We start from the raw sequence: 60,948 nt of genomic DNA on the forward strand, positions 1-60,948 counted from the left end.
CGCCGAGCGTCTAGACTGAATTAAAGTCGGACCTCGATGAGAGGCGAGACATCGAGGAGGAAGTTGGGACACAAACAACAGAAGAACTTTAGAATGACTCTTCAAGTCTCTCTTCCTCTCTGTGAGTCTGAGGACAGGAGGACTGAGGACAGGAGGACAGGAGGACTGAGGACAGGAGGACAGAGGACAGGAGGACTGAGGACAGGAGGACTGAGGACAGAGGACAGGAGGACAGAGGACAGGAGGACAGGAGGACAGAGGACAGGAGGACAGGAGGACTGAGTCTGATTTAATGAAAACAGACGGATCCTGATGGAGCGTTACGGTTCGGTTAGTTTTGGAGGATTCAGGAGTTTTAATGCATCATAATAAATCACTAGATCATAATAAATCACATGAAACATTTTGACCGTCAAATAAATCCAAAGATGAACCCAGAAATAAAAGACAGAAACTGAAACAGACTTCTTCTTCTTATTATTGTTTTTATTTCAGCATTCAGAATCTCAGCAGCATCAGAGACATCTCAGCCAATGACAGGAGAGGACAATAAATATGAACCAATAAGCAACAGAGAGCTGTATCGGCCAATCAGAACAGGGCTACACGCGTCTTCGAGGCTCGGGGTCGGGGTCACTCGGACACCGAAACACAGGATGTGATGTCACAGGATGTGACGTTCTTAACTTTGTCAGTCACACAGACTTTAATACGGTTATTATTATTATAATATATAGATATTAGACCGCTGTGTGTTTATTAAAAACCAATAAGAGACGAGTAACGCTGCGTTTACATCGCGTGGGAACATTTTCGAGGTGACATCACCCCGTCAGGACGCCATGATTGTAGTTTTGTTTGTGTTAAAGCATCAAAACGATGAGCTCAATCATTGATGAAGATATCAGTGATGATGAAGGTTAACAGGGATGAAATATCCTCATGTAATAACAGCTGTCAACTTTTAATTCTTTCTTTTAATTGATGACAAATCTTCTAATTTAACCTCCTAAAACTTGTTTTCCCCACGTGACCTGAATGCAACATCAACGCAGCAGTTTGAGCCAAGAAAGAAACAAAAAATAAATCAGATTTCATAAAATAAAAAACACCAAAACAACACAAATAGAACGGAGTGAGAGATAGACTTCGTTTTTGTCTTAAAGAGCCGAGCTGAACGAAGCTCCACGTCGTCTCGTTCTGATTATTTAAAGTGCATTTTCAGACTGAAATGCTTTACAAGCTCACACTTCAGTGTTATAATAATAATAATAATAATAATAATTACAGTAGGTCAGACTTTGTACAGTTTATCACATAAATAAGAGTTAGCGCGGGCGGCGAGTGAGCGAGGTAAAACACAGAGTTATCTCCAGAGTTATTGCACACAAATTAAATTCAACAAAACCAGCAGGAAACGGCAGGATTGTTTGTCAAAATAAAATACCTGCCCTTTTCAAGTTTTTCAAAATAAAAGTGTTTTCCCCAGACAAACACAGAGAGAGAGCGTAGGACACAGCAGAGTTATAGATATGAGTATATTATTGTGGTTATTCAAGGTTGAGTTGTGGAGATACGACATGATATTTAAATACGTGTAGATACGCTGGTTGAAATATTATCGACAACAAAGCAGCTTCACGGTGGAAACGCCGTCACAAGTCTTAATTCACGCCTCCCGCTTTCTTTTCTATCGTTAAGTGTCAGTGAGAAATCAACACTTCCTGCTCAGATGTTTCACATTAAAAGCCTTCTTAAAGAGATGATCTTCTCTCCCTGGTGGAAGACTTTTAATTTGAAATATCTGGGGAAAGTGAAAACGTGATTTGGGATGACTTAGTGAGTGAAAACTGTTAAAAAGAGAAACTTGTGTCCAGTGGAAATGTATTTTGTTTTTGCCATAATGAATACGGGTTTTAGTTTGAAAATATAGGGTCATTTCAGTGTTCAGTGAGCTTTATGACTGATTGGTTTGAAATGAAAAAACAACCACAGCTGTGTCAATAACGGACAAAATCATCCTTCAAACTGAAAACTAAACGTGAAACAGTCGTGTGGTTTTAGTCTGACTACAGAACGAGGTCACTTAAATCACACTAAAGATCACACATATGAGAGTTTATCACACAGCTGGACACAGCTGGACACAGCTGGACACAGCGGAGCTTTTCAACACGTCTGCAGGTGAAGTTTCTAAAACTAACTTTGAGCTCCGACATCCTGTCAAAGGAATCAACGAGTCAATAAACTGAAATGTTTCAGACGTCTGTGATGACGTTCATGTCTCTCAGCAAGCAGTTTATGTGAGCGTGGTCAAGTAGTAAATAACAACAACAACAGCAACAGGCGATTTGAACAACAGCCTCATATCAGTGGCTTTTCAAAATAAGACATATCTTTATTCATTCTGGAGGGATATCATCGATTATTGCTGACGAGCCTCTGAAGAACTGACTAATCCAGCGAACACTGATCCTGTTAATTCTCATCTGGCTGAAATGGTTATCTTGAACAGCGTGCTCTTATTTTGAAATGCAGGCAACATGAGTAGACAACACGTTCTCTACTCGTCACATACCGCCGCTTGGTCGGTGCTTCTCGACATCGGAGACTGTCGCGCGGGAGGGGATTACCCAAACGGTCGTGGTTGATGTTAAGTTCACTGACTAACGACTCACAGGGCTGATGATACCGACGATACTGAAAACGACCGACGTGACAAAATAAGTCAACGTTACCTCACGTGCTCCGACCGTCGAACAACGCCACGGTGGGTTTGACATCGTCGGTTTCTGACGCCGAGGGCTGCTTACCAAACGGCTTTTGAAGAACAATCTGGTGTCAAATCATCATGAATTAAATCCAGACAACTTGAGGAGTAAAGACCACGGTCCAGATCTCTACGAGTTTTCATGGTTTCGTTTCTGTGGAGGTTTTTCTGCTGAAGCATCCCGACAATAACATTTCTATCATTTAAAATCTTTTTTACTATTTAAAATAGAAACATAGAAACAGGTGCAGGTAGGAAAATGAGGGGGAAAGAGGGAGTAGGAAGGAAAGGAAGAGGGAGTGAAAGAAGAGGAAGTTGAGGGAAAGGAAACAAGGAAGTAAGACATGGAGGAGGAAGAGGACAGAAGGAGGAATGTAGGTAAGAAGAAGGAAAAGAAAAGAAGGATGTAGGAAAGGAATAGAGGATGTAGGAAAAGACAGGAGGATATAAGAAAGGAAAGGAGGATGTAGGAAAGGAATAGAGGATGTAGGAAAAGAAAAGAGGATGTAGGAAAGGAGCAAAGGATGCAGCAACAAATGGAGTATGTAGGAAAGGAATGTAGGATGAAGAAAGGAAAGGAGGGTGTAGGAAAAGAAAGGAGGATGTAGGTAAGGATAGGAGGATGTAGGTAAGGATAGGAGGGTGTAGGTAAGGATAGGAGGGTTGTAGGTAAGGATAGGAGGATGTAGGAAAGAAAAGGAGGATGTAGGTAAGGATAGGAGGATGTAGGAAAGGAAAGGAGGATGTAGGAAAAGAAAGGAGGATGTAGGAAAAGATGGCAGGATGTAGGAAAGGAATGGAGGATGCAGGAAAGGAATGGAGGATGCAGGTAAGGATAGGAGGATGCAGGAAAGGAAAGGAGGATGTAGGAAAAGAAAGGAGGATGTAGGAAAAGATGGCAGGATGTAGGAAAGGAATAGAGGATGTAGGAAAGGAAAGGAGGATGCAGGAAAGGAATATGACGAAGGCCAACGTGAAGAGGTGACGCAGAACTTCAAATTCTAACTTGAATTAGTTGCCTGAATGAGACGTCTATTTGTGGAATTTAAGTCTTTAACCTTGTTAGAAGCTGAGCACTATAATTTATTTTCCTTTTACTTTTGTGTCTTTCCACTTCAAATTTAAATTAATCTTTTAAAAGGAAGGTTTTATATTTTTTATAGTGGAATCAGCAGATGAAAACCTTCCTGTTTCAGTGTGGTGATGTTGGTGATGAATCTGAAGCGGAGCAGCCAACGCTCGGCTGTGAACGCACCCCGCTGGGTTTTGTGTCACTTCCATGAATTAACGACGCTCAGATTGAAAACACACATCTGAAGAAGAAGACGAAGAAGAACGGCTCCATTTTAAAGCACCGTGACGCCGCATAAAGTTTAAATATGTTTGAGTTAAATTCTTTATATTGTAATTAAATTCATCCGGGATTATAAGAGCCTGTTATATGACTGAGAAACAAGAGAAATGGCACCATGTGGGGGTTATTAGTGGAGGTTACAGCTGCTTTGGGAGATCCCAGCGCTGAATATTCGTCAGTTTTCTGGGATGAAAATGTTTATGTGATCACACTTCATGTCATCCAGACAGAAACATCCACAACTCAGAGGACAGAGCAGGAACATGTTCTGCTTTTGGTCCAAGAAATCCATCAATCCTATCATTTTACAGCCACATCCGCTGCTCCGTTAAGACTTTATAATAAACATTATTTAACATAACAGTTATTTTACTGTTAACAAACAATGAAATGATAATTAATAACATTTACTAATTATTAGTAATGCTATGTTTTTTTATCATTAGTTTGTTTAATATGAAATCATTAGTTTATAAATTATATATTGCATCATAGCTGATAAGAGACGATTACATTCTGATTAGTAAACTATTTAACAGTTAATTGTTGCACATTATAACATTTTATATTCTATATTTATTGAATATAAAGTATTTGTTAGTAATTACCAAATGATCTGTAAACTTTTAAGAAATTGTTTGTAAAACATCTATAAACATTAAATAGATAGATGGACCAGGAACCAATTATTAACCGTTGATATTATTATTATTATCTATTTTATATCGCTGTGAAAACTACATTTTACAAGATTACATTTGAACACATCACGATAACGTTATAATTGACCTTCACCAAATAGTCATTTTTCCTGAGCTGCCTTTGAACGCCTCATAACAATAACTCAATGGCACCTCCGTTAACGTTGGTATCTCCGGTATTTAGCCAGTCAGAACTGAGCTGCTAACGGCTGCTAACAGCTAACGTTACTAACTCTCCTCCTGTTGATTTCAACACAGATTTGTTGTTCTCAGTGTCGCTTTCTCATTACTCATTTTTACTGAACAGAGCCTGAAAGCATCATAATGTAATCAATGGCACCTCCCGTAACGTTAGCTGTTAAAAGCTGGTAACAGCTAACGTTAACTAGCTCTCCAGTTTACTGCGTCCCAAACACATCTTCTATCGGCCCCGGGTCGACGGGACGATGTTAGTCTCGAGCTGTGACGGTTCCTACGGTACTGTAGAAAAACGAGTACCGTCACGTTTTCAGAATTTTGGCATCGACTTGATACCAATTGATCTGTTCTCGTTGACATCCCTACTACATTTTACTGTGTCAAAATAAACTTGTTAGAGCTCTCCGGTGTATAAAGTATGTAACTAGAAAATGCATTTCCTGCTGAAAATGCGTGGGAACGCTGACAGCAGAAATTAATGGCAAAGCATTGCTGAAAATACGGAAGTGAAATATCAAACTGTCAGAGTTGAAAGCTGAAAAGAGCTGAAATACATTGCTAGAAGAGCAGGAAGATAAACAGTAAAACTGTAATTAACTCGTTAGACAGAAAACAGTTTTTGGGTGGAATGAACCTTTAAAACTGTAAGTCGTTAACAGAAAGTAGTATGTGAAGTACTTTACTAACTACTACTATATGACCTCAAACATAAACCTAAATTAAATAACATTTAAAAATAAATAAATAAAATGTATATAAAATTATAATTGTATAAATAAAACAGAAAAAGATATCATATCGTAGCTTCAGGGCTGCTGTTTGGATGCTTCCAGCTGTTTCGTCAGCGGAGGGTTTTAATTGGACGGCGGGCTGCTGGGAGGCGGATTAACGGGACCGTTCTCGCCTCGTTGAAACGCAGTGACCTTCAGCTTCCAGCTACAGTAGCTATCAGCTAGCGGCCGGCCGGTACAGCCGGTTGTGGGGTGAGAATATTCAGCAGGTAAATCCAGTGTAAGCTTCGGCTAAGACGCCGTTAATCTGCTTCTCGTTTCACATCGACACAACGATACGAGCTGCTGACGCACAATAAACTAAACTTTAAAGACGGATATATACAGGACACATCTGGTGGGAGCTTTAACCCAGATGTTTCTGCTCATCAGGGCTTTTACATGTGTCTGCAAGGAAAGGAAAGAATGAGCTAAGGAGAGTGGAGATAAGGAGGTAAAAAACAACAAGGTGGGGTAGGAAAGAAACAAGGCAAGGAAGGAAGGAAAGGAGGTGAGGTTGAGGACGTAGATAAGGAGAGGTAAACAGTACAGTATATGAAAGAGGAGGTGCAGGTAGGAAAATGAAGAGGAAAGGGAGTAGGAAGGAAAGGAAGAGGGAGTGAAAGAAGAGGAAGTTGAGGGAAAGGAAACAAGGAGGTAAGACATGGAGGAGGAAGAGGAAAGAAGGAGGAATATAGGTAAGAAGAAGGAAAAGAGAAGGAGGATGTAGGAAAGGAGTAGAGGATGTAGGTAAGGAAAGGAGGGTGTAGGAAAAGACAGGAGGATGTAAGAAAAGAATAGAGGATGCAGGAAAAAAATGTAGGATGTAGGAAAGGAATGGAGGATGAAGGTAAGGAAAGGAAGGTGTAGGAAAAGAAAGGAGGATGTAGGTAAGGATAGGAGGATGTAGGAAAAGGAAAGGAGGATGCAGGAAAGGAATAGAGGATGTAGGAAAGGAACAGAGGATGCAAGAAAGGAGAGAGGATGTAGTAAAGGAGGATGTAGGATGCTCAAAACAAAAGAGACTAAAATGACATAAAGGGTTAATAGATTATTCAAATTGCTGTTTTTTACCCGTTGTTGTTGTTGTTGTTGTTGTTGTTGTTGTTTCACAGTTCATCAGTAATATTTAATTCCACGTTGTTTCTAACAACCACCATGTGTGATTGATGTGATTTCTGATGATTGATGTGATTTCTGATGATTGATGTGATTTCTGATGGATAAATGATCATAAACAGGATTCATTCCTGTGATTGTCTGTAGAACTACAGGAACTGATCTTCAGCTGCATGAGATGTGAAACTACTCTACGCTTGGTTTGCATATATTTTAACACCTCCTGCTCAAGGGCACTGGGGCGGGACAGAGAGTCTGTTTTGGGGGTTAAACCTACAGTGAGATGTTGCATATATTTATTGCATAAAGTGTCGCTGACATCAGAGCGAGCAGGTGAGCGGCGCTGCAGAGTCTCCTCAGGTGCTTCCTCCGGCTCGCTGTACGACCTCGACCGCATGTTAACGTGAGGAAGGATCCTGTGAACGTCTCCAGTCTACGGCGTGATATCCAGCATTCAGAGACGAGAGTGTTTGTTCACTGCTCGTCTTCTGTCTGACGATAAAACTCAAATGTTTCTGTGTGTTTTCACAGTTACTTTAAGGTCTCAGTATGCTTCAAACGTTCTGGCTACAGTCACACTGTTTTAAAACTCATGTTTATGCCTGGCGTCCACACTACTCCGGTGTTTTCCAAGCCCTTAAAACGACCCCGTTTTAGTTTTAAAACTCCGGGGTTGCGCTTTAGTCCGGACGGACTGAAACGGAGATCTTTGAAAACGATGATGCAGACAGCCGCTGGGCTCGGGTCTTGAGGAGTTGTAGCATTTATTCACTGACGAACTGCACACACACTGCTACGTTCAGAGCTACAACGCCACCGACAACCCCACACTCACCGCCGCCACGACCAAACTGTCCCTTTAAGTACAGCACTTGAGTAAATGTACTTTGTTTCATTCCACCATCACTACTCGGGGTGTCACGATTCTCCAAATCCACCATTTGATTTGACTTTCGATTTTTAAGGTCACGATTTGATTTTCGATTTTAACATGCCATTGTTAGACTACGGAGTCTTGATCCATAAAGATCAACAACATCATACGCTTTCAAATTCTTCATTTAAAAGAACTTCCTTTATATGTTTAGAGTGTTTAGAGTGTTTCAAAATTTAGACTACAACAGTCTACAATATAAAAAGCTGTATATTTTCAGTACCAGTATCTGTGCGACCCGCCTCAGTACATCATCATTACAAAAGAAAACAGAAACCCTTCTGCAGGGCGTTAGGAGTGGGCTGTAATCTACAAAAATACGGTTTTGTTGTCATTTACTGTCACTTACAGGTTACTAAAGTCAGCTAGCGGCTAGGCTAATTCATGCAGCGTGAAATGCCACAGACATGCAGGAAGTGTCCTGAGTATCGTAGCGACAGAGAAAGCCTACATTTCCCATCATGCCTGCCTCGTCCCGAGTGCTGGGCTGAGTGGTTTCAGTTTGCTGTTTTAACGTTCCTTTAGTTAGTGTTTGTGATGAGTCTGATGGGGATAAACAGGGATTTTTGTGCTGGTTCATTTTGATTTCGACGGTCGAGATCGGACGCCAATTACGATCGGTTTCCGATTTAGAATAAAAAGCGTGACACCCCCCAACCACTGTGTTTAGTTTGAAGCATACCGGGACCTTTACCCTGAACCAGTCTGCCGTTTAAACCTCCAACATGTTCAGAGAAGAAGAGAAAACAACCTCGTTGTTCTTACTTGACTTCTTCTGATGACTTTGAGAAGCTTTTATAAGAACAAGGACGAACACATTTCCTCAGTCAGGATGACTGGAGGAAGGAGGTTCAACCTTCAGACTGTTCAACAAGTCAACTGCAACAGGATCTGTGTTTGTTAATGATGAAGAATCCTCAGTCTACAGTGGATTCAACAGGTGACGTCCCAGAGGAATCCTCCTTTTCTGGATTTACAAGAATAAAAACTCCAAGTTAAGACGAACAAATCAAAGTGAACACACGACAGTGAGACGATGTGAAGAGCTGGAGTAAAGTTTCTGACCTTGGAGACGTGTTGTTCTGCAGAGCGGAGTGATAAATGAACAGATGGAGGGATGGAGGGATGGAGGGATGGAGGGATGGAGGGAAGGATCCAGTGTCTTTGAGTTTGGGGCGAGGAAGACTTGGTGTTCATGCTGGAGGAGAAGGGAAGGATGAAGGCTGGAGGAGCAGCAGCAACGAGCTTCCACACTGTCGTCTTGAAGTCAGACAGGAAGTCAGACAGGAAGTCAGACAGGAAGTCAGACAGGAAGTGAGGCACACGAACAGTAAAAGTGCTTCCTAACACCAGCAGCCAGTCGAGACGCCGTCGTAGAAGAAGCTTTCAGTGTCTTTTTCGCTAACGGAAATAAATAAATAGCACACTCACCGTATCATTAGAGCGTCAGTTAAAAACAGATTTTATAACGCTTTATTTTACTGGTCCTTTTCTACAAACTGTAGGTAAAATAATAGTTTATTTAAACTCATTTATGTATTATTAAAAACCTCATTCTTCATATAGGTTTAATTTGCCCGCAGCAGCTAACTGGAGATAATACGACGGAGCCGGAGAGGTTTCACGGAGACAACAAAAACATATTTCTTGTAGTCAGACGGAAGTTTGAAGACAACATTTCTGAAGTTATTATGAGCTGGATGCAGCATCATGAATGTTTTTAAAGAGTGAAACAGTTCGTTATCCTGTCAAATACCTTCTTATGGATCTCAAAGACGAAGACTGGTACTAAATATGATCCATAAATCTACAGTTCTACCTGCGTGTGTGTTTGTGGGACCAGTAAAATAAAGAGTTTAAACCTTCATCAGTCACAGCGCTCTACATATTAACAATAAATAAGTGAGCGTAGCGTAGCGTAGCCGGCGCTCTGCGTGTCAGGAAGGTGGATCTAGAAGCCGGCGGCTCAGTGGCTCTTTGGCTTGGGGAGGCGGGAGGAGCCCGAGGTGAAGGACGCTGTTTTGACCTTCACCCCAGAAGTGCTCTCTGCCGGGTCGTGAGGCGGCGGCTGCCTGGACGCCTTCGTGTTCGGCGGCGGCGGCGCGGCGGCAGAGATGGAGGCGGGTCTGCTGGAGGTCTGAAGAGGCGTGAAGAGGTGGAGCTTTGAGGGCTGGGGGGGCAGCAGGGATCTGGTGTACGTTCTTCTCCTCCTCTCCTTCGTCTCTCCTTCCTCCTCTTTCCTCGCTCCCTTTCCTCCCTCGGTGGCGTGGTCGGTGCCGTTGGTGTCCGGGACGATGTGGGGTCGGGCGGAGGCGGAGGCGGGGTTAGCTGGAGGCGGGGCGCGGTGTGTCAGTGGTTCCTGGTCGTCCTGGCTGGAGGGGTGAAGTATCGGTGACTGGAACCACAGAAGAAGAAGAAGGTCAGAAACAGGAAGTCACACATTTTCTAGATGTCATGCTGCTGACGGACGAAGACAGATTATGATTTTATTAAATCAGATCAGGAGTGACACGTCGTGACACATAGCTCAGAATACATACATATATATACATACATTCATAATGTCCCTACTTTTGTCAAATGTCTTCACTCTAAAGGTACTGTATGTAACTTTGTACACGTATAACTAGTTTTTTATTGCAAATGAGGGGACAGGTTGTAACCTAACCTAAAAGATGAGACCTCTGTGACTTCCTGTGTTTCCTCTATCAGCCTGTAGACTGCTTTTAATGTGAAGGACTGGAAGGACATTGTCCCAGTGGATGTGACGTCATGCTCTCTTCAGTTCAGCTGAAGACAAAGGAGTCCGCTAATATAAACAAACGACCAGCCTCCACCACGACTCAGCCTCCACCACGACTCAGCCTCCACCACGACTCAGACTCCACCACGACTCAGCCTCCACCACGACTCAGACTCCACCACGACTCAGCCTCCACCACGACTCAGACTCCACCACGACTCAGACTCCACCACGACTCAGACTCCACCACGACTCAGACTCCAACACAAACTCCACGGAAGCACAAAAAAACCCCAAAGTTATATCAGGTGAAGCCCGTCTGGCAAAACAGGAATGTGACCGACGTCGGTCATATTTATTTTTTAAGAATGTTTTATTTTGAAGTCTAATGTTGTGTTGTTGGTACAACTGACAGCCATAATCATCATGAAAGAACTGCAGTTCCTCTCTTTTGTGCCAGAGAGCAGCAAAACGCGATTTTAAATTCCAGTTGAAGTTATTTTTTATTTCTGCACGTGGGAAGTGAGTGGTGAAGCAAGAGAGAGTGAGTGGCGGCGAAACGAGCGAGCAGCGGAGCAGAAGAGTTAGTTTAGCTCTGAGAATATCTAGTGAATGTTCAGTGGACGTTTGTGCAGAAATAACTGCTGCAGCTCCTCCAGACCAACAGAGGTTTCCCGTGTCTTGTGAAGTGACGGGGCTCCGCAGAGAGAAACGTTATCGTCTCCAACCAAAACTCCGGCGTCTCCCCCGTTCCCTCCGGCCGCGGTCGGGAGGCTGAGGCAGGAAAAATTAACACTCGTATCCACATCGGCCGGGCCGTTGATTCATGATGTTTGGTGCCAAGCATGTGAAATATACGGTGATGTTGTGGTTTTAGCTGCTAATGTTGCTAACGTTAATCAACATGATGCCTGTCAATCACCTTCAGTCTCCTGTGTGTCGCCTCACTGTTTTGACCGATGCTCGCTTGTGTCTCCGTAGTGTGAGCAGGAGCGTGAGCAACAGGACGCTGGCTGTCGTTGACTAAACGGCCACATGGTGTCGCTGTTAACAAACTGATTCTTACATTGAGCCCCTTTAAATTAAATGTCCTAATAAAAAATGTCCTCACTTTAAAAAAATGTCCCTTCTTCTCAAAGCGTCTTCACTTCTTAAAGCGTCCTCACTTCTCTAAATGTCCTCACTTCTCAAAACGTCCTCTCGTCTCAAAGCGTCCTCACTTCTCAAAACGTCCTCACTTCTCAAAACGTCCTCTCGTCTCTAAACGTCCTCACTTCTCAAAACGTCCTCTCGTCTCTAAACGTCCTCACTTCTCAAAACGTCCTCTCGTCTCTAAACGTCCTCACTTCTCAAAACGTCCTCACTTCTCAAAACGTCCTCTCGTCTCTAAACGTCCTCACTTCTCAAAACGTCCTCTCGTCTCTAAACGTCCTCACTTCTCAAAACGTCCTCTCGTCTCAAAGCGTCCTCACATTTCAAACCGTCCTCTCGTCTCAAACCGTCCTCACTTCTCAAACCGTCCTCTCGTCTCAAACCGCCCTCTTGTCTCTAACCGTCCTCCCGGTCTCTAAGCGTCCCCACCCTCTGTGTCTAGATATGTGGACGGTCCTCGCAGCGCTAGGAGAGCAGCAGTACGTGGCGGCGTGTGACTGATGCAGCGGCGTTAAGCTTCTTGTTGCTTCCCACTCTTTAATCCTGCAGCCGGCTCTCATCTACACACCGATAATCCGATTTAGGACGAGAATCAGAGGGAGAAAGTTAAAAACCAGAGCGGTGAAATCCATCATGTGCTACAATCTCAGCTTATTGATCGTGGACAAACTTCTGTGAAGCAATAACTAATCTGCCGTTCCCACTTCTCTGCTCTGAGCTGCTGCTGCACCAGACGACCTGCAGAAACTCACTCATTCACCAGACGACCTGCAGGAACTCACTCATTCACCAGACGACCTGCAGAAACTCACTCATTCACCAGACGACCTGCAGGAACTCACTCATTCACCAGACGACCTGCAGGAACTCACTCATTCACCAGACGACCTGCAGGAACTCACTCATTCACCAGACGACCTGCAGAAACTCACTCATTCACCAGACGACCTGCAGAAACTCACTCATTCACCAGACGACCTGCAGGAACTCACTCACTCACCAGACGACCTGCAGAAACTCACTCATCGACAGTCCTCACTCATAACGCTCATCCATTTATTCCTCTTGCAGACGGGCAACCCGGAATAAATAAAACACCTGGATATTAATAATGTGTAATAACGATGTTTACAGATGATGCTGAGCCAAACTCAGGTTTTAGATTTGGAGTTGGAGAGAGGAATAACTTTATTATTGATTATTCTGTCAATTATTGTTGAAACTTTTAGACTTTGCTCCTGGAGGAGGTTTACAAGGAAAACAAAAAGAAACATAAATAAAGGAAGTGGACGGGGACACCTGTTGCCGTCCTCACATTCCCAAATGTCCTCACTTCCTGAAAACACACAAACAAATCCTAAGATTTAGGAAGCTGGTATCTCTACAGCTCAAATCAATCATCATATACCTGTATGCTCATAAACTCTCTGTTGATCGACGTATTCATTATTCCGCTCTATTTTTGGATCGTTGGTTGGACAAATATTATATATTTATGGGAGCCTTGACATATAGAACTACTCACTGATGTCTGATAGAAAATAAAATCGTCTCATTTTTATTTATCATTGTAGTAGGTCTATGGTACGACGAAATAAATCTGAGATTTAGAGAATAAAGTCATAATATTACGAGAATAAAGTCATAATATTACGAGAATAAAGTCATAATATTACGAGAATAAAGTCATAATATTACGAGAATAAAGTCATAATATTACGAGAATAAAGTCATAATATTACGAGAATAAAGTCATAATATTACAAGAATAAAGTCATAATATTACGAGAATAAAGTCATAATATTACGAGAATAAAGTCATAATATTATAACGTAGTAATTTTACGTGTTATTTTCATTTTTTCTCGTAAAGTTCTGACTTTTTTTTCGTAATATTATGACTTTATACTTCGTCCACCGATGCTTCCAGTTGGCTTTAGAATCCATTTGAAGCTCTTGATGTTTATTTGTTAAAGACATTAACGGCCTCGCTCCACCTTATTTGTCTGAGATTTTAACTCTCCGCGAGCATAACGGGGCTTTGTGGTCATCGGGTCAACTTATTTTAGAAGTCCCGAGGTCGAGGTATAAGCTGTGGGGTGATCGCTGCTCTAAAACTATGGAACAAGTACGTACTATCACTAACCTAGTACTCTACTCTTTAAATCTAAGCTCAAGACTTTTTTATTTAGATTGGTTTTTAATACCTAGTAGCGCTGTGACATTTTCCTCATGCTCTTTATGATCTTTAAAAACACAAATATATGGTTTCATCAATAATCTCCTAAAGCAGCTGCTCACTGTAGTTTTTAATCAAACCAACAGGAGGAAATAGAGGCTTTGTTGGGGACTATTTTCAGCGGCGGATGAATCCACATGTGGAGCTCTAGTGGGTGTTACTGTCAGCAGGACGGTGGATGAAATAAACTACAGAGTGTGTGTTTCTAATGGAGTTCTGTGGCTCAAAGGACGAAGAGATATCAGGTTTGAACATGAACTATCCAGCAGGAGGCGACTCTGAGTTCATGTTCTGAGTCTGAGAGAGTAAACATGTCGGTTCTCAGTAGAACATAAACCAGATCTATTCTCTTGGTGCACACTGATATCTGGTGGAGGCGGCTGGTGCTGCAGCCTGTGTTTCTGTCTTCAAGTATGTCCAAACCCTCATAAATAATGCATGGCAGGACGGATGGATTAACGAGAGGGAGAGGATGAGAAGGGCAGAGAGAGGAAGGACGAGGAGAAGGAGGGAGAGGAGAGGAGTGGCGGTGGCGGTGAAGGACAGAAAGGAAAGAAGAAGAAGAGGAGAGTGTCCTCGACCACATGCAGGTGTTCTCAAGGAGGATTCACTGTGTGTGTGTTGGACGGAGGGAATCACTCCACTGCCAGATTTTTCTGCTTCCCCGACAACAACGACGACCAACAGGACGTCCCCGCGGTAACACACTCTTTATATCTGGCATACAAAGTGCTGATTCACCTGAACTACCACTCTGTCCTCTCATTGGTCCCCCGGAGGCTCGTTAGATGAGTAATATCACTTCACACCGCATCATCAATTAGCTCCATTATTAAAATGAATAAACACCAGGTTGTAGTTTAGAATTTTTGTGGAGGTGCGCGTTGCGTAGCTTCAAAGCAGACGTATAAACCGTCCGTTAATCACGTACACAGAGGCTGAAGGCTTCGTGTGCACCTTCAGACACTTTAAGCGTCTCTTTCTACGTCCTGGTTTTACCTCTGAGGTGTTTTGTGGACCTGATCTGGAGCCCAGAGATCCAAAAGACATCAACGAGGTCCGTAAGTTAACTGACTAACAGAACTCCCAGAATCCTACAGTGCTGCCCGGACATGACATGATTTCCTCAGAGACGCGGCGTGCTTTCCCTCCATCACGGCGAGGGAAATGAAGGGCGCCCTCCTGACTGATCTCATCTCCAGCGGTCCGACTGCTTCAAGTGACTGAACAAGCGCCCGAGTGAAGTGCACCTCATCTAATGCAGAATTTAAGAGCCATTTAGAAAGATAATTTTAGCTCGGCGCCGCTTCCTTACGAGCCTCTGGACTCGGCTTTAACTGGGCTCATTTCAGTGTGAAGGAGAAGGTGCGACCTGTCCTCCGGGGAGCAATGAATCATGGGTAAAGCAGTCTACAGAGGAGGGGGGGGATAAGTTAGTTAGTACTTTACTTTACTTTGTATATCAACTCTTCATATCATATCTGTAGGCTGTGATTGGTTGTTCCTCATCACGCAACACGCGGTGCGCTGCAGCGTTCCAAAAGTTGAACTGTATTTATCTCGGAGTGCAGCTGTTGCTCTTGCGTTCACTGAAATGTAATTCTGAAAACATTTTAATCTGTCTTTATTTTGTAAAGTCAACGGTTATCTTCGCGAGTCGCGCCAGACGTCCCTGATTTGCAAAAATAGCCTAGACCTCAACTTTATGCAAATGAGGAGCAGCCGTCGTGACGCCCCCGTCTCACGAATCGTGCCGCTACGCTACCAGAATGCATTGCATGGCTGCTTATATAAACCATTAATGGGAAGCGTGGACAGGACGGAGACTGCGGATACGTGTTATAACCGACCGATGCAGCGGTAGACCAGCATCTCCTCTGTTCTGAGAGGTAACATTACTGTTTTTGTCAATGGAGTCTGGTGGCTTTGAAGAGAGCGTACTTTAGCTTCAGTTCCTCGTCAGAGAGGGCTGTCTGACAGCGAGGTCAAGAGGTGAAAATATACTAAATATTCAGTAGCTATATACCACTTAAACTGGTGTTTTTAGGTGTCTAAAATCCGTCCACAGCAGTACATCGCTTTGCTCCAAACTCCATCTACTGTAGTAATACAGTAAATATGGAGAAGTAGCTCGTACAACCACACTGAGACACTTTAGAGTTGGACAGAATGATGGAAAGATGAACACAATCTGAACTTATCTTATCACAAAGAAGACTTTAGTCTCATGGGTTGGATGGGACAGAGAGGGAGGGGACAGGGAGAGGAGTGAGAGGAGGAAGATAATAAAAGTGTCTACCGTACCACGCTGTGTCTCTGAAGTAAAGCACTAAGTTTTCCACTCCTGGGCGAAGGCAGAGAGGAAGAGGAGGAGGAGGAGGAGGAGGAGGAGGAGGAAGAGGAAGAGGAAGAGGAAGAGGAGGCAGAAACACACAGAGGACAGTTAGAGGAGACAATAACAGCAGAAGAAAAACAAGATTTCTCAACTGTTTCAAGCCGAGACATGATTCCTCAGACGTACCGAAGACCACGAGCCGTCTGTCCTCAGCGTGGGACAGACGGCGTGGGACGTGCTGAGGTACGGATGAAGGCTGGATGGATGGAGGGAGGATGTATGCACGAGGACCGGGAAGAGGAGAGGCTGATTCCAGACCAGATTAAACCCCCCCTCCAGCGTATTTCACCATTTCTATGATATTTCATATTTATTTGAGTCATATCCTGATTTATTTGTCAATTTTTATTTTGACAAATAACTTAAATTCGTGCTCAAAGTAAAATGTGAATATGACGTCTGACTCTAGTAGAAGCTGAAAGTCAAAGGTCATCCTCCACGCTGCAGGTGCACTCATGCTTTCTAGTTAGTTAGTTAGTTTTGTGTAGTTAGTTAGTTAATTAGGTGTAGTTAGCCCAACTTGTTGCATCATCTAACTGAGAGTGTTTATTTTTACAATTGGTTTGTGCCGAGAACGAAGTGGATTACAGGAAATACCACACTGACTGTCTCTCTCTCTCTCTCAGTCTCTTCTTTACCGTCTCCTCCTGCTGGAGATAAATTTACGAAAAGCAGCCTTTGCCGGAGGTTTGCAGGCCTCTAACAAGTCCGAATGCACAACTCTCAGCTCAAGAGAAAACCAGAGAAAAGTCCCGTTAGAGAAATAAACGGATCACAGTGCAGCCCGGTGTCGGTGTCGGTGTCGGTGTCGGTGTCGGTGTCGGTGCTGGAGTTGAGGAGAGAGAGCGGCCGGTGTCGGTGGACGGTGAACCTCCAAAATGTCCCCAAAACTGCATTTCAAACGACGGTAACCTCGGCAACAGGTCTATCTGTCCTCCGGTGCGCTGTCTGTCGGCAACATGCGGCTCCTCGGTGCAGCAGCAGCCAGACGGCCGCCTCCCCAGGAGGAGACGGTGAAGAACAGAGAGTCAGTGTGTTGAGATAATTCAAACTCAAATAAATATGAAATATCCAAGTAATGCCAAAATACACTGGAGGGAAGCTTTAACTACAGGAAGAAACAGGAAGTAACGCTGGCTGGAGGAGGAGGGGGGGTCTTTAATGAACACGTATAATAATGAGGAACTGAGGTGACGAGCAGATGAAGTTCATGTCTGAACTCAGCTTCTCCTCCACTGATGTTCATCCACATGAATACGTTAAAACAACCTTCGATGTCACACAGAAACTGGACTCAGTGCAGTCGTGTCTCGGCTCAACATCAAATTCATCCTGATGGAACAGCCTCAACATCTCCATTAAAAACATCTCTGACCTTTGACCCGTTCACTTCTGGAAGCTGTTTTTTAAACAGTTTGGGTCCTTTCTGTTTTCTAAAATAAATAAATGGAAACTTATTCAATTAATATCATTAAAATAATATTCAGTGCAGAAACCGCTTTGATTAAAATCTTTGATTACAGACAGAATCATTCGCTCCCCAATAACTTATCCATCGAGCTCTGATCGGTCAAACACGCACTTTTCTTTTACTGTAATCAAGTAATATTAATAAAACAATATCTGGTGAAACTACATACTGATATAATCAGAGTTTCACCCTGAATTTGTTTTACATTATTGATTTGTTTCATTAAACTTCAGAAATACCTGAAGAGAAATTAACAAAATATTTTAACTAATGTAAATAATTATCAAAATAATGAGTAATGTACGCTGTAAGATCTACCGGGACACGGGGATGATTCAGCTGTTTAGATGCTCTAATTACTGGACCTTGATGATCACGATGAGGAGGAGGAGGAAGAGGAAGAGTGTGGACTGGGTGATGGAGGTGGGGGGTCATGGTGGTTTTTGGGGATCTCTTTGAGGTGGGGTTGGCCGGTGGAGGTGGTGTTGGTGGTGTTGGTGGTGGTGGTGGTGGTGGGGGGGTTTATAGGACTCACTTTTCCTAGCGAGGTGTGAGGGGATGCTGGGCTTCGGCCTCACCCTGTAAGGCCTGGAGCGCTGATACTGCCAGGGAGGAGAGAGGAAAGGAACGGGAGGAAAGGCCTGAGGAGAGACAGAGGGAAGGAGACAAGGAGGAGACGAGGAGGCTCATTCATAACGTCAAGAGGAAACAGAGAGGAAGACCGAGAGGAAGATGAGAGCACAGTTCATTTTAGATTTAGTCTAAAGGTCCTGACACACCGAGCCAACGGCCGGCCGGCAGTGAGCGTCTGCCGGTCTAGTATTTGCGGTGCGTCAGCTCGTGTCGGAGGTTTTTCGGCTGACTCAGCGTGTTGAATCGGCGGCGACGCTCGTCGGTGAGAGAAATCACTCTGATTGGCTGTTCAGCTTAAACCAATCAGCGCACGAGAAGAGAAACGAGGAAGAGAGGAAAGCAAGCCGACGACTAAGTCAAGAGGAGGACACACAGAAGGCTCTTCTCATGTTTTCATCTTCATCTCAATCTGAGCATTCCAGATGTTTTACCAGCTGAAACAAACATCTGGAATGAAGCTAAGTGGTGAGTGAGAGTAGTGTGAAATAGCACAGCTGTCTGACTGGACTGAGGTCTGACACAAGAAGGAAAGAGACGATTGAAAGGTGACGGTTTGTATTTGTTGACTACATTTCAGTCTCAACAATATCGCATGTTTGATATCGTCACCGCTCGGGTTTAATGACGTCGGTGCCGTGTCGTCTTAGTCGTGAAAATAAAGGGCATTGACGAACATATCTGGTCATGACGAAATCAACACTAGACGACAGGAAGGAAGACAAAACAATAGCAGCTTACAGCACCAGAAACCTCCTCAGGAACAAGCAACTCTGCATGACTACATTACCCAGAAACCCTTTCAGGTGACATCAGTAAACCGGCCGCTCTGTGAAGGCTGACGCAGCAGCAAACAAACAAACTTTATTCATATATTAATATGCTTTAGAGGAGGAGATAAGTAAGATGCTTTTTAAAGGCGTGTGCTGATTTGTCCTCCCGAGACTCCTCCTGTTAAATCTTTGCTATTTATTCATTTTCCTTTGTATTATATGTTATATTCTTAGTTTTCTGCTGAATGTAGTTTTTAATCCTGAAGCTCTTTGGGCTGCGTGAAAGACGATATAATAATTAATAACCATCATGTCCCATGTTTACGTGTGTGTTTAAATGTGTGTGTTCATGTGTGTTCATGTGTGTGTGTGTGTGTGTGTGTGTGTGTGTGTGTGTGTGTGTGTGTGTGTGTGCTCACGGTCTGCTCTCTCCAGGGCGTCTGCGAGGCCACGCTCTCTCTCTCCGCCACACTCGTCTGCGTGTGTCGATCCATCCTCCCCGTCGTCTCCTGGCAACAACACCTGGTGGTCGCCGTGGGAACGGTCTGCTCACACAGAAACAACGGATGCTCGTTAACTACTGGATGTGGTATCGAGGATGATGATGATGTTCGTGTTTAGATGAAGAGACACTGACCAGCTGCAGAGTGAGCTGTGCGATGGTTCGGTCTCGGCTCCTCAGCTCCTCTCTGAGCTGCTGCACCTCCTGCAGGAGATCCTGCACCTGAACACACAGCAACACCAGTCAGGGCTGGGGAAAGGGATTCTGGGAAATGTAGGATTTTAGGACAGCAGAAGAAGCAGGTGAGGCTGGATAAACAAACAACATATATTGATAAGAAGTGAAAGTCAATAGTTCGTTCTATTGCAACATCAGCGCCCGGCAGCAGAGCTACGCTTCCGCCATTTTGGACTGAAAGCGACTACCGGACGCCAGTAAAACTTCCGCCTACAAAGAGACGTACAAAAGTAAAACTAATTTAAATGTTAAACTTATTTCTATTCTACTGAAATGACGTGTTGAACAATAAAATATTATAAATATAATAAATGTTTTCAGTCCAAAATGTCGACAGCGGCTGTTGTCAAAAAAAAACACCAGTTTCGTCTCTTTGCTTCTTTGGATTAAAGGAAAGACAAACTTTCTTTCAACCAGCCTCACCTGCTTCTCAACCTATGCTGCATTCATGTGCTGTCGGAATAATCAGAAAAATTAGCTCCTGACTGGAAAAATTCACACGAACGCTCCCTCAAGTCGGAACAAAAACACGGAAAGTCAGCAAACATTTTGGCACACGACTTGCCGAGTTGACGCCATATTACGCAGAATAGGGCTGTCAAAGCAAATGAGTTTTAATGCCACTAATTTCTTTAACGCAACTTGTGATTTTCAGGTCTGGTGTCACATGTAACTAGAGAACCTGATGAATCCATCGGTACCAACCATGTCAAATAGCTTGTAGTGAAGGAGGTTAAATAACGCTCCAAACTTACACTAAACTTTGGCGAGGAGAAACTGTCATGTCCATTTTCAAAGGGGTGTTTGAATAAAGGTTGAAACCTGCTGACCTGTGTGTCGGAGCTCTGGGAGGAGTCGTTGGTCTCTGGACTCAGAGTGTCTGTGGTCAGAGTGTCCTCGTCCACGTCCTCCTCCTGGACAACAGACAGCATTTACATGTTATCACAACACAAATCATGTTATAGTGGCTCTCGTGATCCACTCATCCACTCATACAGCGGATGAAAACAGAGTGCCATTCATTGAGCTGTGATGTTGCTGCTGAAAAACATACAACTGAAGCTCAATAAATGTTAAACCTGAGCAGTGACGACGTGCAAACATGAACATTTAAAGAAAAACACGTCTTTGAATGTTGTTTTAATAATAAAATGTGAATTAGTGACACATTGATACGTCCTGTACTCGTCCTCACCTGAAGCAGTAACCTCTGCAGGTACTCCAGCTGGGATCGGACTGCAGAACAGTCTTCAGCCAGCTCCTCCGCATCAACACCCAAACCAGGAGTACCAGGAGACCGGCAGGAGGACCTGAGGAGGTGGAGGACAGAGAGACATAATAATGCACCACGCTCTGCTGCGTTCAGGGACGAGCATGAAATACTGTACGTCTAAAATGTAAAAAAACATGTTGAAAGTTCATACATCTCACATGTTTCTGTGATCTGAGAGGATTTAAGGACCACATGGCGTCAGGAAACACATTCACAACTCCACTGAATAAACTCCATAAAGAGAGGAGGTTGATATTAGACCAAAACAGGGATAACAGGGATTATAATCTTTAAATAAGCACTAATCTAGTGAGCTGTGAGCTCTGGTTTTAGTGCAGAGAGATACTGAAGATGTTTTTTAGTCACCTTGGAGGACAGAGGTCCAGAATGAGGTCGCTGTCCTCGGTTGTGTCCGTCCTCTTATTCCCAGGATCCTCAGTTAGCTTGAAGCTCTGGAAGTCACTGAGGGGGACGATGGAAACGTTTGTGAACACGATGCAGCGATTTTGGACAAAAATCCCATGAGATTGGGTCAGGATGCTAAACGTGCAGGTCGGTGTAGAAACAAATGGGAATCAGCATCGATCATCTTAATTCTACTGAAACACTCGTGCAGCCTTCACATGAAGTGACCTGTGAGCCAAAAGAGAGCGTTCATAAGGCCGCGCACCACAAGTAATGTTCTGTAGAGTTCGTTTTAGAAAGTCACTGAGACTGTAAATATGCAGCGAAGATATTCTGCTGTGGGCTGTATTAATAAAAATCTATTTCATATTCACATTTAGCTCAAAGCGCTTCCAAGGAGCAGAGGTTATGGTTTCTTCCTGTTTATTCACTTGTTCACCTGTGACCAGAATATCCCACAAAACATTTACATAAAATGTACCGCACATCTTTAAACGAGCCTTTCTGACCTGTGCACAGTCAATACGTGCACGCTACGAACAGTAAGAAGCCTGCTGATCTCAGAGAACCCTTTCACCTTTCCTCTTTTCAGAAGAAGATGAAACTTAGGCAGTATAATGGGAAGATGTGAAGGTCTGTTCAGTGTCTTCCGGTAAATAAAGAGATGAAAATCTGAATATTTCACTTGAAACTGTTTCTTCTTCCAACCCCAGTCAGCCCCGACGTGGATCTAATCCTAAATAACGGAGGACAACCACAGGAAGAGCAGCTTCTCTCACCTTTCATTGTCATTGTGGACGTCCTGCGTCCCCCAGCAGAGCTGTCTCATCCTCCACTGAGCCATGTGGGCTATCCCGTCTCCGTCTGCAGGGATCAGACCAGCAGCATCATAAAACAGAGGTTATTATTAATACTAACAGTGTGTTCCAATCCGCGTACTTCTGTACTTACACTTACTATTTAGAGTGCATAAGTGCGTTCACACTGGGAAGTACGGCAAAATGCAGTGCACTCAAAGTACCCGGATGTTGTACTCAAAACGGTCAGATCGTTGAGTGTGGAACGCTGGACACTTTCCACACTCAACTGTCGCCATCTTGGCTACGTAGCGGAAGGGGCGGAGCCACGACCATTATTCAAACATACGTAGATAACAGAATAAAACAATACGTAAACATACCGCTGCATTTTCAGCCAACAGGAGGACACATCGTAGGCGACGACGTTGGAAACGTAATTTCCACTCTGCTTTCATTTTTTTTCAGAAGATATTTTGGCGGGTAGCGAGCCACGGTCAAATGTTGCGATCGTCATTTCCGGTCAGTGCGCCGCAGAGTATTCCATTTGAGACGATCCTACCCCGCTGAAATTTACGCACTACTCAAGTGAGTACAGAGTGCACAAAGTGCACTACAATGAAGTGCACTTCTGGAAGTACGTGGATTGGAACACACTCTTAAGTGTTCTGAATTTGCTGGTTAACATGCGTCACTTTGCCTAATTTGACATTTATAGAAACATAAGGCTGTTTTTGGTGGATGGCGTCTCATCACAGCTCTTATTTCACTTTGGTGGGATCCATAACTTTACTTTATACGAGTTAATGACATCAGTACACACACACACACACACACACACACACACACACACCGCTGTGCAGTGATGCATCTTCCGGGAGGTCTTCATCCAGCATGAGGTCATCATCATCCAGATCACCAGAGTCCAGGTTGTTCAAGACGTCCTGAGAGACACAGAGACGGAGACATAAGTGGTCTGTATGCTGTATTATATTCATAAATGTGCTTTATACTTTAATCAGCCAACACAAATACCAATTAGTACGCTCACAGGAGCATGAAATGAACCGGAACGCACTGCAGCGTCTTTTGTTCTCGGTTCAAACTCAATCACTCTGATTCAGGTAATAGACTTTTCCTATGAGGGTTGTTGAAAGGCATTCTGGGAAAGGCAGGCCCAGCGTCATTAACAAATATTGAACATCACTGATTGATGACATAAAACTACAAAAGGAGCAGATGATGGATTTGTTTCCTTCTCTACTCGTCAGCCTGAGCTTGTACTACATCATTACTTATGTCAGAGAGGGAAAGAAAAAGTAGGTTATATAGCCTATATTATATTTGAATAATTCCCTATTTGAATTCAAAAATAAATAAATAAATATAGGACTCGATAAATAAATAAATAAATATGCCATTAAAAGTAGAAAAAATAATATTAAAAATAAATGTAGTTATTAACGAATTGATAAAATGTGACAAATTCATATTTCTGTTTTAATTTGCTTTTTTATTTATTTACCATTGTAATAACTCCCTTATTTATTTACTCTTTTTTTTATTTATCTTTTATTTATTCATGTATTTATTTTTTGGAATTATTTAAATTTATTTATTTTTGCATTTATTTTTATTTAAGACTGAATGCATGGCACAACATGAAAGAAACGTCCTGTCATTTGCATAATAAAGCAGAAATGCATGAAGAAATATAAAAACAAATGCATGAATAAATGTATAAAGAAAAGAATACAGAGATTAATAGGTTTAGGGAAATAAATAAAGTGTGAAATGCTGAGGGAAAAATCATGCATAAATAAATAAACAAATAAATAAATGCTTAAACACATAAATAAATACAGATATCTGAAAAATAAAATAAATAAAAAATAATAATACATAAATAAATAAATAAATAAATAAAAGTGGAAATTAAACAGAAGAGTGTATCTATGTGTAATTTATTTCTGCATTTATTTATTTCTGCACAATTTTCCCTTTGCATTTCACCCCTTATTTATTTATTTTTACATTTCTTCATGTATGCAATAAGGGGGCTGTCAATAAATGCATAAATAAATACTGATATTTAATAAATAAATATAAAAATATAAAAATGAATGAATTTAAAAAATTCATAAAAATAAAAAAGCAATATTAAAACAAATATCTGTGTATGTCACATTTTATCAATCAATGACTACATTTATTTTTAATACAATTCTTGCTTCTTTTAATGGCATATTTATTTATTTATTGAGTAATTTATTTATCTATTCATTTATATTTTATTTTGGCGGGTTCCGTCCTCCATAGAGACACACAGTTCAGCTCTTCTCGCCCTTGCACACACAAAATGAAAAAAGAAATCCCTGAACAAACACAAAAGAACAAAAATCAAAACCAATTTATTCCCTTCTTCTGTAAAATAGCAGCTGCAGTATGAAGGACGGAGTGAGCTTCAACCAGATGCTGATAAAAGACTAAAAGACCTTCCCACAATTGTGAGGAGAAGCTCTTTTGAGCCCGTTGATCAATAGCAGTCGGAGGTTTTTACAATAGAGGAGCTTCGATTCACTTTTATTCTGAAGCTTTAAGAGCCTGAAAACTAAAAACTACCATTAAAGCATAATTACTGGGCTGTGTTCTCTTTATTATAATCATCTGTACATCAAATAATATTCAACAAGACATACAGGACAGACTGTTGAACTACGGACACTTCATCAGATTAATATTAATGATATTAATGATATTAACTGTTTCTGTTTCTCACACTAGGATGTGTCCAGTACAGTATGCCGTATGCTGCAGGCTGGTTCTGATGATGACAGATCACATCCCATATTGATTGATTAGTTTTTAATGAAGCCTATAAGAACCGTCGATGCTCCATTTGAGGTTTAATTAAGTTAATTATGCATTTATTACAACATTAACGATTTGTCATTCTGGTACTTTTAGCCATGCAACAATTAATTCTACTATTATGTGTGTGTATTCAAAACCAAATATACACTCAGTGGCCACTTTATTAGGCACACCTGTAAAATCTAATGCAATCCAATATAACAGCTCAGTCATAAATACAGGGCTGGCTTAAGGTATAGGACATATAGGCGGTCGCCTAGGGCTTCACCCTCTAGGGGGCGCTGGTCGCAGTCTAAAAAAAAATAATAAAAAAATCAAATAAAAATGATAACGAATTAATTATAATTATTTAAAAAAAAAATTTAATAATAATAATAATAATAATAATAAATAATTAATTAATTATAATTATTTAAAAAAAATAAAATTATAATAAATGCTGATGGGCGCCCTTCTTCATTTTCTGCAATTGAGGTGACAAATGCACAAATAAATAAATACACTTTTCAACCCTTATAACTCTCTTTCTCACACTTTTTCATCTGCCTGGCCATTTATTTTTCGTTAATAAAAGCGTAAATTGTAGTGAAACTGAGTAAACTCTTGCATAGACCTGGCACTGATCCAACCAAACTCCACTCAGAAGACGAGCATCTTAAAAGTCTGACCAGATTTGTTGACAATAATAAAAATAGAGAATAACTCCACTAAGAGCTGCTCTGACTGGGAGAAAAGGTTTTCTTAGAATTTGCAAACGGTTTAAAAGCTTTTCCCTCAACTCATAAATCAAAATCAAAATCAAAAGCACACACACACACAGTTCGTTTAGTTGCTTCCTGCCTGGAGGAGCTTAGTCACACCACAGTGACCTGAGAGGAAACCAGACGTTCACCCTGAACAACAAACACCTGAACAACACACACCTGAACAACACACACCTGAACAACACACACCTGAACAACACACACCTGCAGAGAGTCAGCCTCTCTCTGGTGGCTCAGAGCACTCATCCACATCAACACATCACCTCCTAATCTCCTCCTCCTCCTCCTCCTCCTCTCTTATCTCGCTTCCTCCTGTTTCTCATATCCTCTTCTGTCTCTTCTCTCCTCTTATCTTCTTTCCTTTCCTATCACCTCACCTCTCTCGTTTCCTTTGCTTTCCTCCTCTCCTCTTCTATTCTGCTCCTCCCTTCCTTGTCTTCCTCTCATCTCCTTTCCTTCCTCTCTTTTTTCCATACCTCCTCTCTTCTTTAAATCTCTCCACCTTTACTCGTCTTCTTACTAACATTGCTAGATGGGGCATTTGTGTCGGAATAATTGGAAATACGAGTTCCTTGTCTTCTGTCCTCGTCTCCTCTCGTTTTCTCTCCTTGTCTCCTTTCTTTGTTTCCTGTCCTCTCCTTGTTTCCTCTCCTTTCCTTGTTTCCTCTCATCTTACCTCCTTTCTTTGTGTCCTCTCCTTGTCTTCTCTCATTTCACCTTGTCTTCCTTCCTTGTTTCCTGTCCTCTCCTTGTTTCCTCTCCTTATTTCCTCTTCTTGTCTCCTCTCCTTGTTTCGTCTCATCTTATCTCCTTTCTTTGTGTCCTCTCCTTGTCTCCTCTCCTTGTTTCCTTTCCATGTCTTCTCTCCTCATCTTCTCACCTTGTCTCCTCTCCTTGTCTCCTCTCCTCTCCTCGTCTCCTCTCCTTGTTTCCTGTCCTCTCCTTATTTCCTCTCCTTGTCTCCTCTCATCTTATCTCCTTTCTTTGTGTCCTCTCCTTGTTTCCTTTCCATGTCTTCTCTCCTCGTCTCCTCACCGTGTCTCCTCCCCTTGTCTCCTTTCTTTGTGTCCTCTCCTTGTTTCCTTTCCATGTCTTCTCTCCTCGTCTCCTCACCGTGTCTCCTCCCCTTGTCTCCTCTCCTTGTCTCCTCTCCTTGTTTCCTTTCCATGTCTTCTCACCTTGTCTCTTCTACTCGTTTCCTGTCCTCTCCTTGTTTCCTCTCCTTGTTTCCTCTCCTTGTCTCCTCTCCTTGTCTCCTCTCCAGCTGCTGCTGCTATTTAGGACTGAATATTATATGTGTAATATTGTATTGTTCATATTGAATAACCCTTTACATTAAACTGGTTTGTTCATCTTTTACCTTATTGATGAGTTCTTATTATTGGAGTTATCATTAATCTACTTTTTATTTAGTTTTAGTCCCATTTTTTGTCATGAAACTAATATTTTTCATGAACTCGTCTCACCTCCTCTGATCCTCTCCTCCTCCCTCTTCATCTTCTCTGACCTCCTAAGCTCTTCCTCTCCTCTCCTCCTGCTCTTCCTCCTCCTCGTCTTCGCTCTACTCTCTGAACTAATCGATGTCTCAGTCTCGTACGGAGGCCACACACACACACACACGCACGCACACGCACACGCACACGCACACGCACACGCACACACACGTTCCTCAGCTTTCTCACTTGACTTGGCGGCGCTGCAGCGACAAACACAAAGCAGCTTTTTCTGTGTCGTCCTCAAAACAAACAAACAGACAAACCAGACCCCATCGGCCTTCTGCTGAGTTCAGCCTGTTTGACTCCAGGACCAACAGATAGCTGTGGAACGCCTTCACACTACTAGCTCTAAACACACACGCACACGCACACGAACACGCACACACGGCGGTTAATTCAAGACTATTAATATGAATGTGTGTCAATAAGAGGGCCAACTAATTAAATATAATAAACACAGTCAGGTATATCCATGGATGGATTACTGAACGGGCCTACTGACCTACTTCACAAACAAATCATCACTCAAAGAGACACGTACCAACCACAAAGACACTCAAAAACACTATCAAAACATGCAAAACAGCTGCTAAGGGACATAAAGAGACTCAAATCAACTATGAAAAAGGGGCAAAACAACCACAACATGACAGAAATTGACTAGAAAAGACACAAAACAACTACAAAGAGACACAAAACAACCACAAAGAGACACAAAACAACCACAAAGAGACAGAAATTGACTACAAAAAGACAAAAAAACACCACAAAAAGTAACAAAACAAGCACAAAAAGAGGCTAAAGAACTCTAAAGTGTGTCTTGATCCTACAGTACGTAGCAGAGGTGGTGGGTGGAGATCTCAGATATGTATATCTATAAGAAGAGGAAGACTCGAGTTATGAGCTGAGAACTCGTTAACGTCCTCAGATCGTTAAGGCCCTGAGCTCATTAGGGTCAATCACTCTTTAAGACCCACAGAGAGCTCATTAACATGATTCAGGCGGTATATTAACTCTAACAGGAATGATGCTCACAGTGGACAGAGAAGTGAAGGACTAACTCATCCTGACCCGTCCTCTCTGCTATCACTTCTCCATGTATAGTTAATTAAAGCAGCTCCTCCACAGCTGGTGACGGACACCAAAGATGAACAGCTGTGTTAGAAAACATCTGCTTCTCTGGTAAACAGTCAAAGGTACAAGAAGCATGTGGACATAAAAACTGAAATAGAGAAGGTAACTATAAATCACAAGATCTGATGGATGGACAGCATGTTCCTTCAGTCAGACATATTTATTACTGTTATAAATAAAAAATAGTATTTTGAGACTTGAGCTGCAACGATACGTCGACTAATCGATTAATTGATCGACAGAAAAATAACTGCCAATTATTCTGATATTCGATTAATCATAATTAAGTAATTTTTCATGCAAAAAATGTCGGAAAATGCTGCTTTCAGCCTCTCAAACACAGAGATTTACTTCTTTTCTCTGTTTTATATCATCAGGGCCGGCGTAAGGCATAGGCCATATAGGCAGTCACCCCCTAAAAAATGAATAAATAAAATAAATAAAATAAATAAAATAAATAAAATAAATAAAATAAATAACATCATTAATTAATTAAAAATAATAAATAATAAAAAATGCCGGTGGGCGCCCTCCCTCATATTCTGCATTCTATTTGTTAATAAAAGTGTAAATTGTAGTGAAACTGACTAAACACTTCTAAGCCAACAATATCAGGACTATTTATATTATAATAATTAAAGTTATTTATGAAAATATAAATCTTATATTTTGTCTTAAATCCATTGTGATGACGTTGGTATGAAGTGTTTGACCTTCTGTAGTTCACAGATCAGACACCAGAGGGAGCCAGAGGATTTCAATCAGACTTCAACCGTCCTGATAATGAAACCTAACATTTCATATTTTAATTTTTTAATATTCTAAAGCTGTGAATCATGACATTTACATCCGAGAAAATGTATTGAACATGTGATTCATTCTTTAATTGGTTGGTTTGTTTTTATCGACATCCAAAAATCGCAGAAATCAAAACAGCTGTGAAAAAAACAACCTTTATTGCAAAATAATTGTTGTTGATAGGCTCATTGAGATAGAGGGGATTGAATGTGATTTATTCACACTAATTATTTGCATTTGAACTGAAAAGATCTTCAGTCTGCATTTGTTTGAATCCAGGTCTGATTGGAGTCACTTTTCTGTTAATATCATGATGAAGACTGAGAACTGTTCTGAGTTGTTTGTTGGGAATAGACAGTAAGAGAGACAGATGGAGCTTTTATTGGAGGATTTATAGCCTGCCATGAGATAAATTATAGGTTTCTAGCCACAACCATCATGCTGCGTTCAAGACCTGGAACTGAAGTGAGGCTTTTAGACGCAAACTGAGATTTTACTACGTTGTTATTAATATCAATAATAGTATTTTTACCTTTTAAACTAAATGAATACACAATAAACAAAGACTGTTAACAGCAGCCTGCGTCTGCTGCGAAATAAAGGTGGTTTTAACCTACTGTGAATAATAAATATGAGCAGGATCAGAACCAGGATTCAATAACTGGACTCTGGGTATGCAGAACTATAATCAACCAAAACTAAGCAAAACAAATACAAACATTCAGACATCTGGGACTTCCACTTCAGCTGTTCTTTTATGTTAAATTAGATGGTTCAGGTATTGGAGGAGTTTTGAAGTCCTCCAGTTCAGACTAGTTTAAAAATGTGCAACACGTTGCCAACTGCAGCGTTTCACTTGTTTCTGCCTGTTCGATGCCGAGCTCGTTCTCTTCAGGACGCTCACTGGAACCCAACCAGCTGCTACCCGACACACAAGGTGACCCCATTCTGAAGCCAAAAAACTAGACTCAAGTAGGACGGAGAGGAGAGGAGAGGAGGAGAGGAGGGGAGGAGAGGAGAGGAGAGGAGGAGAGGAGAGGAGAGGAGAGGAGAGGAGAGGAGAGGAGATGAGAGGAGAGGAGAGGAGAGGAGGAGAGGAGGAGAGGAGAGGAGAGGAGGAGAGGAGAGGAGAGGAGAGGAGAAGAGGAGAGGAGAGGAGAGGAGATGAGAGGAGAGGAGAGGAGAGGAGGAGAGGAGGAGAGGAGAGGAGAGGAGGAGAGGAGAGGAGAGGAGAGGAGGAGAGGAGGAGGAGAGGAGGGGAGGAGAGGAGAGGAGAGGAGAGGAGAGGAGGAGAGGAGAGGAGAGGAGAGGAGACGAGAGGATGATGGAGCCTCTGCCATCAGTGTGTGAATGGGTGTATGAATGGGTGAATACTGACATGTAGTGTAAAGAGCTTTGAGTGGTCAGAAGACTAGTAAAAGAGATCTATAAATGCAAGTCCATTTACCATAATGATTTAAATGAGGGCTGTATAAGTGTTCCTACTGGGAAACTGATTTACTTATTTTTGGCGTTTTCTGTCCAAAATAGCGGCAGCACTGTTGTCAAAAAGCACCAGAGTTTCGTCTCGTTGCTTCTACTCTTTGGCCGTAGTGTCCAGTGTTTGTCTACTGTCATATTTCACTTCATTACTACACACACAGACAGAACTTACGATGCTGTTGAGGTCGGAGTCGAAGCTGCCGATGTGATGGCTGGTGTTGCTGTTGGTGGTGTTGATGGAGGCGGTGGTGGCGGCGCCCCCCCCCAGCGGCTCCAGGCCTTCCTCGTCCCACATGTAGGTTCCCCCGGACCCGCAGCTGTCCGAGGGGGACAGGTCCAGAGACGAACCGCCCTGTACAGGACACAGAGGACATTGTATTAGATATAATTCTTCTGCTCGTACCCCCCCCCGTAGTTACAGAAGTGATCTGATGGTACCTGCTCGTGGTAGTCCGGCTGACTGGACCTCCTCCGGTGGGGGAGTCGGGTCAGCTGATGCTCCCCTCCATCACCTGGAGAGAAACACGACGAGTTCACATCGACTACTTCACCAGACTTCTCCTCACCTTCACATCCATCATCACTTCAAACTCACCAGTGAGTCTCACGCCGGCCCAGTCCAGACCGTCGTCTAGGAAACAGAGCCCCGCCGCCTGGGGGACGCCGTTGACGGCCGCCTTGTCTTCATCAAACCTGGCGCACGATTGGTCGAGCCCCGAGTCGTCTTCTTCGTTTTTAGAGGAGAGGAGCAGTATGGCCACCCCTCCGTTTCCTACAAACACAACACAAGATGCTGTTATTAGTTATCATGGACATGAATTCATTTATTAATGCATTCACAGTCTGAACACCGACCCTCCGTACACGACTTCAAAACTAGAATCTGTGTCCTACCGAGGTTGTCAAAGTCGTCCATATACTCCTGACTGGTGTCATTTCTATCCAGAGACGAGTTGGAGGACAGGGACATGTCCTCCAGCGTCTCCCCCACGATCGACACCTCTCCCTGGGACGCTGCGTCCGCCGACAGCCCCTCCCTCTCTGGAGCCTCTGGGGAACTCTCTGATAGCGACGGTGAAACCAGATTAGAGATATGGCGTGAAAAGAGGAAGGAAACAGATGAGATGTGAGAGATGACACACGGGATATAATATGAGATGGATGATAAAATATCACAAACAAGATGTGATTAGATATGAGAGATAAAGAGATGAAACATTTGAGATTCAATATCAGAGATGGAAAATGTATGATAGTGACGAGATGTTGGATAGGAAGAATAGATGAGATTAAAGATGAAACATAAATAAATATAAAATGAGATGACCGAAAATATGAGGTGAGAAATTTCTCTTCAGATATTATAGGATGGTAAACTGAATAAAACTAGCGGCTGTCAATCGATTAAAATAATTAATCACGATTTATCGCACATTTGTATCTGTTCAAAATGAACCTAAAGGGAGATTAGTCAAGTAGTTAATACTCTCAAATATGCTGCTTTATGAAAATGTATATATTAGGGCTGTCAAAGTTAACGGGATAATAACGCATTAACGCAAATTAGTTTTAACGACACTAATTTCTTTAACAAATTAACGCAACTTGCTTTTAATTTTTAGGTTGTAGTGGCTCAGTTTTAAAGTTAGAGTGAAGATACTGGTATCATATGAAACTAGAAAACCTGATGAATCCATCGGTACCAACCATGTCATACTAGCTGGTCATGAAGGAGGTTAAATAACGCTCCAAACTGACACTAAATGTTGGTGAGGAAAAACTGTCATGTCCATTTTCAAAGGGGTCCCTTGACCTCTGACCTCCAGATCAGTGAATGTAAATGGGTTCTATGGGTACCCACGAGTCTCCCCTTCACAGACATGCCCACAAATCTCTGTTTAAGGTACATTTTGAACGTGATTAACGATTGTAATCGATTAATCAGCTCTACTTTTTATTATTGGAAATCATTTAAAACCACAAAACAATGACCTCCGAGAGATCGGTCAGCGGCCAGGCCCGTTTTTAGGAAGTTAATTAAAAATGAAGAGAGATGAAATGACAAATGTGACGAGAACTGAGATATAAAATACAACATGAATGAGAAGATTTAATGATGTGTGCTGAGGAAAGAGGAAGACGAGAAGAGATGAGTGATTGGAGGTCAGAGGTTGATGGAAAATGTCATGAAATATATGAGATGAGACGAGAGAACTGAGATGAAATGAGACTTTGACGATGAGGTTTGTTGAGATATGAGATTAAAATTACATTAAATGTGATTACAGATTTGAGAAGAGGCATCAGAAATGAAAGATGAGATGAAATACAGGAGATGAGTTGATGTTTTATGAGCTTTAGGATGAGAAGAAATAGTGAAAAAGTGAAGATGCACAGTATCATGATACATGTGATAGTAAGAATGTCCTACCTGGGCTGGTCTCTGTAGTGGACGGCGTCTCTACGGAGTTCCTCCGTGCTGTCACTTCCTGTTTACCTCCAGGCTCATTGGCTGCGGTCACTCGGAGGGGGCGGGACTGCTTGATGAGTGACGGGCGTGACAGCTTATAGCTGATGCCGCTGGGCTTAGAGGCGGGGCCGAGGCTGGAGAGGAGGGGCTTCTTTAAGGCGGAGGGGAGCCCTGACCTCCCCGGAGCAGCACAACTTTGACCTTTGACACCTCCAGCTCCTCCCTCAGGAGTCTGGCTGGTACCAGGCGGTTTCGCTGAGATGCCTCGCCCGGCAGCTCTGTTGATGGAGTAGGAGCGGGTGGCGGCGGGGTGGCGAGAGATCGAGGAGGAGGAGGAGGAAGTGGTGAGGATCGGGGACGGCTGCCGTCGGACCTGCGTGAGGCTACGCGAGCGAAAGCGATCGCTCTCAGTGAGCTGGACGGACGGCGTGGAGCCGAGGCTGTCGCTGGAGAGGGAGCGGCTGGCCGGCGGTTTCTTTTCGAGAGGGGATCCGGATCGAGAGCCGGGACCGGAGCCGGGCCTCAAACCGCCGGATCGAGCGTAGCTCTGAGGCTGTCTCAGAGAACCGCTGGTTCCGCTCCGTGGTCTGGATCCAGAAAGAGCATTCAGGGTGTGTTTTGTGCCGTTGTTCAGCCCAAGCGGAGCTGTGGAGCCACTTTTAGAGACAGGAAGTGTTCTGGGGCTGGACTGTGGTGACGGTGACGATGTCACAGGAAGGCCAGAACTACGCCCCTTCCCTGCAGAGGACGCGGTTGTCTTCTTGGTGTCACGCTGCAACACCGCCGGTGACCCCGGCTGCCGTTGAGAATAATACTGATGAATACCCTTTCCTCTTCTCTCTCCGTCGTCGCCTCCTCCTCCGTCCTCCGACGCCGCCTCGTTCTCCTTCCTCCATTTCATGGAGAACGACGTGGGCACTCGGATGAATCCATTCTGCTTCACGGACGTCGGGGACGCGGTCGAACAGCCGTCGACCTCTGCCGGGCCGGGGTGGTGGTAGAACCCGTTGGTGAGGCGGGTGCTGGAGCTCGCGGCGGCGGTGGCCGGACCCGTCTGAGCGCCGTTGGAGAGCGTGGCAGATTTGGGCCTGAAGCCGAACTTGGGCAGCCTAGAAACCATGGTGGGCATGGTGGGGGGGGCGCCGAGATGAGGGGCGGACATCAGACCCCGCCCACTTCACCATGGAGACACTGAGGACGAGGAGCTGGAGACAAAGGAGACAACAGAGACCGATAAGACAACTATCTCTTTAGGTCATCACATTAGTATACAAGGTATGTGAAGAATGATCTTTTGCTTCCGCTGACAGGTGACAGCTGCGTGACACCAACGCCAAGCGGCGTGAGGCCAACGCCAAGGGGCGTGAGGCCAACGCCAAGGGGCGTGACGCCAACACCAAGGGGCGTGACGCCAAGGGTAACTGTATTTATATTTTGATGCTGAAAATACAGTGAAAATACGTCACTCGTCCTCCTTTACAGCCTCGTTGTGTATTTTCAACTTTATAATATCAGAGAAGGTTTTTTTCTTTTCGTAAATTTACGACTTTAGTGTCGGAAATTCTGAGTTTCCTCTCAGATAATTTCCGATTTAAAAAAAAAAAAAAAAAAAATGTTGTATTCTTTATTTATTTTTATTTTATTTTATTTATTTATTTATTTTTGGTTTGGGTTATTTACATTATTTAATGTTTTTATTTTTATTTATTTATTTATTTTTTTTAAATATTATTATTTGATTTTGAAATTACTTGAAATGTTTAATTTTGGGAGAAAGTGAAAATGCTCTGTGTTAAATATCTGTGAATAATAATCTTTTTCTTAAAAGCAAATATTCTAAAAATAAAGATTAACATTTTGTTCTTGGCTAACAACATATTCCCCTGCAGACTTCCAGGACGAACATGGCTGCAGAGAGATCTGTAACACACCTACAAAGTCCCTATAGAGAATAATTTACAGCTGTGAGTCAGTGGAAAAATCCAGCTCTGACTCAAACTGTTAACAGCTGAAACACGTGGCGCCTGACTGATCTGCAGCTCCAACGCCGCAGGATGAGTTCAGGCATGTGTGTGTGTTGTCAACGTGGTTAGAGAGGTAACACATTAACACGCCACGCCCTGCACAAAAAACAATCAACTGACTGATAGTAATCACACTCATGATATTCTACGAGACACACCCAACACATCCTGTCTGACATCTACTGTAACACACACACACACACACACACACACAGGTGAGACAGGGTACACACCCCGAGGCAGGAGAACGAGGCGGGCCAGTTTCAGGTCTACAGGACCGTGAGACAGTTTGATACTAAAAGGACAGATTTTGGGTGGAGGCCTCAGTGAAACACGTCTCTATAATTATCAGGGCCGGGACGATTCACCTTTCTCCTGATTCAATACTGTCACCTGTTTCATTACCGTCACCATGCCTGGGTGCCGATCCAATATCACCATTTATTGTGATTTTGGTTACCTATTTTAACACTAGACAATCATCCACTTCTAGGGACTTTTACTTTGTAAAATCTCTAAATGAATCCAGTAAAACTGTTTGATTTTCAGCATGTATGTAGTCAGAGACGTCCTGAAGTCAAATATATCAGGATCATTGTCAGGAAATATTTATTATCCAGCAACCTAAATAAATCAAAGAATAAAGACATGTCCCTCACACATTAGTGGTATTTTCTTTTTAATTTATAAGGGACATGTAATGTTTTATACTTCTGGTGAATATAATCCATCAATCTCATTTCCATAGATGTATTTTGTGTATACCAGGGGTCAGCAACCTGCGTCTCTTTAGCTCCTCTCCAGTGGCTCATTTTTATTCATCATTGTTGTAGGTCGACGGTACGACGGTACGACGGAGTGTTAGGGCCACATTGACGAAAAAAAATAATCTGAGATTTAGAGAATAAAGTCATAATATTATAAAGTAGTAATTTTACCTGTTATTTTATTTTTTCTCGTAAAGTTATGACTTTATTCTCGTAATATTACGGCGGGACAAACCAGAGAGGAGAGTAAAGGATGGAGGCAGAGAGAGAATCTCATTATCATTCAGTCGTGACCTCGTTCATCAGTCTTCATCCCTCCTGTGTGTCCTTGATATCACAGCAGAGTTTCTGCTGCAGTACAGCTGCACACACGCACACACACACGCACACGCACACACACACACACACACACACACACACACACACACACACACACACACACACACACACACACACACTCCTAAAACCTGAATAATATCAGCAGATCACACACGTCTTCATGTGAATGAACTAATTGAGAATATCAAACAGGATATGCTGTTTACATGGTAAATTCACAATGATGGTGGAGTATTAGTGTGCATGTAAACGTAGTCGGTATGTGATGAGACGACGTTAAACAGGTGAGGAATCGTGCTGCTGGGTGTCAGGAGGTTATGTAACTGTGACCAGTATTCCTTCTATCAGTAAAGCACATGTAAAACCTGTTAACACGTGTATCTGACTGCAGGATCAGCCTCTTTGCTTCTGTTTAATCTCTGAAGCCCTTCAGGACGTGCAGATGATCATTTAACAACAAACAGTGATGATGTTTCTCTCACACTGAAATCACAAGTTTCTCTAGAAACACGTCGGCAGGTTTAAATTTAGGAGTCCAGGAGAGCTTGTGATACTCGGCTTAGTTTAGCCGTACAGCGTACGGTGGCCTTGGGCGGACAAATGACTGAGGAGGCTTTCAACATCAGCCCCATGTGCTCAGACTGCAGGGCTAGATTATGATTATTATTATTATGATTATTATTATTTGGTCTCCTGGGAAAGAAAGTAATCTAAAAGTTGCTGAGCGAATCGATTAGTATGTTTTTTATATAAAATAATGACTTAAACAAAACTTAGTAATTCACATACATGCGATTTGGCGGGGGCGGAGAAAATACAAAATACAAAATAAAAAATAAGAAATTTAAAATTTAAAATCATAAATAATCGTTCATCCCGCTTTTGATTTCAATGGTCAAAAAATCACAATAAATTGTAATATCGAATCACAATACTTAAAAATCTCAGTACATATGGAATCGGAACCCGAGTACGGTGATTATTGAATCAGGAGATCGGTGAATCGTCCCAGCCCTGATAAACTACAGAACATTAACTAGTGACTCAGAGAGCCAGAGGCCTGTTAGATAAGTCTCTGAACACACAACTGTTGGAGGTCAAAGGTCGCTTTAATTCACGTTGGTCCTGTTGAACTTGTGAGCTGGAGGAACGAGGTCACTGGGGTCAAAGTGTTCTAAGCTCAATACATTACTTTACCTCTTCACTAAATACAAACAAGCTACTGTTCACTCGTTTAGTTTCACAACAACATCAGAAGAAAGGACTAAAATACTTTGAATATTTGATAAACCCCCGTACTCTGGTAGATAAAGCGTCTACTGATCCACATGTATTTCTGGATCGTCTCCTGATTCCTCTGCAGGGATCTTTAGTCTGATCTCACTGCTGCCGGCTGCTGACGTTCCAGCTTTACGGGTGCGTTTTAGTTTAATGTCCACGTTGACGAGGCAGCTGAGTCGGACCGCGGGGAGCACTGAAGCTCTCCGTCTCTGGCTGCCAGCCAGACGCTCCATCTGAATTAATGACTGACAGCCCAGGTGTAAAGTCTGTTCATTAGTTTAATGGATAAGAAAATGATTAACTGTGATTACTGACTGAAGGAACCTGCAGGGGAACAACCACAGACCCATTCTACAGCTTCACAATACTTCAGTTAGCGTGCTGCTAATTAGCAGTAAAAGTACAGCTGATTGAATGTCATCAGTTCTGCAGGTCAGAAACCAAAGTACACATTCAAATGTTGACCTGATGGTGGCGCTATATTACAATTCACTAGCAACAACGCATGGCCGCTGGCAACAACGCATGGCCAATAGCAACAACGCATGGCCAATAGCAACAACGCATGGCCGCTGGCAACAACGCATGGCCAATAGCAACAACGCATGGCCAATAGCAACAACGCATGGCCAATAGCAACAACACATGGCCAATAGCAACAATGCATGGCCAATAACAACAACACATGGCCAATAGCAACAACGCATGGCCAATAGCAACAATGCATGGCCAATAACAACAACACATGGCCAATAGCAACAATGCATGGCCAATAACAACAACGCATGACCGCTAGCAACATGTCCCTCACCGTCGGCTCAAGTCTGCCCGTGTCGGAGGTTTTTCGGCACCGGCAGAGCTTGTCGGTGAGAGAGAGAGAGAGAGAGGTGTGAAAATGGTCGGCAAAGGCCACTTTGTTTCATATACGTATCATAACAATGTCAGTCTTTCTATATACAGCTATATGCAGCCTAGCGCCGCCTGCTGGTGTGGAGAGGTATTTCCTCTCAGGCGCAGAACGTACTGTACAAGTGCCAAAACAAAGGTGACGTGAGGCGACTCATCAGGCGGCCTTCGTCGCTGCTAGTTCTCTGATGTTGGGTTGGTGGTTCCCCGGCTTCATGCATGAGCTAATGCTAAAGGTGAAGCATAAAGTAGCAGTAAGATGGAGATGAAGATGATACTGGATGGATAGTTAGAGTATGTTGAGGGTTAAGGTTGGACTTGAACAGTGATTTAAATGAACTATAAAGAGTCCCAGCGAGCTCCGGAGCAGCTCCGGTGTTGCCTCCGTGTCCTGACCTTGACAGCCGTGTTATCGACTGAACCGTATCAGTGAAGGATCCATGATGAGCTCAGTCAGACGGACTGCTTACACGTCACTTTCACTTAATGGAGTTCACGGCGGAGCAGCCAGGAAACTGCTGCAGAGCTTCACCTCCACTCAGCAGCTGCTCAGTGAAACGGAGTCCAGGAATACGATGATAACATCACTTGCATACGGCCCACCATCGTTTTGATGGCATGGCCATTTTCAAAGGGGTCCGTTGACCTCTGACCTCCAGATAGGTGAATGTAAATGGGTTCTATGGGTTTCCAAGAGTCTCCCCTTTACAGACATGACACGACCGACAGCCCAGTTCAGATAGAATCCAACCAGACCGCCTCTCTTCTAACTTAACCCTAGCATCTCCTTGGTTTTCCTCCTCCTCCTCCTCTTCTTCATTAGCCTGTTAGCATCCCTACATCTTCCTCCTCCTCTTCTTCATTAGCCTGTTAGCATCCCTACATCTTCCTCCTCCTGCTCCTCCTCTTCCTCCTCTCCTCTACTGTACATCCACTGAGTCACACCATCGATGTCCTCACGCTCCATTTCTCCGCTCACTGAGCTGAGAGGAATCGAGGGCTGCCAGCTAGAAACCAGAGAAGGTCAACTGCATCCATCCGGGTCCTCGTTCACTCTCTACATCTGTCTTTTTATAGTTTCATTTAAATAACTTATAGTATGAAAACAATATTGACTTTCCCTATATGCATTTAACATACAAGGATGACTTCATTCTATCCTAAGCCAGCGTACGTTTGGAGCATTATTTAACCTCCTTCACGACAAGCTAGGATGACATGGTTGGATTCATCAGGTTTTATAGTTTCAAAACTGAGCCACTACAAAACAGATATTAGTGTAAAAGTGTTGCGTTAACTTTGATTTGTTATTAGGTGCATATTAAAGATGCTAAAGTCCGGTTTATTCTTCAGTAACAGACGCTGCTCTCTGTCCATATAGAAACAGCTCCAGCTCTCAGGTGAGTCTCACTTCATTCACACTCTCAGACTGACTGAAGGCTCACAGATGGACCAGCAGATGGTCCAGACTGACCCCGCTGTGAGTGTTTAAACCGGACACCATTAATATCATCTTTCATCACACTGAGGATGGAGACTGAGGTCACAAACACACCTTCCTATTTCCTCACCTGTATGTTCAAAACAGCTCTAAACAGCTGAGAATAAAAACTGGCTCACGGGACAGAGTTGTGCAGCTCCAGCAGCAGGATCATCTTCCTTTATCGCTCAATGATAAATGAATCAATAGTAACCTGATCGGCTGCTGCTGCTCTCAGTCTGAATCACACTGGAAAAAACATCCAGTTTGACCCGTTTCCTGGGGAAGTTGTGATTTAACAGATTTATTACTGTTTCTATTATCTCTGTGTTTTTGGCTCCAAACTCTAAAATAGGATTTAAACTAATGATTATTTTCATTGTAGATTAATCTGTCAATTATGTTCTTGATTAATTGATTAATTGTTTAGTCTATAAAATGTCTAAAGAGTCTAAAAATGTCCTTGGTGAAGTCATCAAATAACCAGTTTCAACCAGCGGTCAACCTTCGGGTCTGAGAAGTGAAGCCAATATGGAAAAGGAAAATTAAACAGAAGAGTAAATAAATAAGGGAGTTATTAAAAAGATAAATAAATAAAGAAGCAAATTAAAACAGAAATATCAATTTATGTCACATTTTATCAATTAATTAATGGCTTCATTTATTTTTAATATTATTTTTGCCACATTTAATGACATTTATTCATTTATCACGTCATTTATTAATTTAGGTATTTATTTTTATTAAATGTACTTAATATGTGGAAGCCCCTTTAATTTGCATAATGAGGCAGAAATGCATAAAGAAATGTAAAAAAGAAATGTATAAAGAAAAGAATATAGAAAAAATAAGTTTGGGGAAATAAATAAGGGAATATCGTGCATAAATAAATAAAATAAAATAAAATACACTCAATTAAAATACATATAAAATAAATACAAAATAAATTCAAAAATAACTTAATTAATTAAAAAATAATACAAGTAAATACATAAATAAATAAAAGGGAAAATATGAAATTTACACAAAGATTAATAAATAAAGAAGCAAATTAAAACAGATCATGTCACATTTTATCAATTAATTAATGGCTACATTTATTTTTAATATTATTTTTGACATATTTATTAATTTACGGCATCATTTATTTATTTATTTCTGTATTTTGTCAGGTTCTGTCCTCCATAGTTTACCGCCTCACTGTAACTCAGATATTATCAGTTAGAGATTATGAGATATAAAGTGAACGGCGTGCAGCTGTGGAGAGTTTAAAGTCCGATGATGTGACGTAACTGATGAGACGTCGATAACGTTTATCTGAACTCTTCAGTGTGTTTGTCCACATGAGAAGAATCTGCTGCTCTTTAGCAACGTGACCGTAACCTGAACCGACCACCTCAAACAACCACAAACAGCAAGGGATTATGGGTAGGAGGAGAGTCTGGACTGATGCTCATCTCAACTGCTCTCATCCATTATCCATCCTGTCCTCCTCATCACTCCTCTCTTCTTCCTCCGTCTCTCTCCATCATGTCCTTGTTTTCCTCTGTACCTGCAGATCACTGGAGGACGGAGGTATTCTTAGCTGAGGGCACAGTAACGTAACCTCCTCTTCCTCCTCCTCTTCCTCCTCTTCCTCCTCTTCCTCCTCTTCCTTCTCCTCTTCCTCCTCCTCCTCATTATCAAGCTTGTCTTTCATTTCCTCCCTCCTTCTGCCATCTTCAAAACGTGCACCAGTCCAGAAACTTAACGTGTTATATTTACTGTTACTGCCATCTTTAACCTATAACCTTTAAAGGAACAGTGTGTCACATTTCAGAGAAATGGAATAAAATATTCCTAGCTGTGTTTACAAAGTATAAAATAAGTAAATAAATAAATAAATGACTTGATTAATAAATAAATATGTCAATAAATCATATTAAAATAAACATAGCCATTAATTAATTGATAAAATGTGAAATAAATTGATAATTCTGTTTTAATTTGCTTCTTTATTTATTTAACTTTGTATTAATTCCTTTATTTATTTACTCTTCTGTTTAATTTTCCCTTTTATTTTTTTATTTACTTATTTGTGCATTTATTTTTTATTTATTTTATATGTATTTCAAATGTATGCATTTATTTATTTCTGCACGATTTTCCCTTTGCATTTCACCTCTTATTTATTTCCTCTTCTATTTAATTTTCCCTTTTATTAATGTATTTATTTTTATTAATTTATTTATCTATTTATTTATTTGTGTATTTATTTTATATGTATTTCAAATGTATTTATTTATTCATTTATTTATTTATGCACCATTTTCCCTTTGCATTTCACCCCTTATTTATTTCCCCAAACTTAGTCTGTATTGCTTTCTTTATACATTTCTTTTTACATTTCTGCCTCATTATGGGGAAATGGATTTTTGTAAAAAAAAAATAGAAATTCTGCCGATATATTAATATTATTTTAGTATTATTGATTTGTATTATTCTGTGTAATTCAGTACTTTGTTGGTAAACAAATGATGGAGTATTGATTGGGTTCTAACCTGAAGGCTGATTCTTCCTTTCATTTGAGACATGCTGAACAGAATATTTGATCATAAACTGGTAGAGAAATGAGTCAATAAATACATAAATAGTGTGCAGGCCGGCATCTTTTAACAGAATAATAATGAACCTTTTATTTAAAGACTGTCTTCTACATCTAAACATCATCCTCATCATCATCATGCATGGGATTACAGCGGAGGACGCCGTCAGGACAACTCCTTGTCAAAATAGAGAAGCCACATTTAGCCGTGGAGTGGTTTTATTATTCATGGCTGCTGGTCGGACGCTGGGTGTGTTTGTTGGGCGTCTCTGTGGCGGACTGGGAATGCGTCATCAGGCCGCGGAGGATATCTGATCTACGGAGCACGAGAGACGGGTTTCCTCCCGGCCTGACGCTCACAACTCTTAACCTAAATATCCAGTCAGACAGAAAAGGAACCAGACGACTCTACTGGATTATTAGAGAGACGTCTGCTCATCATTTACATGAGTTTTACATGAAGACGGCCATGAAACCACAAACAAACACAAACAGAGTAGTATCTGCATGTTTGGTTGTCAATTCTTTTAATATTATTTATTGCTTTGGAGAGACAACAATCATTATTATTTCTATTTCTTTAATATCTCTGGTTGTATTACAACACTAAGCCGGACTGCTATTTCATTTTTATATCATTTTTCCAGGTATTTAATCAGCTGAATTGGCCAAAACAGACATTCCCATCTGGCTATTTTCAGTTTGTCAAATCGTACTGAATATTTTCTACTACTCTTTTGGCGACAACGGAGACTATAAATCTGATGAAAATACACTAAAATATAACATCTATGACACAATTTATAAAGATATTCCCAGGCACTCTCCATGTTTAGGTTTATAGTTCACATATGGACTGTTTTAGACGAGTCAAAACCAAGATCAACATGTCACACACGACTGATGCTGAAGGAACATTTAAAGAACACAGACTGGCGGAGAGGTTGATCTGCAGCAGAGAACATCTACCTGGTTTCAGTGTTGCATGAAGGTGTTTCAGAGGCTTCAACACACTGAAACACACTCAGAGCTTCAGCTACAGGCCAGATATGACACACGCGCACGCGCACGCGCGCGCACACACACACACACACACACACACACACACACACACACACACACACACACACACACACACACACACACACACACACACACACACACACACACACACACACACACACACACACACACACACACACACACACACACACACAGCATGAATGCTCTGCCTTGTTGGGCATTAAACCAACAAACACACACCCTCCTGTATGCCTGAATGAGCCTCGCCCACAGACGGACAGACGGATAGACAGACGGACAGACAGACGGATGGACAGACCGCCTCCAGTCTGCTCCGAGGAGTCAGACGTCACTGCTTCACCTCCACCACACAACTGCTGATGCTAACGTTTCCCCACCTATAGCTGGTGGAGATGTTTCCTGCTGCTCCGCTGATACCACAAAGTGTTTCATTGATTTACAGGACCAGCGTGGAACATTTCGGGGATCTATTAGCAGAAATGGAATATAATATTCATAACTCTGTTTTCATTAGTGTATAATCACCTGTAATTGTGTTTTCGTTAGCTTAGAATGAGCCGTTTATATCTACACAGGGAGAAGGTCCTCTTCACGGAGTCCGCCATGTTTCTACAGAAGCCCAGAACGGACAAACCAAACACTAGTTTTACGTTACCTGAAGGCCACCGTAGTTCTGCGACGTTCAACGTGAGCCGCTGAGTGTAAAACCGTGGTACCGCCAGCCGCCGCCTGACTTGCGTTGCTCCTGAAGTAGTGCAACCTCTCTTCATGCAACGCCTCGCGTGATATCTCACAAAAAAGATAGTCGTCCTTTTTCATTTGTTTTCCCACAAATGTCCAACAACATGGGTCAATTTCCACTCATTACATGCATATAGTCTTTTCAAAATAAACTTCTGTCTTCACAGGAAACAACTTCCTTAGTTTTAGATAATAAAATGACTTTGTTGGGTTTAGGAAAAGATGGTGAAATAACTCAGGATGTGGCATTACATTACGTATGTAAATTACATGACAAATATATGAACGTTGACCCACCCATCCACCCCGACCTCCTCCCTACACAGCGTCCGCCGCTCTTTATACTTCCTGGTTCATGTATACGTAGATTACATACAAACTGATTTGGTGGGATATAGACAAATTACAGTACATTACTTTCCATAGGTATAACCAAAGAACATGTATTGATAAGAAGTCAATTGTTCGCTCCATTGCAACATCAGTGCCCAGGAGCAAAGCTATGCTTCCGCTATTTTGGACTGAAAGCGACACCCTGATGCCGATAGCACTCTGTAACATGAATCACATCATCTGCAATGATAATTATAAGCCTGAGAAAACTGGTGGATGCCATCAAATCATTCAGCCGTTTCTAAAAGAGTTAAAGGAAATGTTTGTTTCTTCATCTCAAACACTCGAGCTGAACGGTTGAAGGTTGTTTCCTGGGAGCCGTTCAGAGCCCTTTAGTCCTGGTACCCCCCCCCCCCTCTGGTTTCATAGCAACTTGGCATGGACAACATCCCTGTTGTGCTGCTGGGAGCTGTGGATCCCCCCCCCCACCAACACCACCACCATTAATCTGCCACAAAGCAGCTCTTTCTCTGCTCTAAACTCCTGACCAGCAGACTCCATCCTGCTAATCCACCTCGCTGCCTCCAGACCGCCAAGAAAACCACTTCTGGAAACCCTGCAGCTAATAAGCAGCATGTCTGACTATCTGAGATCCAACAGCTTCTACAACAGAGCCCAGTAGGGCTGCAACTAACCATTACTTTCTCAATTAATCAATTAGTTGTTTGGTCTATAAAATGGTGAAAAAATGTGGATCAGTGTTTCCCAAAAATGTCTCGTTTCATCCACAACTCCAAAGATATTCAGTTTCCTGTCACAGACGAGGAAAGAAACCAGAATATATTCACATTAAAGAAGCTGCAATCAGAGAATTTAACTCTTTTCTTCCTTAAAAAAAATACTCAAACGATTAATAAATTATCAAAATAGTTGGTGATTAATTTAATAGTTGATAACTAATCGTTGCAGCTCAAGAACTGGTTAAATACGGATTACATCCTGAGACGGATAAAGAAACTCTTAAAGTCTTCGTCTCACTTTAGTGCTCTTGAGCAGGACACTGCTGCAGTGCTGGGAATTCAACCTCAATGCTTTTTGAGAAACAAAAAAACAATACACAATAGAAGAGATAGAAAATACTTTATTGTCTACTTTTTGCGTGCAAAAGGCAGAAATGGTTTTGAAGTATGGCTGTCAAAGTTAACGCAATAATAATGCGTTAACACAAATTTGTTTTAACGCCACTAATTTCTTTAACACAACTTGTGGTTTTTTATGTCGTAGCGGCTGAGTTTTAAAGTTAGAGTGAAGATACTGGTATCATGTGAAACTAGAAGACCTGATGAATCCATCGGTACAACCATGTCATACTAGCTTGTTGGGAAGGAAACTAAATAACACTCCAAATTTACGCTAAATTCTGCCGAGGAAAAACTGTCATGTCCATGTTCAAAGGGGTCCCTTGACCTCTGACCTCCAGATCAGTGATTGTAAATGGGTTCTATGGGTACCCACGAGTCTCCCCTTTACAGACATGCCCACTTTATGATAATCACATGCAGTTTGGGGCAAGTCATAGTCAAGTCAGCACACTGACACACTGACAGCTGTTGTTGCCTGTTGGGCTGCAGTTTGCCATGTTATGATTGGAGCATATTGTTTTATGCTAAATGCAGTACCTGTGAGGGTTTCTGGACAATATCTGTCATTGATTTAAAATAGTAGATATACATTATACAATATACATTTGCATAAAGCAACATATTTGTCCACTCCCATGTTGATAAGAGTATTAAATACTTGACAAATCTCCCTTTAAAAAGGTACATTTTGATAAAAACAGATAAAAAAATGAGCAATTAATTTAGGATTAAATGTTTTAATGGATTGAGAGCCTTAGTTTTAGGCTCTATTGTTATATGTTTAGTTCATTTTTATGGTGATTACTGGAGTAATACTGTTTCTTTTAGGGATTGTTTCACTTTTTTTGTGTATCCAAGGAGTTAAAGTTAAATTTGAATTTATAGAAAACTAACTGATAATGAAATAATTGTTAGTTGCAGCCCAACAAACATTACCAAGAAATATGAGTCTGTTTGAGACACAACCAGCATAAAAACAACTTCACTTTGGTCTAAACTACTTTAGAAAAGTACACAGTAGTACTGTAGTACTCTGGCCCAACAACATCATCATCCTCTTCATCATCATCATCAGCTCAGATGATTTGATCAGATGAGGAAACTCTGCAGACAGTGCGAGACGAGAGAGATGGAAAGATTCACCAAACATTTCCCGCCACCAAAACCTCATCAGAGACGGAGACATCAATTATCTCTCAGTCGATACAGGACACAGCTAGAGCCGGAAAACATGGTTCAACGCCCGTCTGCACGTTGTTTGATGACATTTTTCAATACTAGTGTCGATATAATACCCAAAGACAGACTTCTGAAATGTTAAAACTTGTCTTATTGACACAAGCAGCCTCGAGGTTTGATTTAAATCAGAAACTGTCTCATCACAGAATAAATAAAGATTGACCAAACATCAGAAGGTATTGAGGTTCCATCATCCACATTTTTATGATTATGATGATGATGATGATTAGAGTCAGAGACGAGAGGACGGACAGAGAGATGGAAAGATTCAACAAACATTTCCTGCCATAAAAACAGAGGCAAAACAGCGTCTATCTTTGTGAATTGGACTGTTTTTGCAACGAGGCTCATTTGCATAGAAAAGGGATGATTTTGCACCATGTGTCTGCATATTACCTCATTTAAGTAGGTGCAAATATCACAGGAGCAAAGAGACACTGTCTGCTTGGCAGCTCAGTTAGTGGTGCATATCACCCTTTGAGGTGCTTTGAGATTGGTTTGTCTTATTAGTGCAGAGGTCAGCAACCTGCGTCTCTTCAGCTCCTCTCCAGTGGCTCTCTGTGGATTCTTAAAAATGGAAATGAATAACTGTTTGTTGTTTACATTTTCATTTTTATTTATCATAGTTGTAGGTCTATGGTACGACGGTACGACGGTACGACGGTACGACGGAATATTAGGGCCACATTGAGGAAAAAAAATACATCTGAGATTTACAGAATAAAGTCAGAATATTACGAGAATAAAGTCATAATATTATAAATTAGTAATTTTACGTGTTATTTTCTTTTTTCCTCGTTAAATTATGACTTTATTCTCGTAATATTCTGACTTTATTGTGTAAATCTCAGATGTTTTTTCCCTCAATGTGGCCCTAATACTCCGTAGTACATTGTCTCTTTGGCCCTCACTGCATTAGACTGATATACTATATACTTAGACTATAAACTGTGTTACCTTCATCACAATGATCAAATGTTTTGCGGCTCCAGACAGATTTGTATTCTTTTTTTTTGGTCTAAAATGGCTCTTTTGATAGTAAAGGTCGCTGACCCCTGGGTTAGTGGTTTAGCGGCCACAAAAGCTGCACAACCCTTTTGTGAATTCACCCCTCAGTGTCTTCGGGTTTTGGACTGATTCCCGAATTACCTTGAACTTTGGGAAATTGTAATGGACGTTTTTCTATGGAGAGTTATCACTGCAGATTATTCGATCATTAAAATGACTATTAGTTGCAGCTCTGTAGATTTGTACCTCGTTGTGTTTCTCTCTGACTTACTCCCATTTAGCAAATAAGTTAAATTCCACATGTACATCTGACCAACTTCCACCTCAGTGTTACAGAGAGGACAAAGACAGAGAGAGAGAGAGTTAACAGAAAGAGAGAATCAGCTACAGAGAGAGAGAGACTCAGTGATGGAGAAAAAGGAAAAGTCAGTTAGTTTCTGTCATTAAAGCTAAAGAGTCGGCAGCAGCAGAACAAGAGAGCTAAGAGATGACTCGGCTTTAAACTGGACTCACTAATAAACCACTAATGAGACTAATGAAGCCAGAGGACACAGTCAGGACACAGTCAGGACATCATTCAGCAGCACTCTTAATATTTAATGTCACATCTAACTGTTCACTTGTGTTACCATCAAAAAGACTGAACATTTGTTTCCTCTGTGGAGTGACGTTCAGGTTATGGGAATTTGTGATGGATCGTAGAAGTATTCTGACATTTTATTAGGACACTATTTTGTCTTTGCCTATTTTATAATTTAGGGCCATAACTAACGATTATTTTCGCTATCGATTAATTGATTAATTGTTCGATGAAACATCAGAAAATGAAAAATCACAACTGAGAAGCTGCAAACGATGGACTTAAATGGACTTAAATGATGACTGATTTTTTTGGTTTGAGTTGATTAATCCTGGTTTAAACTGAGACTTCTGGGGTTCAGATATTTAAAATGTTTCACATGTGGTCTAAAACTGTTTTAGAGACACTGACGGATGCACTGATAATGAATATAATTAATTGAATTGATTCTCTAATTTGAATGAATAATGTTCTTTCATGGCATTGAAAAAGAACCTGGAGAAATATGTGAAGACTATAAGTTAAACTGTTGATTTTAAGTTCACCTTATTCACCAGACGGGATGTTTTTGCTCTTTAAGAACAGACGGTAAACATGTATTATTGATTCTCTGGACCCAAACCTGCATCCTCATCATGTGTATTAATGAGCCTGAGGGATGAGTCTACATCCTGCGTCACAGTCTGGATCCGTCTATCTCCTGAAGAAGGATTTATGAATATCTGTGATGTTTTACGGTGTTTGCTGCACGCTGTCGTCAGTTTCTGTTGGTCCTCTGATGAAGAACAGACTCGTCTTCTCAGCGGGGAGGAGAGAGAGAGAGGAAGAAATAAAGTCCAGCAGAGTGGAAACATTCAGAGAGAGACAGATGGAGAGACGGACTGGACCCCCGCCAGACTGTAATGGACCCCCACAGACGGGTCACCGGGTCAGCGGGTTCCTCTGGACTGACACCAGATGTACAGCTGCTTCTGTTCTGCTGCTGTCAGAGAGAACCAAACAGAACCAAACAGAACCAAACAGAACCAACAGACAGCAACCAGGAGAGACACACAGCTAAAGACCAAACACCTAGAGAACCAAACAGAACCAAACAGAACCAACAGACCTGAAGGACAGCAAACCAGCAGAGACACACAGCTAAAGACCAAACACCTCCAGAACCAAACAGGACCAACAACTACAGGAAGGAACCTGCACTACAAGGTCACCAGAATAGACTACCGGAGAACAAAACACCTAGAGGACAGAACCCAGAAGGAACCAGAACAACTGGAGAACAGAATCAGTGAAGCCAAAGAACTAGAACACAGGTTCTCAATCACTTTCTCAAAAATCTGAAAAATCGTGCAGAAATAACCAAATGCATGAATACATAAATAAATACATACATTTAAAAAAATACATAAAATAAATAGTGCAAAGTGCAAAACTAAAGAAATAAAGAAATAGATAAAAGTAAAAATAAATGAATAAAGAAAGAAATGCAAAAAAATAAATTAAGTAATCAAAAATAAATGCAAAAATAAATTTATAAATAAAAATAAATAAATGCAAACATAAAAAATAAATTTAAAGAGTTAATTCAAATAAAAACATAAATAAATAAAAGGGAAATTAAACAGAAGAGTAAATAAATAAATGCAAATTAATACAAAGATAAATAAATAAAGAAGCAAATTAAAACAGACTCATCAATTTATGTCACATTTTATCAATTAATTAATGGCTATATTTAATTTTAATATTATTTTTGCAACATTTAATGACATATTTATTTATGTATCGAGTCATTTATTTCTTAATTTTTTATTTTGGCAGGTTCCGTCCTCCATAGACTAACACTCATACGATTTTATCGACTAATCGATTAGTTGATGATTTAATCTACTGAGTTTCTGCACAAAGAATCACACAAAAACACCACTTTAAATCTGCTGTTTACCAGAGATGTGCTCAGAAGCTTCTAGGAAATAAATCAATCAGCATGAAAAAAGCATAAAAAAATGACTGATCGACCGAAGAAATCTTTGTGGACTGAGACCAAAGCGAACGATCAGTCCGCTAAGAGGGAGCAGCCCTAATAAATACACAATCAACAAGAGGTCTTAACCTTCAGAACCAAACACTAACGCACTGAAACAATATGAGCCAAAGTAGAATAAACGGAACCAAATGGATCTAAAGTTTGGACCCAACGGTGGCCCAGGAGAGACAGGGATAACATGACCCCATGAGCTGCATGAAACCAGCAGCTTTAGAAAGAAACCAGTGGAACTAAAAAATGTAAATAATGTGGTTAAAGATGTGAGAAATGTGGTATGTTACACTGAAACAGTCGTTATCCTTTAGCCTCAGGAACATTCCTCTCTAAAACACAGTCTCTCTTTCTGTCACTTCAGCTTCTCAAACCTGAAGATCTGCTGCTTTTCTCTGTTTTCATTATAAATGAAATGTTTTTTGGACAAAACAAGACTTTAACAGACGTCCGTTTGGGTTGTGAGGAACTTGTGATGGACTTTTTTAACTATTTTTATGGATTAATTAAATAAATCTAAAATATTATGGATGAAAATAATCATTACAGCTGCAGCCCTGATAAATAAAACAATGTATGTGCAGAGTTTACTGTAGGAACACCCATCCCTGATGAATATTAATTAAAGTGATCATTCTTTATGTATTTATATAATAAATTAAGGTTTGTATTGAGGCAAATGACAGATTGATGTCTTGTAAAAGTGTCTTATGATCATATTTAAAAACAGTGTGTACGTTCAACACATATCAACAGGATACTAGCACTGTTTATCATGTAAACAAAGCATTATGGGATGTCAAGCCACTATTAGCCTGTCATATCATTTAGGGCTGCAATTAATGTCATTTTCATTATCGATTAATCAATTAATTGTTTTCTGAAACATCAGAAAGTAGTTGCAAACGATGGATGTTTGGCTTTTTTTATTGCTAAAAATAAAATCTATTTAAATGATAATAACTTTCTGTCTGTTATTTCAGCTCTAAATTCATTTTTGTTAATGCTATATGAATTTAATGTAATAAATAAATCACTGAAACTCATTTATTTTTTGTCAGGAGTTATTTTATTTTAAACACATATTTATTTATTTGTTTGTGCTTATTTACATGCAGTGCATACATATTACATTTGCATAATATATAATATTGTCTACAATCAGATCACTAACATGTAATGACATTGGTAGCCTAAACATCAGAAACTGGAAAAAGAGTTTATATTATATTTTGTTTATGTTTTGAATATTTGATGGTAGTAAATATATTTATAAATTAAATCAAATTAAATTATTTATTTATTTACATCACTTGCATAATATTGTGTTCTGTCAGATCACTAACATGAAATGACATTGGCAGCCTAAACATCAGAAACTTGAGAACAATTTTATATTATTTGATAATTGTTTTGTCTGTTATTTCAGTTTTGATCATTTTATATGAATGTAATGTAATAAATAAATCACTGAAACATACATTTTTTTCATGACACGTATTTTCTTTCAAACACACATTTATTAAAAATAATATTTAGTATTATAATATTCATTTTTTGTTTATGTTTTGAAAATGTATTCATAAATTAAATACAAATTAAAAATGAAATTAAAATTATAATTATTTGTATTATTTATTTATTTCCATCACTTACATAATATAATATAATATAATATATATATATATATATATATTATATTATATATAATACAATTATTATTATTTGTATTATTTATTTATTTACATCACTTACATAATATAATATATATATATAATAAAATTATTATTAATTTATTAACATCACTTGCATAATATAATATATATATATATAATAAAATTATTATTTATTTATTAACATCACTTGCATAATATTGTGTTGAGGATGATAATATAAGTCATTATCAGTGATTAGCTTGCACACGTTGACGTCACTCTGCTGCCATTCAGAAGCTCATTAAGAAAACACTCCGTTTTCATTCCCATGTTGTTATCTAGCTGTTATCGGCTGTATCTGTCTCTATTTCCCCGGTTCTGTGAGTGCATTATACCGTGTGTGATGTTAAAGGTGTGTGTTTATCAGGTGAAGTGACCGTTAAAGGTGGATATCTGCTGTGAGAGGCTGAGACTCACCTGCCGGAGATCCGCAGCATCAGACGGCTGAATGCGGAACTGTGGAGGCTGAGCTGGTTGAATGAGAGCAGCTGGATGTCAGGCGGGATGTGTTCGGTGTTTAGATCCGACCGGAGACGGTGTGAGGACCGACAGCAGGCGGTTAAAGTCCCGGTAGAAGATGATGATGATGATAGAATCCACCGGGAGGTCCGAGGAGGACGAAGTGACGGTTTCTCTGCGGAGCTCTGGCTGCTGCTGTCCGGCCTCTCAGCACCGACACTACTGGGTCTCCTCCAGACTCTACGGGGTCTCCTTTATGAACCTACCACCTGCAGGGGCTCAGATAATAAACCGTCAGATTGATATTTGAATAAGAGCCGTTAGTTTGAGCCGTTAGTCGCTCGTGCAGAGGACGAGCTGCTGTGAACGACTGCACGAGCTGCTGAATCATCCACACACACACACACGTGCACGCGGACGGCGCTCGCCCGAGGAACAGCTGACACTGACGTCATCTTCTCCACTGTAAACATAACCCTTTCATCACCAGACTCCTGCATATACTGTATATATAATTTTTTTATAGATATATATATCTATAAAAAATATATATATATATGTAAAAATACTCTTTTGCAGTAAAAGTACAAATACCATACTGTATAAATACTCTGTTACAGCCTTACAGTAAAAGTACTAATACCACTGTAAACATAACCCTTTCATCACCAGACTCCTTTATAGAAAACATCAATTTATTAACACTTCATATGGGATAAGGAAGTATTCATTAAAAAATACTAATACCACAGTGTAAAAAAACTCTTTTGCAGTAAAAGTACTAATACTAAATTTTAGAAATACTCTGTTACAGTAATAGTACTAGTACCACAGTGTAAAAATACTCTGTTACAGTAAAATTACTATACAAAAATGTAAACAGACTTTTTACAGTAAAAGTAATAATACCACACAGTGCAAATACTGTATTTTGACAGTAGAATCATTATTCTCATTAGAGACTCAGTTACTACAGGTGTTACTGCGCCTCCTTCTGTTTCCTTCTGGAACAACAGCTGAGAAACATTCACTGGAAATGAGAACATTTCATTTGGTCAGATAGGTTTCCTTTAACATAATGCATAGCTAATAATAATAATAATAATAATAATAATAATAATAATAATAATAATAATAACAACAATAATAATAATAATAATAACAACAATAATAATAATAATGATGATAATAACCATTATAATAATAACAATAATAAAAATAATAATAATAATAATAATAATAAATAATCATAATAATAATAATTATAAATATGCATGTTAATATGTAAATATAAAGTAGAAGTTCCAGCTCTTCCACTGTAACACTGAAGGTTAGACTTCATAGTCTGCTGCATCAATCATACATTTTTTAAGATGATTGTTTAACGATGACTTTAAATTAGCATCTCTTTACAGCAGATAAAAACTCTTATGAATGTTTACATATTATTAAATAATATAAATGTCTTGTATATTGGTGGTTCAGGCCTGTATCATGTGTCCCATATAGAACACACCGTCCTGTGTGGTTTGTCATATTTGCAAATAATCAGATTTTTTTTCTTCTTTTTTGTTTTTGAAGCATGTAAAATATTATACAAATAAAAGTAAAAATGTATAAATGAGTCCTATATGTGCTGTGCAGCTGATGGTGTGTTGTGAGTATTTGTCCACTAGAGGACACTCTCCTGCTGCTCTGGAGACTTCACAACATCCGGTTTATGTTTTGTGGATTTTTTAAGCTTTCTAACAACAATCAACCAAAAATATCCTTCATGTTTTAACTCCTGGAACACAAAATAAAACATATCTCACAAGTTTAATGACAAAAATACTGAAAAAAAGTTCCCAAAAAGTTGATTTTTGAGCAGAAATATCTCAACTTCTGAGAAAATGTCTCCAAGCTCAGATGGTTTTGGACTTCTTTATTAAATTTAACTTGTATTTGCTCTATTATTCATGCTGAAAGACTCAGATTCATCAGACTGACTCAGTATTTTCTACTCTTCTCTTATATATATATTACTCTCATATCATGTTTTAATTATCTGACTTTATAATTTAAAGGTTTTGATATTTCCTCCCAGTATTTAGATTGTAAATCTCTGAATCAGTGAATAAACAGATGAGATCAATGTTGAGTTGGTCTCAATGTGAGGCTGAATAGAGAATAGAATAGAAAGCTTTATTGTCATGGTATGAAATACAACGAGATTCACAGTTTCCACTTCTGGTCAGTGCTTTAAAACAAATACTTGACAAGACTAAATGAGGCAGATAAAACATATAACAGGTAAAACACACACACAGTTATGTGCAATATCACTGTTAATTGTGTGCAATATTAATGTCCAACATGTGCAATATCACTGTTTATTGTGTGCAATATTAATGTCCAACATGTGCAATATCACTATTCATTGTGTGCAATATTAATGTCCAACATGTGCAATATCACTGTTTATTGTGTGCAATATTAATGTCCAACATGTGCAATATCACTATTCATTGTGTGCAATATTAATGTCCAACATGTGCAATATTACTTATTTTTCTGTTAGCTTACTTTACCTTTTTTATTTTACTTATCTTATCTTATTTACTCATTTTACTAAATGTATCTTACTTAATTGTTATTCTTTTAGGCACTGGTGCTAGAAATAGTACTTTTTTATGTTATACACTTGAACTTGTTGTAATTTTGTTGTATTTTTGAGCAATCTATGGCACAAGATTAATTAATTAATTAATTAATTAATAAAGTTCTGTCTTATCTTATAAGCAAATAAAACAGGTAAAGTAGATGTAATAAATAAAAATAAACAGAAGTGTTACACTAGAAGTATAAAATATAAAATAGATGTAATGTAAACAGAGGTGATTGCACTTGTAAAACAGGTAGAGATATGTTCTCGCTGCTGGTTCTGGTTCTGGTTCTGTGGACCTGCAGCAGGATCCTCTTCTTCTGCGGGTCTGCGTGTTGGAAACGGGCAGTTTGGAGTGGAGACGCGCTGCAGGTGATGCTGCTGGGGAGAGAGAGAGGACGGAGAGTCTGGACATCCATGGAGAGCTTTTATAATGAGAGCCAGAACCAGAACCAGGAGCACCTGGACCGGTACCGGGTGGTCACAGCAGCGGTGTCGGACAGCTCCGGACCGGGTGGAGGTCCAGGTGGAGGAGGAGGTGTGACAGGCAAGAATAATTCATTTATTTGGAGAAAAGCTAGTTTCTTTGTTGTCTCAGTTATTAATGTCATTTCATTATTGGATGTAAATGTGCATCAATACTGGTCACTGTGGAGTGGACAGATACTCACAACACACCATCAGCTGCACAGCACATATAGGACTCATTTATACAGTTTTACTTTTATGTATAATATTTTACATGTTTCAAAAACAGAAAAGAAGAAAAACATCTGATTATTTACAAATATGACAAACCACACTGGACAGTGTTCAATATGGGACACATGTGATACAGACCTGAACCACCAATATACAAGACATTTATATTATTTAATAATATGTAAACATTCATAAGAGTTTTTATCTGCTGTAAAGAGATGCTAATTTTAAGTCATCGTTAAACAATCATCTTAAAAAATGTATTATTGATGCAGCAGACTATGAAGTCTAAACTTCAGTGTTACAGTGGAAGAGCTGGAACTTCTACTTTATATTTACATATTAACATGCATTATTATTATTATTATTATTATTATTAGTAGTATTATTAGTATTATTAGTATTATTATTGTTATTATTATTATTGTTATGATTATTATTATTATTATTACTATTATTATTATTAGTATCATTATTGTTATTATCATTATTGTTATTATCATTATTATTATTATCATTGTTATTGTTATCATTATTATTATTACTATTATTATTATTATTATTATTATTGTTATTGTTAATATTATTATTATTATTATTATTATTATTATTATTATTATTATTATTAGCTATGCATTATGTTAAAGGAAACCTATTTGTCCTTGTTAATGAATGAAATGTTCTCATTTCCAGTGAATGTTTCTCAGCTGTTGTTCCAGAAGGAAACAGAAGGAGGCGCAGTAACACCTGTAGTAACTGAGTCTCTAATGAGAATAATGATTCTACTGTCAAAGTACTCTGTACAGTACTGTACATGTACCGACTATGCAGCACATATGCAGTGAAACAGAAAGAGGAATAATGCAGATAGGTGATGCAGATCCTTGTGTGTGTGGGTTGATTTTGCGTTGATCTGTTGGTAATGCCTCGGGGCTCCAGTAGGGGGATGGCGCTCCTCTTCCTCTTCCTCCTCTTCCTCACTCAATACAGAGACGAGTGAAGGGAAGAGCTGTGTGTGTGATTTATTCATCCTTCTCTCTCACTATCTCCCCTGTTCAAGGGCACAACACAGGTGGAGCTGGAGGTGGAGGTGGAGGTGTCAGCCTCCGCGCGCTGACCGGCTGCGTCCTGTGCGTCCTGATCGTCTCCACGCTGCTGGGCAACACGCTGGTGTGCGCCGCGGTCATCAAGTTCCGCCACCTGCGCTCCAAAGTCACCAACTCGTTCGTGATCTCTCTGGCGGTGTCCGACCTGTTCGTGGCCGTGCTGGTGATGCCCTGGAGGGCGGTGTCCGAGGTCGCCGGCGTCTGGCTCTTCGGCCGCTTCTTCTGCGACACCTGGGTGGCCTTTGACATCATGTGCTCCACCGCGTCCATCCTCAACCTGTGCGTCATCAGCATGGACCGCTACTGGGCCATCTCCAGCCCCTTCAGGTACGAGCGCAAAATGACGCGCAGGTTCGCCTACCTGATGATCGGCGTCGCGTGGACTCTCTCCATCCTCATCTCCTTCATCCCCGTGCAGCTCAACTGGCACCGCGCGCACCCGGACGAGGACAACCCGGAGGACTGCAACGCGAGCCTGAACCGGACCTACGCCATCTCCTCGTCTCTCATCAGCTTCTACATCCCCGTGGTGATCATGGTGGGCACGTACACGCGCATTTTCCGCATCGCACAAACCCAAATCAGACGCATCTCGTCTTTGGAGAGGTCCCGTGCGCAAAACCAGCGCCACCGGCACCGCGCGTCAACGCACGACGAGAGCTCTCTGAAAACCTCTTTCAAGAGAGAAACCAAAGTGCTGAAGACTCTGTCCATCATCATGGGAGTGTTCGTGTTCTGCTGGCTGCCGTTCTTCGTGCTGAACTGCGTGGTTCCGTTCTGCGACCCGGACCAGCTCGGAGAGCCGCCGTGCGTCAGCGACACCACCTTCAGCATCTTCGTGTGGTTCGGCTGGGCCAACTCATCCCTGAACCCGGTCATCTACGCCTTCAACGCGGACTTCAGGAAGGCCTTCTCCACCATCCTGGGCTGCAACAAGTACTGCTCCTCCTCCGCGGTGGAGGCGGTGGACTTCAGCAACGAGCTGGTGTCTTATCACCACGACACCACCATGCAGAAGGAGGCCTGCGGGGCCATGCAGAGGGAGGCCTGCGGGGCCATGCAGGGCCCTGGAGGCCAGAGACTCATGCCACCGCCGCCACCGCTGCAGCACACAGATGGAGATCTGGAGCAGAACTTTGTCAAAGTTTCTGTCATTTCTGATGATTCCCGCAACCACAGCAACTTACTGCTGCCCGCCATCCTGCAGTACGAGTGCGAGGCGGAGATCTCTTTAGACATGTTGCCCTTCAGCTCCTCCGGACCCAACGACTGTTATGTGATCCCCGGTCAGATCCAGGACCTGTGAGAAACCCTGAAACAATACGCACAACAACATCATGCAAAACTCCTCTTCAGTCGGAGGCCTCCCTCCATATCATGCACCAGGGAGCAGGGCTTGACCTCTGACCTCCTGCTGCTGATGCCATAAAGGTGCCAAAATGATCTATAAATCAGCTGTTCAACCTTTTTTGCATCGAAGCAAAGTGATGTTTTTATTGTGGATAGAAGAAGTTCAACCAAAGTGTGACGTTTTCATCATCAGACTGTTTCATTTGAAGGATTTTCAGAGGCCTAAAGGTCCCGACACACCAACCCGACATCAGAGAACTAACGGCGATGAAGGCCGACCGCTGAGTCGCCTCACGCCTCCTTTGTCTCGGCCAAAAAGTTGCACTCGAACACACCGCAAAGACTACAGCCGACGGCCGGTCAGTACGTCCTGTATTCATCATTCAGAATGAGAAACAGGAAGTCCGAGGACGGCGGATATACAAGCCGTTGTTCTGATACGTACGTGAAACAAAGCGGCGTCTGTCGAACCGTTTCCACGCCGCTCTCACTCACCGCTTAGCTTCATTCCAGATGTTCAAGTCGCTGTGAACATATCTGGAATGATCAGATGAGATGAAGTTGGCTTGCTTTCCTCACTTCCGTTTCTCTTCTCATGCACTGATTCGCTTAAGCCGAACAGCCAATCAGAGTGATTTCTCTCACTGATGAGCTCCGCCGTCGATTCATTAAGCTGAATCAGACGAAAAACCTCCAACAAACTAGAGCTGACGGTGAGGACACACCGCAAAAACCATAATAATATACCACAATTTCACAGGAAAAAAGAAACAACCTGAGAAAATGCAGAACAACCAAACATTGTGGACGATATTTTCATCATCTTCTGACCCCTTCAGACTCCTGCCGGGGCCTCTCTGGGGGTCTCGACCTCCAGGTTGGGAACCACAGATCTAACTTTATCTATATTTATACACAAACAGCGGACTGGAAACGGTGCAGCCCCATGGGTCTGATGACCGCTCATTATGGCAAGGAATATAACTCTGGATTCTACTTTTAGGACATCGTGATTTAAATGATGATATTTAAGAGTTCTGGGAAGATGTTTTATATTCTCTGATTCGGACACAAACTCATTGGCGTTTTCAGTCCGAAATGGCGGCAGGTTGTTGTCAAAAAAGCCCTCTTCATGACAAATATGACAAATAAATAATAATACTTTCTTTAAAAAAAAGGTTTGACAATATTTTAATGTTATAAATTATCAACATTCAATAGAATTGTTTTGTGACATTAAGTTTCGTTGTAAAAAATAACCATGTAAAGATAACGTAACATTTTATAACGTGTTTCATGATTTAATTTTGCATATTTTTACCACAAAGTGACATATTCTGTTGTTGGAAAATCGTTCTAATATCTTGATAGTTGGAACCACTTCACTCAGCCCTGATCGTTTAATCCTCAGATGACACGTCGACCGCTGCCCCTGACTTCATCCTATGAATGAATGTCCAGTGTGTAATAACAGAGAGCTGACGGGCCGATCGTCCGGTTCTTTAATAGATTGGGTTTTGATGTGAGAGCTCCGGACTCACTGAACCGGCCTTTGATATGTTAAAGATCATTAATCACAATGACATCATTAGCTTCAGTGTTTAATTGGCCTCTTCAGATAATTGCAGTCTGTTTCTGTTGGAGAGGTCTTTGAAATAAAACATGAAGCTCAACAAGAGACGAGACGGTTCCAGTGTTTGTGTCCATTCAGAATGAAGTGTGTTGTGAAGATCCAACAGTGAGCGGGCCCCGTTCACACCTGGTGTTGGTACTGGATGTATCATTGGGTCTCAGTTCACACCTCCAGATGTGCTCTGGCTGATTCCAAACCTTCTGCTTTTACACAAGTTTCCCTTAAAGGCATAACTATGGAGGACGGAACATGCCTAAATTATAAATAAATGAATAAATAAATGACTCAATAAATAAATAAATATGTCATTGAATGTATATCTGTCATTATTTTTGCCTTTTTATATACATAT

General features: G+C 41.1%; 2 protein-coding genes across 6 annotated transcripts; one reads left to right on the forward strand and one right to left on the reverse strand.

The window, feature by feature from the left end:
* Window positions 1-4,940: 4,940 nt before the first annotated feature.
* LOC119479226 (serine-rich coiled-coil domain-containing protein 2-like) lies at window positions 4,941-53,738 on the reverse strand. Of its 5 annotated transcripts, XM_037754593.1 has the most exons (16): window positions 53,120-53,737; window positions 33,443-34,686; window positions 31,906-32,073; window positions 31,607-31,783; window positions 31,450-31,523; window positions 31,184-31,363; window positions 23,317-23,407; window positions 22,446-22,530; window positions 21,628-21,723; window positions 21,184-21,298; window positions 20,819-20,902; window positions 19,887-19,973; window positions 19,669-19,794; window positions 18,382-18,487; window positions 16,285-16,324; window positions 10,051-10,241 (listed from the first exon to the last, which is right to left on the reverse strand). In XM_037754593.1, the coding sequence occupies exons 2-16, from the start codon at window positions 34,641-34,643 to the stop codon at window positions 10,196-10,198; spliced, it is 2,676 nt and encodes an 891-aa protein (XP_037610521.1). In that variant the 5' UTR covers window positions 34,644-34,686; window positions 53,120-53,737; the 3' UTR covers window positions 10,051-10,195. The 5 variants fall into 5 exon arrangements, 4 of the variants coding, with proteins under 4 accessions (XP_037610519.1, XP_037610522.1, XP_037610521.1 ...); XR_005204641.1 differs by lacking the exons at window positions 16,285-16,324; window positions 18,382-18,487 and adding an exon at window positions 4,941-8,813 and having other exon boundaries at window positions 8,912-10,241; window positions 53,120-53,733; XM_037754594.1 differs by lacking the exon at window positions 16,285-16,324 and having other exon boundaries at window positions 10,030-10,241.
* Window positions 53,739-56,222: 2,484 nt separating this feature from the next.
* LOC119479660 (D(5)-like dopamine receptor) lies at window positions 56,223-58,919 on the forward strand. Its single transcript, XM_037755489.1, has 2 exons — window positions 56,223-56,319; window positions 57,598-58,919. The coding sequence occupies exons 1-2, from the start codon at window positions 56,223-56,225 to the stop codon at window positions 58,917-58,919; spliced, it is 1,419 nt and encodes a 472-aa protein (XP_037611417.1).
* The last annotated feature ends 2,029 nt before the right edge of the window (window positions 58,920-60,948 follow it).

This window comes from Sebastes umbrosus, chromosome 20 (assembly GCF_015220745.1).
Source record: "Sebastes umbrosus isolate fSebUmb1 chromosome 20, fSebUmb1.pri, whole genome shotgun sequence".
Classification (NCBI taxonomy): domain Eukaryota; kingdom Metazoa; phylum Chordata; class Actinopteri; order Perciformes; family Sebastidae; genus Sebastes; species Sebastes umbrosus.

Bases quoted from the DNA above. Each gene is read 5' to 3' on its own strand.
- LOC119479660 (XM_037755489.1), top strand. From the start codon at position 56,223: ATGGAGAGCTTTTATAATGAGAGCCAGAACCAGAACCAGGAGCACCTG. The intron at 56,320-57,597 runs GTGGAGGTCCAG...CTGGAGGTGGAG, and splicing joins GTCGGACAGCTCCGGACCGG to GTGGAGGTGTCAGCCTCCGC.
- LOC119479226 (XM_037754591.1), bottom strand. From the start codon at position 34,643: ATGTCCGCCCCTCATCTCGGCGCCCCCCCCACCATGCCCACCATGGTT. The intron at 31,784-31,905 runs GTAGGACACAGA...TTGTGTTTGTAG, and splicing joins GGACGACTTTGACAACCTCG to GAAACGGAGGGGTGGCCATA. The intron at 31,364-31,449 runs GTACCATCAGAT...TGTCCTGTACAG, and splicing joins AGCCGGACTACCACGAGCAG to GGCGGTTCGTCTCTGGACCT.